We start from the raw sequence: 71874 nt of genomic DNA, 5'->3' as shown, positions 1-71874 counted from the left end.
TTTGCAGGAGGAGCTGAGGACGAAGTAGGTGCAGTTTCTTTAGGCATGACTGATGCAGTCACCCTAGCATTCTCAGCTTCTTCAGGCTCAACAGTTTCTTCAGCTGGCCTTGGTTGTTCTTCGGGCGTAACATTGATGGTTGTCTTGACAGTTTCTTTAGGAGCTGGAATTTCTTCAGCAGCCCTCGTACTTTCTTCAACAGCCTGAATTTCTTCAGCTGCACTTGTAGTTTCTTCAGTAGGCTAAACATAATCTTCAGCCTGAGGAATCTGTTGTTGTGATGGAGCTGCAACATTTACCTTGAGGTTCTTGGATATGTTGAAAAATCTGACCTTGGCTCCGAGCCAATCAGCATGGTATCGGTCAAATTCATCACTGAGGACTTTGATTTCCTTCTGAACTCCGACAAGTTCTTCAGGAGACAATGTGAGAAAATTGTTCCTCAGAAAGCTGAAAGTGCATTATATCGACTAGAGGGGGGTGAATAGGCGATTTTTATGAAATTCTTCGCTGAGGAATTTGTCGGTGAGGAAATTCCATAGCGAAGAACGACTAGTAGCGGAATAAGTACTCAAAAGTAAACATAACAGAATACAAGCATAGTCATCATGATGAAATAAAGACAGGCACAGAGTACAGGAAGCGTAATCACAGGATAACACAGGATGAAGACAAACAGACTAAAGAAGTTGAACTGAGAAAATTGAGAAAGTCTTCAGTCAAAGTCTTCAAACACAGATATGAATAAACACACAACACAGTTATAAGAAAATGAAAGAGTTGAAGGAATAGAACCAGTAAGCTTGGTGAAGACAATGATTTGGTAGACCAGTTCCAACTGTTGTCTCAGTTGTACATATGGTTGGAGCGGCTGAGTATTTAAACTCGAGGACACACAGTCCCGGACACCCAGTCCTCACCGTATTCTCCTTGAACTAAGGTCACACAGACCTCGTCCAATCACTCGTGGTAAGTCTTCAGGCGACTTCCAAACCTTCACAAACTTGGTCACTCGGTGATACACAATTCCTCTTGGATGCTCTAGACCATGACGCCTAACCATCTGGAAGAAGCACAGTCTTCAAAGGTAACAAGCGTCGGATCCACGCAGGATCAATCTCTTCAGTGATGCTCAATCACTTGGGGTTTGTAGGTGTTTGGGTTTTTGGTTTTTCCTCACTTGATGATTTTCGCTCAAAGTCCTCAGAGGATGGGTTGCTCTCAAATGACAAGTGTCAGTTTCTCTCGGAGCAGCCAACCAGCTAGTGGTTGTAGGGGGCGGCTATTTATAGCCTAGGGAGCAGCCCGACATGATAAGACATAAATGCCCTTCAATGATATGACCGTTAGGTGGATAGATATTTTGGGACAGCTGGCGCATAGCACAGCAACGGTCGGAACTTTGAGTAGCAAAATCCTCAGGGCTATCATGTTCCTCACTATGTAGGCAATCCGCACTTGCGAATTCCTAACTCCTCAGCCAGGACAAATTCCTCAGAGACCAGAAGAACTTCGTCTCTGTCACTGAAGAAATTGACTGAACTGTATGAGATTTCCAATGGCTTCACTCGAAGGGATTGGTAGGTGTAGGATTTTGAGTTGAGCATCACATGGAAATTTTTCCTTAGTATTTCCTCGACCCCTTTTAATAGTACGGTGTTTCCTATGACTCAAGAAAGAGAAAAAACAAAACTATGAAAACAAAAGTCTTCAAGCTTCATATTCCTCGCATGAATATCAAGTCTTCATGGACACACCAATTTCTTCACTTTCAAAGTCTTCATGAAAGTCTTCAGAAATATCAAAATCTTCAGTCGAAGATATTTATTTTTAGGGGTCGACTTTTCCTGAAAATATCAAACTCCTCATAGACTTAGAGACCTGTGTACACTCACAAACGCGTTAGTCCCTTAACCTATAAGTCTTCAATACACCAAAATCACTAAGGAACACTAGATGCACTTACAATCTCCCCCTTTTTGGTGATTGATGACAATATAGGTTAAGTTTTCAAGGGGGATAAACATATGAAGTGTAACTACTGATATTGAGGAATTTGATTGCAAGATATAGAAGAACTCCCCCTGAGGATGTGCATAGTGAGGAATTTGCTTTTGAAGCAATGCACACTTGAAGAGTTGAATCATGGAGATCTCCCCCTATATCTTGTAATTCATACACGCATTTAACATATAATATGAAGAATTTGAAATGCATCATGAAATATGGTGCCTGATGAAATTCAGCATGCATGCAATAATATTAACGAGGAATAAGCATGCAGAATAGTGCATCAAAAGTATCAGAGCATAGTGCATCAAAAGTATCAGAGAACAGTGCATCAAAAGTATCAGAGCACCATCGGGTTTAAGATTACAACTCGATCCAATAAAGTTTCGGAAGAATGAGAGTTGTAACTTAGCAAAAAAAACATCCATATAGTAGACCCGCTTGAAGACTAACTCATATTTCTCCCCCTTTGTCATAGAATGACCAAAAGGATCGAAAATGAGGACTAATGCCCCTGAAGATAATCATGTTGATGAAGGAGCGCCAGCGTTGTTGGGGTTGTTTGTTGATGTAGGGCCTGCCGCAGTGTCGTCCAAATCTTCATGTTCATTAGTGTCGCGCGATGAAGAATATGAGCTGGCCACCAGAGAAGGAACCTTGACCTTCTTGAATTTCTTCGGTGGAGGTGCAGACCAGTCAAAATCTTCTTTGAGGCCCATGTTCTTCAGATCTTCTTCACCATACAGATGTGACAGGATTGCCCAGGTGCGACCGAAGACTTGATGGAGGTAGTAGTGGTTTTTCTTCACTGCATTCTATGTGGCAGTCATGTTGTGAAGAAGTGAACCAAACTGACGCTTAACCCATTTGTGATTTCGATCCACCTTCTGGTGAAGACTAAGTAGAAGTTCACGGTCAGTCATCATGCGCGGAGCAGTGGCTTGAGGAGTGGACTTGGGTGCATTGGCAGAGTCATGTGTGGCAGAGTCATCATTGGTGGAATAAGATGCAGCTTTGCGAAACTGACCTCCCAATGGACGAATGCCTTCATCTATTACAGCTGGTGCCTTGCCCTTTCCATCAACTGAGGAATATGTTTCCTTAAGGACTTCAATTGGGGGCAAGTAGCTGAGGTGATTCTAGAAATCAGCTTTGTAGTTGAGTGAAGACCTTGTCCTGAGGAATCTCATAATCCAAGGTGCATAAGGCTTCAGCTCAAACGGAGACAGTGCAACATTGGCCATAGTCCTCATGAAGAAATCGTGATAATTGACAGGAATGCCATGAACGATGTTGAATACCAGATTCTTCATGATGCCAACAATTTCCTCATCAGATGAGTCGTGGCCTTTAATGGGACTGATTGTCCTCGTAAGAATACGATAGACAGTTCTGGGCACGTACAGCAATTCCTTCACAAGGAATTTGGTTCTTGGTGCTTGACCTGGCTTCAAAGGTTTCATCAGCACCTGCATGTAATGATGTGTGAGCTCAGGTTCACTGTAGATGCAGCGAGCTTCTTCAAGGGGAGGACTGAGTGGTAGAGCACGAAGCAATTCAGAGGCTGGTGCAGTGTAGTGAGTGTTTTCAGACATCCAGTCCAGCACCCATGAATTCACATCTTCAGCATCTCCGGTGATGTGCAGCATTGCATAGAATTGAAGAATCAGTTCTTCATTCCAATCGCAGATGTCAGAGCAAAAGTTTAGCAGTCCAGTGTCGTGAAAAACACTGAGGACTGGTGCGAAGCACGACAGAGATTCCATATCCACATGAGGAATATGCTCATGGTAGAAGATCTTCTCCTTGTTGAACAGCACTGAGGAATAGAAATTGGCTTGACTAGCAGTCCAGAAACGCCTCTTCCTAATGCGAGCAGAGTCATATGGGTTGTAATCTTCAAAGAATACGTGCTCACCGAAGAAATCATCAGCCTTGAACTTTTGCTTCCATGAGAATGGATCTTTTGGCTTCGGCAGACGAGTGTTAGTGAGTTGCATCACGACCTCAGGAATCTCAATCGCAGGTTCTTCAGGCTGAGGAATTTCTGGTTCCTCCTTAGTGGCAGTCTGCGTCATTGGTTGTTCAGCAGCAGCAGTTTCTTCAGCGCTAGTGGCTGGAATTTCCTCATGGACAGATGCAGTGGGATGAGTTTCTTCAGAGCCCATGTGAACAGTTTGTGTGGGGGACTGAGGAATTTGCTGTAGAGGGGTGAACATTGGAGAGTTTGGATGCTGACTTTCCCAGAATTCATCACTGATTACGGGTGTGGAGCAGCCAATGTCCACATCTCCATCTTCCATTTCTTCAACGCCAGCCTCTTCAGCTGTGAATTGAGGCATAGGCGAGGAGATGATAGGTGTTGAAGGGATCGCATCCACTTCAATTTCTTCATCCAACGGTTCAGACGAAGCAGCAGAAGGAGTTTCTTCATCAGATCCGCTGGGGATCACATATTCTTCATCAAAAGGAACAAGGTCCTTTGATGGCCTGGTTGAGATGGGAACAACATCAATCGGATTTGCAAATGAACTTGTCATAGGCTTCATTTTCTTCGGAGCTGAAGAATCTGAAGCAACTAATGCTTTCCTTTTCTTCACTGCAGCACGCTCTGCAGCCTTGGTCTTCTTCACATCTGATGCAAATGGAAGGATTGGAGTTGAAGTTGGTGCAGGAGTAGCTAAGGAATCTAGTTGATTTTCTTCAGGCACAACTGATGCGGTTTCCCTGAGTTCTTCAGTTTCTTCAGGCACACCACTAGTGGGTGCCCTGGCAATTTCTTCAGCGGCTAGAATGCAATCATCAGCCCTGGAACTCACATTATCTTCAACAGCCTGATTGTCATCAGCGGTGCTGGCATTTTCTTCAGTAGGCTGAGCAGATGCTTCAGCCTGAGGAATTTCCTGTTGCGTTGGGGCTGCAACATTGGAAGTGAAGTTATCCGCAAGTTTCACAAAACGAACCTTGGCTCCAAGCCAATCAGCGTGAATCAAAGTCATCACTGAGTTTCTTAATCTCAGTCTGAATAGTGACAAGTTCTTCAGTTGTCATAGAGACAACGTTTTTCTTAAGATAGCGCTCTTTCTTGTACTGCGCTTTCTTGATCTGCCTGGCCTTCTCAAATTTCCACTTTTCTTCTTGAATGAAGTGGGTCAGCATGTGACTCTGGCCAGGAGTCAGCTTGAAGTCAGGCAAGGGAGTGTTGGGGTCCTTGTGCCAATCATCAATGTAGTCGAGGATCAGCTTGGGATCCAAAAGCAGTGGCACCTCTGATTCTTTGGCTCTAGCGGCCCTGACTTGCCTGTCTTTGATGATTTCTGCAAGTTCATCATCATCAGCTTCGTCTTCATCAGACGGCACTTGGAAAGCGACTTGCTTCTTTTGAGGACTTGGGCGAGGACCTTGTCCAGCAGTGGCCTTTGTCTTCAGCAATGAGGGTCCAGCTGAGGAACTTGGTGCAGCTGAGGAACTAGCTGAGACACGTGAGGCAATGGAGATGCCGGCAGTCCTTTGGCACGAGGCGAGATGCACAGGTGCTGAGAATTTAGTCGGAACAGCTGAAGGCTTTGGCGGAGGAGCTGAGGACTTTGGAGGAACAGGAGCAGCATGAGGAATTTGCCGTGAGGGCTTTGAGGATTCTGGCCGTGAGGGCATTGCTGAGGAACTTGGCCTTGAGGGCATTGTTGGTGAAGCACTTGGCTTGCGTGCAAGCTTCTTTGACATAGCCTTCTTTGGCTTGACAGCAAAGGCCTCAGCAGAGGCAGCAGCAGCAACAGCGGAGTCTTTATTAAATTTCCTCACTACTTCTCTGGCTTGCTTAGTCAGCTTGGCTTTGCGCTTGGCCCATTCATTAGGATAGTCCTCACCGCGCTTGAGGCTGGTGGGATCAGCGATTTGGCCAGGTGCCAATTGAGCTAGTGGGCATGGAGGATTGAGTGCGAATTTCTTCATATACTTAGGAGTGACATATCTGTACTCCCTCCATTCTCTTGCCCATCTCATCTCTATCTTCTGAATGCGCACTTTGCGCTCATTCTTGGTTTCCTCAGTAGGTGTGCAGTACCCAGCATATATGTCATCAGGGATCTCAAACGCTGTATTTTCCTCAGGCCTCTTTCCTCCCTTCTGTGGCTTCTTACCGTCAGCCATTTTCTTCAATTGAGGAATTTGAACAATTGAATTCTCTGAAGAAGTATGCAAATTTTCTTCGAGGAACGCTGCAAATGAGTTAAGTTGATGAGAACCTAGTGATTCAGCAGCTGACATGTGCACCTGTGAACAAAGTATAGTTGCGAGGAATTTGGAGAGGTCATATGCATTCTCAGAAGGCTTTGAAAAAAGAACAAGTTTGAGGAATTTGACCAGATGAGTCTTGAAGAATTTCACTAAGCGTTCTTTGTCTTAGGTTCCAGAGATGTGTAGATTAAAAATCCACACATTTGAGGAATCTTGAAGAAAAAACATGGCTTAGAGAAACAAGTCAAGAACAGATGACTTGTGAGGTGTTTAGTGTGTGAATCTATGAAGAAAAACACCTTTGAAGATTTTGAAGATAATCATTCGAATCAACGAGGGTAGTAAAAGTAACTTTTAATTACCCTGGACGAAGAACACGATGAACTGGAGTGAGGAGATGTGAAGTTTGTCTATGCAGATCTTCCACGCCCTAACTTGGCGGAGGAAGACATCTACGGCGACGGCGGAGTGAAGATTTCCGCGGTTGGTGCGAGTACGTCGGCAACGAGGTCGAGGCAGTGAAGCTCTTCCTCACCGGCGGCGATGAAGTAGCAGCGGCGCTAGGGTTTGAGAAGCTCGAGCTAGAGACAGAGGTCGAGCGGAGTAAAAGAAGTGAGGAAGGGAAGGAGGGGTATTTATAGCCACGGTGAAAAACTGTTCGCCCGAAGAAATTGGACGAACGTGCCCCTGACCCTTCTCATTCGCATGACATGTGTCACCCACGTAGTGAGAGGTGGAGATCGTGTTAGATCGTGGGTGAGTGGATAAGTGTATCGTGGGAAGCGGAACGGTTTGAGCGGCAAAGCCGAAAATTTCGATAAGATAGGTTTTAAAGTTCCGTTCGCAATTTCTTCAGCTGACAAGGACACAGTGAAGATTTTGAACGAGTTTCAAATAGAACGCACATGAAGAATTTGTGAACAGATTGAGTTGAGTATAGCATAGAGGGGAAGGGTCCGATCACATTCACTTAGCAGAGAACCAACTTGAAGAAATAGCAATAAGTGAATGCTGTAGAGGACATAAACTCATATATATATATATAGCCAATGAAGAATAACGATGGAACCAGTGAAGACTATGCAAAGTTGAAGAATATGAATAATTTGAGGAATTTCAACTTTTGGTGGTGGCGTGACCCACCGTATAAGAATGATGATTTCAGACACCGCGTACAATTATCTTAGGGTTCTGAAAATCAAAATCTTCATTAATTTCTTCACACTAAGAGTGTTATTCTTTATTGATTGAAGAAAAACATTTCTTCATGTGTTGCACATCTAAGTCATCAATTTTGCATAAGTGTTAGGATGAGTGTCCTTTTCAAAGAACATTCGAAGATTCTAGGATATTTAGCTCACACCGCAACTTGCTAAATCTCTTCTCATCCAAGGGCTTTGTGAAGATATCGGCTAGCTGTCTTCAGTCTTCACATGCTCAATAGAAATGCCGCCCTTCAACACATGATCACGAAGAAAATGATGACGAATCTGAATGTGCTTTGTCTTCGAGTGCTGAACTGGGTTGTGAGCAATCTTGATGGCACTCTCATTGTCACAGAAGAGAGGCACATTCTTCATGTTGACGCCGTAGTCCTTGAGAGTTTGCTTCATCCATAGCAATTGGGCACAGCAAGAACCAGCGGCAATGTACTCAGCTTCAGTAGTAGATAGTGATACGCAGTTCTGTTTCTTCGAGGACCAACAGACCAAAGATCGTCCGAGGAAATGACATGTACCAGATGTTGGCTTGCGGTTCACACGATCACCAGCATAGTCAGAGTCAGAATATCCAATGAGATCAAAAGCCGAGTCCTTGGGGTACCATAATCCAAGTGTTGGTGTGTGAGCTAGATATCGAAGAATATGCTTTACAACCTTATGGTGTGATTCCTTCGGTGTAGCTTGAAATCGGGCACACATGCAAACACTAAGCATTATATCTGGCCTAGATGCACATAAGTACAATAAGGAACCTATCATGGAGCGGTATACCTTATGATCAAAGTCAATACCATCTTCATCAGTGCACAGATGAACATTTGTGGGCATAGGAATTTTGACGCCTTTGCAATCTTGTATGCCGAATTTCCTCAGTACATCCTTGAGGTATTTCTCCTGAGATATGAGTATGCCATTGCGTTGTTGACGAATTTGAAGACCATTTTCTTCAGCATTTTCCTCAGGTGCATCAGCTCGACGTTCTTCACGTTCTGGAATGAATTCTTCAGCAGATTCTTCAGTAGAAATTACATCCTCGGTAGCCTTGAACTTGGTAGTTCCTTAGATGTTGGTTCATCTATCATAGTAGGTAGGTGCTCTCTTTGCGAGCCATTAGTTTCATCGAACCGCACATCTACAGTTTCAACAACCTTGTGAAGAACGTTGTTGAAGACTCTGTAGGTGTGCGAGTCCTTTCCGTAACCAAGCATAAAACTTTCATGTGCTTTCGGTGCAAATTTTGAGTTGTGATGAGGATCTCTAATCCAACATTTAGCACCGAAGACTTTGAAACAACTTACATTGGGTTTCTTATCAGTGAGGAGTTCATAGGCAGTCTTCTTGAAGAATTTGTGAAGATATTGTATCAATTTCATCAGACAATAGAACAGATAAAGCAGTATGAGGACGTGAGAAATGAAAATTCATTTCTTCATGAATAGCTTGCGTCCTTTATTCAGGTCTCCAGCAATTTCATCAGACGTTTAAGTTCATCTGGAGACCTGATCCTGCATAAGAGATTAGTTCTTTTTCTTCACCACCCACATCTGAAGGGGTGGCAAAGAGTTCATCATTCTACGAGCTCCATACGAGAAGGATGGCATAGAAGCCAGTCCATTTCGTTTCACATAAGAGGGGTTAGAGTAAGCATAAGAGTAAGCAGAGAAATTCTTCAAGAACTTATGGACATAATGATTTGAAGAATAATGCACATATCCATAATCCTTAGATCTTCCCTGCGAAACAGACGGGTTAGCACGATGATGTTCATATGAGGATTTTGATCCTTTTGAGGAATATGATCCATGTGAGGAGTTTGGTCCATATGAGGACTTGGATCCATATGAAGAATTTGATCTGGGGTTCCTATTCTTCATAGGTGGTGTCATGATGACATTCACCTGAAGATTTTCAAGGCATCTTTTGGGAACCCAGATTTTCTTCATAGGAGGACCGTTCCTGCAGTTAGTGCCAACATATCTAGCAAATACTTCACCATTCTGATTTTTGAACAGTTTATAGTTGGAGTCAAATGACTCGTCATCAGAACAAGGAGATTCACATGCAAATCCAGATAAGTTAGATGGATCAACTGGAGGTCCCTTTGCAGCAACCCATGTAGTTTTGGGGTACTGCTCAGGCTTCCAATATGTACCATCTGCATTGAGTTTCCTCTCAAAGGCAATACCCTCTTTCCTAGGGTTCCTGTTGAGGATCTGCTTTTTAAGCATGTCACAAAGAGCCTGATGGCCTTTGAGGCTTTTGTACATGCCTGTCATATACAATTCCTTCAGCCCTGCATCATCAGTAATACTGGCAATGTCCTCAGATGAGGAATTAGTGATAGCAGAGGCAGTTGAAGAATTTGCAGCAATGGAAGTATTTGAACATTCAGGTGAAGAATTAGCAGTTTCACGTTCAATGCACTTCAAACATGGAGGAACAAATTCTTCCTGAGAAGCGCTGATTTGTTGAGAAAGTAATGAATCGCGCTCCTTCTGAAGATCTTCATAACTCACTCTTAGCTTCTCAACGTCTTGCTTTCTTTGAAGAAATTCATAAGAAAGCTTCTCATGATCGGATAAGAGAGTGTTATGATCATCTTGAAGGGTGTCATACTTAGTATGAAGTCTCTGAAGACTTTCAGCCAAAGCTTTTGACTGATCCATTTCTTCACCCAACATATCATCGCTCTTATTTAGCATGTAGTAAACCTTTTCCAAAGCTCTTTGTTGTTTAGTGGCAAGGGAAGCAAGTTTGACATAGCTGGTCCAAATTCATCACCAGATTCATCATCACTAGACTCGGATAGGTAGCATTCAGTTACCTCGGCATCTTTTGCCATAAGGCATGATGCAGAAGAGGATGATTCTGGTTCGAATGTCATCGCTTTGAGAGATTCCTTGAAGTCCTCAAACCAAGGATCACGACAGGTTCGATGACCTTCATAGACCTCAGAGAGACGGTCCCAGACGAGCTTCGCATGATCGAGATGCATGATATTCCTGAACTGATTTTGTGATAGACTGGAGCAGATGACATCCTTCGCCGTGAAGTTGAGAAGAGTGTACTTGCGAATGTCATCAGCTTCTGCCATCTTGCATAGATCGGTCAGACCAATCTCAGTGATGGTCCACAGCTCGCTGTTCATCGCCATGAGGCGTTTCTTCATCATGGCCTTCCACTTGGGATACTCGTGACCGTCAAAGATGGGGCATGTCACTTTCGTCATACCCGCGGTCGACATAACTAAAACTCCAGGTGGTTAAACCAAAATCACACAGAACAAGGGAGTACCTTGCTCTGATACCAATTGAAAGTGCGTTATATCGACTAGAGGGGGGGTGAATAGGCGATTTTTATGAAATTCTTAGCTGAGGAATTTGTCGGTGAGGAAATTCCATAGCGAAGAACTACTAGCAACGGAATAAGTACTCAAAAGTAAACATAACAGAATACAAGCATAGTCATCATGATGAAATGAAGACAGGCACAGAGTACAGGAAGCGTAATCACAGGATAACACAGGATGAAGACAAATAGACTGAAGAAGTTGAACTAAGAAAATTGAGAAAGTCTTCAGTCAAAGTCTTCAAACACAGATATGAATAAACACACAATACCGTTATGAGGAAATGAAAGAGTTAATGTAATAGAACCAGTAAGCTTGGTGAAGACAATGATTTGGTAGACCAGTTCCAACTGTTGTCTTAGTTGTACGTCTGGTTGGAGCGGCTGAGTATTTAAACTCGAGGACACACAGTCCCGGACACCCAGTCCTGAACACGCAGCTCAGGACACCCAGTCCTCACCGTATTCTCCTAGAACTAAGGTCACAGAGACCTCGTCCAATCACTCGTGGTAAGTCTTCAGGTGACTTCCAAACCTTCACAAACTTGGTCACTCGGCGATCCACAATTCCTCTTGGATGCTCTAGACCATGACGCCTAACCGTCTGGAAGAAGCACAGTCTTCAAAGGTAACAAGCGTCGGATCCACGCAGGATCAATCTCTTCAGTGATGCTCAATCACTTGGGGTTTGTAGGTGTTTGGGTTTGGGGTTTTTGGTTTTTCCTCACTTGATGATTTCGCTCAAAGTCCTCAGAGGATGGGTTGCTCTCAAATGACAAGTGTCAGTTTCTCTCGGAGCAGCCAACCAGCTAGTGGTTGTAGGGGGCGGCTATTTATAGCCTAGGGAGCAGCCCGACATGATAAGACATAAATGCCCTTCAATGATATGACCGTTAGGTGGATAGATATTTTGGGACAGCTGGCGCATAGCACAGCAACGGTTGAAATTTTGAGTAGCAAAATCCTCAGGGCTATCATGTTCCTCACTGTGTAGGCAATCCGCACTGGCGAATTCCTAACTCCTCAGTCAGGACAAATTCCTCAGAGACCAGAAGAACTTCGTCTCTTTCACTGAAGAAATTGATTGAACTGTATGAGATTTCCAATGGCTTCACTCGAAGGGATTGGTAGGTGTAGGATTTTGAGTTGAGCATCACATGGAATTTTTTTTCTTAGTATTTCCTCGACCCCTTTTAACAGTACGGTGTTTCCTATAACTCAAGAAAGAAAAAACACAAAACTATGAAAACGAAAGTCTTCAAGCTTCATATTCCTCGCATGAATATCAAATCTTCACGGACACACCAATTTCTTCACTTTCAAAGTCTTCATGAAAGTCTTAAGAAATATCAAAATCTTTAGTCGAAGATATTTATTTTTAGGGGTCGACTTTTCCTGTAAATATCAAACTCCTCATAGACTTAGAGACCTATGTACACTCACAAACGCATTAGTCCCTTAACCTATAAGTCTTCAATACACCAAAATCACTAAGGGGCACTAGATGCACTTACAAAAGCGTTTTTCTTGTACTGGTCCTTCTTGACTCGCCTGGCCTTCTCAAACTTCCATTTTTCTTCGCCAATGAAGGGTGCATATGACTCTGTCCAGGAGTCAAGTTCAGGTCAGGGAGTGGGGTATTTGGATCCTTATGCCAAATATCAATGAAGTCGAGGATCTTCTTTGGATCCAACATAAGAGGCACAAAGCTTCCTTTGGCTCTTGCAACCCTTTCTTGTCTATCTCTGATGATTTCAGCAAGTTCATCATCATCAGATGGAACCTGGAAAGCCACTTGTTTCTTGTGAGGACTTGGCCTCTTTCCACATCCAGCAGTGGACTTAACCTTCAGCAGAGTTGGACCACTTGAGGATTGTGGTTGAGCTGAGGAAGTTGTAGAAGCTCCTGATGCAATTGAAAAACCAGCAGTCCACTGACATGTTTCAAGATGCATAGGTGTTGAGGACTCTGTGGCAGCAACTGAGGATTTTGCGGCAATAGAAGATGTTCCTGCTGCCTTTGAGGAGGTTGCCCGTGGTATTTGCTGTGAGGCTTTCCTGTTGAGGAACTTGGCCGTGAGGGCATTGAGCTTGAAGACTTTTTCTTCACAGCTGACTTCTTCAGAATGGCCTTCTTTGGCTCAGCTCTACTGGCAGAGGCCTCACTGGCAGCAACTTGAGAATCCTCATTGAATTTCCTCACTACTTCAACTGCAGTTTTCTGAAGCTTTACTTGGGGCTTGGCCCATTCTTTTGGAAATTCCTCACCACGCTTGATACTAGTAGGATCAGCTCGTTGGCCAGCAGCTAGTGGTGGTCTTGAGCATCGAGGGCTTACGGCAATTTCTTTATGTACTTGAGAGTAACATAGCGATATTCCCTCCATTCCTTTGCCCATCTTCTCTCAATTCTCTGAATGTGCACTTTTCGCTAGTTCTTGTTTTCTTTCTCATAACATTCTTCATCTCGTGTGCAATATTCATCATAGATATCCTTAGGGATTTCAAATGTTGTGTTTGTCTCTGGCCTCTTTCCTCCTTTCTGAGGTCTTTTCCCATTTGTCATTTTCCTCACTTGAGGATTTTGAACTTTTGATGATTCTGAGGACCTATGCAATTTTTGTTCAAGGAAAGATGCAAATGAGTTAAGTTGATGAAAACCTAGAGATTCATCAGCAAACATTTTGTACCCGTGAATAGAGTATAGGTGCGAAGAATTTGGAGAGGTCATATGCGTTCTCAGAAATTTTTCAAAAAGATTATCAATTTGAGGAATTTGACCATAGATGTCTTGAGGAATTTCACTAAGTGTTCTTGACTCAAGTTCCAGAGTTGTACAGATTAGAAAATCCACACAATTGAGAAATCTTGAGGAAAATCATAGCTTAGAGAAATAAATCAAGGAAATGAAGCATTATGGTGTTTAAGGAGTGGATTGTTGAAGAATAAACACCTTTTGAGGATCTTGTCAAAATCATAAGAATCAAACTAGGGCACTAAAATCATATTTTAATTACCCTTGATGAAGAACACGATGAACTAGGAGTGGAGATGGAGAAGTTCGTCGGTCTAGATCTCCCACGCCCTAACTCAGCGGCGGGAGACAACTACGGCGGCGGCGGAGTGAAGATTTCCATGGGCGGCATGAGTACGACGGCGACGAGGTTCCTAACGACATGTGTCACCCACATACTGAGAGGTGGAGATCGTGGGGGATCGTGGGTGAGTAAAATAATCCATCGTGGCAAGTGGAACGGTTTGAGCGGCAACTGCCAAAAATTCAGATATGAAAATTTTAATGCTTTGTTCGCAAATTCTTTAGCTGTCAAGGACACAGTGAAGACTTTGAACGGGTTTCAAATAGAACACACATGAAGAATTTGTGAACAGACTGGGTTGAGTTTAGCATAGAGGGGGAAGGGGTCCGATCACATTCACTTAGAGAAAAATCAACTTGAAGAAATAGCAATAAGTGAATGCTATCAAGGACATTGAAAACTCTACGCATTTCTAAACCGTTTATCACACTATTCTGATCATGGGATCAGAATATTATCCTGATCACAACCTGAACTTTCTGAGTTACACAACCTGAACTTCCCTCTGTAGGAACCCGACCTTCCGGCTACCTTTAAAATCGTGTCTCCCCGCGCAAATTTTTCTGGTCAATCATGTTGTATGTGATGTAAGTGTAATATGCAAACGGTTTTTAGCAACTAAATGCCTGTTTTAACTAGGAATCTCGCTCATTAGCGGATTTTCTCTCGGGTCGTGATGAAACATGCCTTTGTTGCAATTTTACTACCCGAGTTGTTCGACCTGAACTTTCCCCAGTGCTAGGTTGAACTTCCGCAAACATTGCCCAAATGGGGCTTGCGATATAACGTCGGAAAGCTATGGACACGAGTATCATGAACCAAGTTAAATATTTGGCAAAATGTAAGCGGTTTAAGAGCAGTTTTCAAAACCATTTTTTCTTCATAAAAAAACATGAATCGTATTTTCGATCGCATTTCTAAACCGTTTATCGGAATGAGGCAAATAATATGGCATTGGAAAGCTGCTACAAAACTGCTCCTTCCACATGTTGAAAGTTTTCTCTAATTCCCTATTTAAAGAGTAATTTAGAAAATCATAAAATTTCACAAACCGAACAGCCGAGTTCGTATTTTTGATGCCACTTGTAAATGGCTAATCCAATTGAGGCAAATGATATGGCGTTGGAAATCTTATGAAAATGCGCTACTTTTCCATGTTGAAAGTTTTTTTCTAATTTTGAATGGTTTAAAAGTAATTTAGAAAACGGTACAAGTCCCACTGAGTTTGTATTTTCTAGCTAATTTTTTAACCGTACGACCGAATGCAGCAAATGATATGGTGTTGGAAAGCTTCAGGGAATGCGGAACTTTGTGGTATATATTGTTTCTCCAATTACTTACGGTTTTAAGTCAATTTTGAAAATGGATAAAAAAGTTTTTTGGCCGCAATTTCTACAAACTTTATCGAAATGGGGCAAATAATATACCGTTGAAAAGCTACGAAAATTGCGAAACTTTTTCATGTATATGGTTTTCTCTGATTCCTAGCTGTTTTCAAGTAATTTTGAAAACATCAAGACCATGCGTTCTGCCTTTATCGCGAAATAGATTCTCCGAAAACTCTCCGCGTGAAGAACTTGAACTTCTCGGCATGTCTACTTGAACTTCACTCTGTTTGTCACGTGCTTTTTTTTGCTCGTAGCTCTCCATCCACTCACCGGAATTGAGCAAGTGATATATTGATGGAAAACTGTTGTAAACACGCAACTTTCGCTTGTTGATCATTCTGTCATACTCACAGCGGTATTTTTCATCTGAAATTCATTCAGTGTAGTAGTTGAACTTCCTGTTGTTTTCACGTTGAACTTCTGTGACGTTTTTTCTTTGTAATTTTCTCATCCATTCGTCAGTGTTACACAAATGATATTCCTCGTTTCCAAGCTCCCTCACAATAGTTTTTTAACTTTCTCCGACTAAAGACTTGAACTTATAACAACAAAATTGGACGTTGCCTTTTAATTCATTTTTCTCATATTAAACACACACCATGTAGTACATGAACTTTTTCCATTTTTATAATTTGAAATTCTTATTTTGTTTTCGAAATCAAATTGCTCCCAAATAATAACTGAACTTCTTTGTGGATTGAGAGAATTACTTTAGAATGCAAAAAACAATTTCTTTTTGTGTTTTTGAACATGGAAATACAAGGTAACCTCTCTCGCAAGAATTTTGAACTCCCCCTGATAGAGCACTTGAACTTATTTCAACAAACCTTTTAAGCTTTTATTTTTCTATACTTTTATTCTCACCTGAAATGCATTCCTTGCAGTACTTGAACTTCTCGTTGTTTTCACATCAAATTACATGCAATTGAAGGTCGGACATCATTTTTTGCCATTTTAAAACATGTAATTGGAGGTGGATGTCCCGCAATATAAATTTGAGCTTCTCCACTTTTTTAGTAAAATGTAGAAACACCATTTTTTATAAACTTTTCGAACTGCAACATTTTTTATTTTTAAACTTCTTGGTTTATTCTATGGTAACGGGGAAATCACAGGTTTGTAATAAAGATTGAACCACCCTATTATTTAAATTTGAACTTCAAGGCATTTTTTTAGAAATGGTTAAACTTACAAAACAAAATTATGTTTTTTTCACTTTCTACGAACTAACTATGTTACATAATTTGAATTTTAGTTTTTTTGTCTTGCGACATTTTTAGGCTTTTTTGCCATTAGTGAAATGGCCTAGGTGGTCCATTTTTGTTCATAGATAAATTTCTTCAGTATGTGGTACATGTGGAGTTCAGAATTTCTGAAACATGAATTTCGCATGCTATTGAAATTCAATTAAATTACACACAACAATACACATACTCTTCGTGTGCTACATGCAGAGCCAATATATCATCAAGTGTAGCACACAAACACATCATCAAGCTTGGTACCAACATACATAAGTACCGTCACACTAACATTATATTGTTTTTGTTCCAATCATTTAGAATGCTGAAGCTTCCAAGAGGATGGAAAATGATATATCTACACGAAGACCATATGTAGTGTATAATATACCGTTGGAAAGCTTATGAATATGATCAGCTTTTTCGTGTAGACGGTTGTGATGAATTCGTTGCCGTTTGAGAGAAATTTTCAAAATGGCGAAAACAATGTCGTTTTTGCCTTTTTTGAACATGTAATTGAACGACAGACATCTTGTACTAGAAATTTTTTATTGTGCGGGAGGAGCACGGGAACTTCTAGGAACAAACCTTTTAGGCTTTTAGTTTTTTATTCGTTTTATTCTCATCTGAAATGCATTTCGTGTAGTAGTTGAACTTCCTATTGTTTTCACTTTGAACTTCTGCCACGTATTTTTCTTCGTAATTTCTCACCCGTTCATCGGAGTTGCGCAAATGATATACCATGCTGATTACCTCTCTCATAAGAAGTTTTGAACTTTCCCGTGGCGAGCACCTGAACTTCTTGCAACTAAAATTTTATACTTTAACTTTTTATTCTTTTTTCTCATTCGAAAACACACACCAGGCAGTAGATGAACTTCTGGCAGTTATTAATTTGAACTTCTCTCTGTTTCGCTTTTAGTAATAAAAAAAACCTGAGTTTTTTATAGACATCGATCTACTCTAACTTTTTTATTTGAACTTCTTTGTGTTTTTTTAGAAATGTGAAAATTGGAGTTTTTTTAGAAACACTGAACTTCTTCGTTATTTAAAATTGAACTTGTTGGTTTTATTCTTTAGTAACTAGAAAAAACTGATTTTACAAATAAATATCAAACTGCTCCACTTTTTTCAATTGAACTTCTTGGTTTTATTCTCTAGTAACGTGAATACTCGGGTTATTTTATATACATTGAACTACTCTTTTTTTTAAATTGAACTTCTTGTATTCCTATGAAAAGAAAAAAATGATTGTTAAGTAAATATCGAACGACTTTTTTTTGAAATTGAATTTCATACTTTTATTTTGCCTAGAAACAAGAAGAATTTGAGTTTTTGTATACATCGAACTACTTCAATTTTTCTTAATTTGCTTGATTATTTTAAATCGAATTGCTTTGTTTTGAAAATTTGAACTTCCTGTTTTTTTAAGAAACTTGATAAATCCATTTTTTTTCTAATGTTCGAACTAATATCGTTTAAAATTTTGAACTTCTTGGCTTTCACTTTTTAGGCATAGGATAATTCTATTTTTTAATATAAACTTTGAATGCTAATTTAATTTGAACTTCTTTGTTTTTGCACTACCAAGCACAAAACAGAAAATAGCGAACACAAATAGCAACATGAAAATAAATGAGAAATATATATATATTTGTAACAAATATTGAACACCTCTGCTATTTTCGTTTCATCATTTTAGTTATCTTTTTCCTATTACAAGAAAATCCTTGTGAGTTTTTTATTTGTAAACCCATTACTTTTTCTTTGAACTCTGAAATTTATTAAATTTGAACTTCGAGAATTAACATTTTTTTTCTAGGTGCCATTTACTTAACATTTATTTACAATTGCTACCACTGTTATACATGCATGTTAAAAAGCCAAGTGAGATAGTACGTAGTACAGTTCAATAGTTCAAGACTGAAATTACGAGTGGACTAAACAATATATAGAACAGAATAAATGCCTCGGGCAACTCTTTTCTACAATGGTAGTGACCTTATAATGCATTAACCATCCATGTAGAACGCATAGATCGATGGAAACTCACTTCAGGTAAAAGAACACAGACGAAGAAACAAAGGATCATTAACTTCTTTAGCCTAGACTCCTTTTTCACTTCTAATATCTCACACTGCTGGCCTGGCGTGAAGTCACACAAACTGGAATTACTAGCTACGTACTAAGTAGATATTCCAGATGCAAGATCCAAGTAGTAATTCATTCGTGAAGTGCTTCTGTGAATGGCAGTTTTCCTTGCTATCATTTCTTCTTTGTAGAAATTTACCACCAGTACTTATCAACTGGACGAAACATAATAATGTATTGTACTACCCACGGGAGAACAGAGCAATGGAAATTTAGATATGTCAGAAGATTTAGTTCAACATCTTTAGTTCAGGAAAAGCATCGTTCTTGGCGCTGTTCTGGGCGTGCAGACCCTGCAGGCTTCAGTCGCTGGGATTGCAAGGAGCACTGACCGCATCGGTGCTATGAGGCCTAAAAAAGCACCAACGGGAAGGTTGCTGACAGAAGCTGATGCGGGGGTTGCAGGGTGGCGACGGTGAGAGACCTCCACGGAGAAGCCCGAGCGGCTGCAGGGAAAGGGAGTCACCGGCGGCTGTGTGGCCGGAGGCCGGAGGCGGTATTGGCTGGCGGCAACGCCGTTGTTGAGGTGCAGGAGAGCACGGCGCCGTGGAGGAGAGGACGGGGCCATGGCACGCCAGGAGGATGCCAACAGGGGCAGGAAGTGGCAGCGGCCGGCGAGTTGGTCTGTGGGTGAGGGGGATTGGGCTGCATCGGGTGGGCAGCGCGGTGACCAGGAGGCACATAATGGGCGGGGCCTGGGAGGCGCGCTCCATCGGCGGTTGAGGCAGCGGGGTGGCTCGGCGGTCCCGGGCAATGGAATCGGGAGGTGGAATACGGGTTGTTGGGCCCGTTCTTGCTTGGGTTTCGGGGAGTTCAGAAGGATCCGGCTTGCCTGCTCCCTTTTGGTGCTCTCATCCGTGCTCCCACCTCATCCAACGATTGTTTTTTTTTCTTTTTTATTTCTAATCTAATTATCTCTTTCCTGATTTTAAGGGGTGGGGCCGGACCTTATTTTGTTCCAATTAAATCAAGCCATGTATGCGGGAGCACGAATGGGCACACGGGAGGGGAGCAGGCAAGTCTCGTCCAGTTCAGAAAGTTCGTGAGGGAGCAGTCTGACCCTTATAGGGTTGGATGTGATCTAAATAGTTATTCTAATACCATGATCATAACAGTGATGTCCTATATATATAATCAATGAAGAACTAGTCGAAAAGTTTGAAAAAATTGCGAACTTGAGGAATTTGAAAATTTTAAGAATTTACAAAATGATGAAAAACTCAAATTTGAAGATTTTTAACTTTGGTTGGTGACGTGACCCACCGTATAAGAATGATGATTTCAGACACCGCATACAATTGTCATAGGGCTCTGAGAATCAAATTCTTCATTAATTTTTTGACATTTAGAGGGTTAGTCTTCATTGATTAAAGAAAAATGTTATTTCATGTGTTGCACATCTAAGCACTGACACAGAGATGTGCTATACAAACGGTTTTTACCCCCTTTCCATGACGGAGTTTTAAACCGTCACCTAGTGAGTGTGTGCAATAGGGGGTCCTTCCCACGCGATCCAGAAACTGTCGGGGATAGGCCCTCTACCCACACCGACGGGGGCAAAATGAGCTCGTGTGCGATTGGGCGAGGCATGGAAGCCCAATAGTTTCCGTTTGTATGTACATCCCACACAGTGAATCCCAAAAAAAACGTTTTCGTTTGTATGTATATCACACATAGTTCTTTGTGTGGAAACATTTGTGCAAGGAGGCCTAACGCAAATAGTTCTCTGTCGGAAGCCATGTCCGATTGTTAGTTGATCCAACACGCATACTTTCTAGAAACCGTGTGGTTTCTTTGACTTCATCGCCCACGGTGTTGTCTAAATAACCTTCTGTAATAGAAAACCCCAATAAGCAGGGTAATTAGCCAATTATTTGAAATCCATCTAGTAATCAAATTGACATTTCTTATAAAACACATCATATATTTCATATCCGTATAACGGCAACCAGGATTTAATCGAGTTACATCAGATAGCTTCAGCACTCAATTACACCAAAGAGGGGGTATAGCTAGCTACGCCATTACACAACAGCATCAAGTTTCACATGCAACATCGAAAACCTTTGAAAAAGTAGCATCATACATGGTAAATAGACAAATGAATCTCATTTGGGAAACTGCAGAAGCGGAAGGTGAATATTGAGCCTTAAGTGATGTTGAATGTCCTTTTACAGAAAATTTTATTAACCAATCCTGAACATGGATTTACCAGAACACCCGTTAATCTGTTTGTGCATGCGATCCAGTAGAAATCTGAAAGAATTTGTCATGGCATGGATAATTTCAGTGGCCTTCCAACGTAAGTGTCATTTAAGACATCACTATACACACAATACAATAGATGAACCAAGAAGAACACAAGTGCTTCCTTAGTAAAAATTTCCAAACAGATTTAACAGTGTACATGAACTGGCGACTAGGAAAGGAGACCACCACCAAGTCAGGCACACGCAGAAGGGATGGAGTCGATGGGCTACGTTGTTGTGACTTTTCATTGCCCTGGATACATATGAGAAGCACGATGAAGGAATGAGGATGAGGGGGCTAGGTAACTTGGCAACAATCCACTGCTTCTAGACAACATGGTGGGTGGCAACCATAAGAACCTGAACGTCGATGTTTGTAGTAAATGCTACTTTAGGCCAACACATCACATGCTCCCCACCTTAGCCAGAGAGCGGGCCATTGTCATCGATTGTGATCTGAGCCTCGACATAGGAGGTTGTTAGGGAAAGGATCTTCGGGAGAGGGCCACTACCACAACTCGAAGCTACCCATATGCCATAGTTTTGCTCTAGGCAGTCTCCTATCGGCCGCCACACACGAGGAATACGAGCCAGGGACGGAGGCAGTGGAGCTCGGGTCATTGTTGTTTCTCCTTTTGTCGGCTTGCACAACAAAGAGGGTTGGGGTGGAGGAGGTGCTCGGCACGAGCACGATGATGGAAGAGGGAAAGGGAATGGACGATCTCTTAGGCTGCACATGAGGGAGGAGGTAGTGCTACCTCGGAGGCACTGAGGAAGTAGTAGATCCTCTTCACGCACCTACCTCCTATGGGAGAGGAAAGAGGCAAGGGCGTCCGGGGGAGGACAAAGGCGACCAGAGATCAAGGAAAGAGGGAGGCAAGGGTGGAGAGGAGAGGATCGCGCATGAGAGGAAGAGGGTGGCAGTGTTGAAAGGATCAAGATGGACCTAGAGGGGTTGCATACGTACAATTACAAATTTTAGTTACTTACTAGCAATTTAGGCAAATGTGGAATATAAATGTGATCCTACAATTGCTAAGGTGAGTCAAGTTTCTAGCAAGGATGATAACAACAATTTGTTGAAACTAAATAACACAATATGATACATCAATTGCAAGAACAATGAAATGAACTAACCACAACTAAGGACTTAGGGTTAGGGATAACTGAAACTCAAGAGACACAGATGTATCATGATGTTCACTTCCTTGGAGGGAAGCTAGTCACTATTGGAGGGATTGGTCTTACCACAAAGGTACACCAACACCACGAAGGCTCACCATATTCTCGTTGAGATATCACAATGAATTTGATTCTCAACCACTAGCGATAGACCTTGAGGCGGCCTACAATCCTTCACTAACTTTTTTGGTGGGTAATCACAACAATTGATTCCTCTTTGAAGAACTCCTACCGCCTAGGAGTCTTCAACCTCCAAGAGTAACAAGATCAAGGGGAAATGCTCAAAACTAGCTCAAATCACGAATTGCTTGGGTTAAAACAGGGAGAAAGAGTGGATCTATCACTTGGAGAAATCTCTCTCAAGAACTCCCACAAATATCTCTGAAATCTTGGATTTGGTGTAGGAGAAAGTGAAAGGGAGCACTTGGGTGTTCTAGGGTTTTTCTTAATGTAGTTGTCAACCCACTACCGGAGTTGTGGAGGGGGTATATATGGCATGCATGGAACTAGAAGTTATTAGGCTAATAACTTATGTTTGGACGGTCTGAGCGAAAAGTGCCCGACAGTCTCGACGAAAAGTGAGCGGACTGTCCGGCCGCTTGAAACTTCAAACCAATAGCTGAGAGAATGAGTGAAGAGTACAAGGGCTAGATAGTCTGACCAGAATTGCCTGTATAGTTCGGCCAGGATTTTGAGCTCTCAGGTGTCACACCCCTCCAGCCTAGACAAATGCCCAGACATTGGTCAGACAGTATGGACACACCCGGACAGTTGCCCCGACAATCTGGCAATTGTCCGGACAATATTTCTGAGCTTTGGTTGCCAAAACCATTCTACCTGGACAGTCTGGGCATAAAGTGCATGAACGACCGCCGCGGGTGCAAAGTGAACCTTTTGGCAGGACAGAAGTTTGGATTTTGAGAGGTTTTTTGGCACTGGATTTTTCTATGGTGGGTTAAGTAAGATCTGACCTCGGCAAGACCTTTTGCACTTCCACGGTGAAACCGTTTTAATATTGCAGGATACCTAAACCTAAAATAGAATAGAAAATACTTCTTTTCTTTAGCTTGGCATATGTCTTGAGTTGTCATTAATTTTAGATGGTCCATGATCCACACAAAAGACATCCATGGGGACAAAACTTGTAGATATTCTTTTTTGCGGGAAACCTGTAGATATTCTTAACAACCATATTAGTCCTCTATAACTATGTTGTCAGCAATATCAAAATATGATTAAGGGCGTGATTGCAATTCCAGGCATGGAATTTTTGACCCAGCTGAAGCAGCATGGGGGAGACGAGGCACGTGATTGGTGATGGTCGAAGGAAGCCAAGGAGAAGAATTTACTCAAAACGGATGGCCAGGAAGCGCCCAATCCGAAGGAGGGTTGTGAGCCTGACTTGACAACCATCTTTAAGGTTAAAATTGGGAAAAGTTGAGACAAGAGCACGATTCACATGTGAGGGACAAAGGCAAATCCAAGATGCCGGTGGAGAATTTGATGACCGAGAATGAGCTCAAGATGCAGAAATCAACGCACATCAGTTCTTAGGGTTAGATCTTGTGTGCCAAATATACTAAAATAGGTTGTAGATAGAAGCAAACTTGTCGATTCTATCGTCGCTATCAAAACGATGATGCCAATGTTCCTGACTGCTAGTCTGCTACCGCTAGAGTTGCATGTTTAGGCTTTCATGTTCTGCTAGCAGCGTTTTTTGAAGATTTTTTTGTTGACGTAGCATTATAAGTGTAAAGGCATGTAAAATATAAGAGTTACTGGTGCTAACCATGGGAGGTTTGAGAGAGATATCAAAGTTATTTGGCATGAATTCTTGGTTGTTTTTACTGTATACTCTTATACGTACTTCACCTTGACAAAGTGAATGGACTATGCTTTTTGGTGATGATATCCAGAAGTTGTAGACTGCAAAAGATTAATAAAGAATACAAAAATCAGTTTGCATGGATAAAAACTGCATGGCATGTCATTCTTTCCATCCGCCATTACCTGCTAAGATTATTAAGAATCAGAACACTGCTTATTGCAAGGTCAATGCTCAAGATACTTCAGAAGATAAACTTACCACCAAGATAAAGAAGCCCAAGGTTGGCCCCAAGTCAAAGGAAGGTGCCAGAAAGACCAAGGAAGGGGCCACTGGTGGGAAGAATGTCAAGTAGCAAGCCCTTTTCTTCTATCTTCTGTTATAGTACCTGATCTTTTGGTCTCATGAGACTACTTGGTTATGTGGTGTATGACTGGGTCCTTTCCCTTATGAATTCTGTGGGAAAAACTTGTTATTCCATATATCAGTGTGTCATTTTCTCTGGGTTGATGTATGTTGTGTTATTCTGCTTGTTCTGGTTGCTCTAATCTATATGTGTTGTAATGGGCTCTCCAAGTACCAGTCTCTCCCCTCCTCCCTCTAGTTTACTGCAATCCTCATGAAGAGAAGCTGGAATATTCTGAACTGGAACATTAGGGGCATCAATGACCCTAAGAAATGGAATGCTCTATCTAATAAAATTGCTGAATCTGCTTACTCCATCATCTGCCTCCAAGAAACTAAGAGAGAGCATTTTGAATCTGCTTATATTAGGAAATTATGTCCTAATAACATCACAAAATTTGAATTTCTTCCATCCAATGGTGCTTCTGGAGGGTTGATGATTGCCTGGAATGAAAAATTGTTCTCTGGGTTGTTGATACACCAAAATGATTTCTCCTTGACCATCAATTTTACTTGTAAACTCTCTGGGACTACTTGGAAGCTCACCAACATCTATGGACCTTGTCAACAAGATGCAAGAATTTTTTTTTCTTGATTGGTTCAAGAATTATCAAGTGGGGGATGATGAAAATTGGCTTGTCCTGGTGACTTTAATTACATAAGATATCCTTACAACAGGAACAGAGATGGTGGTAGTCTAAATGACATGTTCTTGTTTAATGAAGCAATCAATGATCAAGCACTTGTTGAAATTCCTCTGAAAGGCAGAAAGTTCACCTGGAGCAATATGCAAGATGCCCCTCTTCTGGAAAAGTTGGACTGGTGTTTTACTTCTGAAGCTTGGACTCTCATGTTTCCTTCCACTCAAGCCATTCCTCTTACCAAAACCACTTCGGACCACATCCCTATTGTTATCAAAGTGGGCACCTGCATTCCTAGATCCCATATTTTCAGATTTGAAAATTTCTGGCTCAAGCACCCCCAATTCAAGGATGTAGTTAGAAATAACTGGGAGCAAGAAGTACATGAAGCAGATAGTGCTAAATGCATTGCTGCTAAATTCAAGAGGCTTAGGACGGGCTTAAAGATCTGGGCCAAATCTATTTCAAATCTCAAAGATACTATTCAGAACATCAACTTCATGATTCTATTCCATGATGTCATTGAGGAACATAGGGACTTGTCTGTGGAGGAATCTAATGGCAGAAGGATTCTTATTGATCATTTGAGTCTTATTAATGAACAACAGATGATTTATTGGAAACAAAGAGTTACCATCAGAAACATCAAGATAGGGGAAGCAAATACCAAGTACTTTTAGGCCAAAGCCACCATAAAACATAGATTTAACCACATTGCTTGTTGGAAGATGAAGATGATCATGATCATGCTGACCATCATGCTAAAGTTGTTATCCTTTTCAGAGAATTCAAGAAGAGATTGGGAAAAGTTTCCAAAACTGAAAACCCACTTATGCTTCAGTCTCCACTTGTGCAACATGATGATTTGTCTGACCTAGAGCTACCATTTACTAAGCAAGAAATTGATGGGGTTATTAGGAAGATGCCTGCTGATAAAGCACCTGGACCAGATGGATTTAATGCAACATTTCTCAAAACCTATTGGGACATTGTGGCTCCTGAGTTCTACAAACTTATTGAAGATTTTTATTTGGGCATAGTAAATCTGTAGAGTATTAATTATTCTTTCATTACTCTGATCCCCAAGAAATATGATGTTGCACAACCAAATGACTTCAGACCAATCTCCCTACTAAACTGTACTCTGAAGATCTTAACCAAGCTGCTGGCCAATAGATTGCAAAAAAAGGTTCTCAAGCTCACCCCAACCAATATGGATGTTTATCCAACAGATGCATTCAAGGTTGTTTAGCCTGGTCTTATGAATACATTCATCAATGTTACCAGTCAAATCAAGATGTGATTCTCCTGAAATTGGATTTTGAGAAGGCCTTTGATATGCTCAACCATGATACTATTATTGAGATCTTACAAGCCAAAGGTTTTGGATCCAAGTGGATTAATTGGATTAAAATGATTTATGGCACTGGATTTTCTTCCGTGCTGCTCAATGGGGTACCTGGAAAACAGTTCTTATGCAAATGTGGGGTAAGGCAGGGTGACCCTCTATCACCTCTCATCTTTGTGCTTGCAGTAGATCTGCTACAATATATGATGAATGAAGCAATGCATAATTCTCTGATTCAAGCACCATTGGTACATCAATCAAGCCCTGACTTTCCTGTCATCTAATATGCTGATGATACCATCCTCATTGTAAAAGCTAAGGCCTCCCAACTGATGCATATCAAGAACCTACTCCTTCACTTTGCTGCCTTCACTGGTGTGAAAGTTAACTACAGCAAGTCAATCATGATACCCATCAACACTTCTGATGAGCAGATGCAGTATTTGTCTTCAATCTTTGGCTGTCAGATTGGAAAACTACCTCATACTTATTTGGGATTACCTTTCAGCCTGCATAAACCTAGAGCGGAAGACTACTTGCCTCTACTAAAGAGAGTAGAAAATAGATTGCTTGGATGTTCAACTCTGCTTTCCACTGGAGACAAATTAACTCTCATTAAATCAGTGTTCTCCAGCTTGCCAATTTTCTTCATGTGCTCCCTCAAGCTGCCGAAAACAGTGGTCAAACAACTAAACATTTACCTAAAGAATAGTTTTTGGAGGAAATTTGGATCAACTGAGAGAGGTGCAGCACTCATAGCATGGGACACATCATGTCAACCTAAATCCAATGGTGGACTAGGGATATTGGATATTGAGACCCACAACAAGGCTCTTCTTCTGAAATAACTGCATATTATTTAATAAGGTTGATATTCCATGGATCAATATCATTTGGGAATCATACTACTCCAATTCTCTCCCTGGTGAGAGACTGGTGGGATCATTCTGGTGGAAAGCAATACTCAAGTTACTGCCAATCTATAAAAAATTTGCAATCTGCAAGGCACACTCAGGAGACTCTACACATCTGTGGTCTGATAACTAGTGGGATCAACCACTTGAAACCAAATTCCCTGAGCTTCACTCTTTTGCAAGAAATGATATTGAAACCTTGAAGTCTGCTATTCGTGGCCATGACTTACCAGAACTTTTCCACACTCCAACGTCACAACAAGCCTTCCATCAATATAACCAACTTCTTCAGCAGCTGCAACACAAACCAATTTCCAGTAACTCAGATGAATGGTGCATTCTGGGGTCTACTAAAGGCTACTCGTCCATCAAAATGTGTCACCACATGAGAGGACCCAGTCTAGTTCACCCGATCTTCCAACAGATTTGGAAAACATCTTGTAGGTTGAGACATAAGATATTAACTGGTTGCTCCTCCATGACAGGATCAACACAAAAAACCTTCTCAACAGAAAGAGTATGCATCTTGATGATTATAATTGTGCACTCTGCTCAGATAACACTGAGGAAACCCTGTTGTAACGCCCCAAGACCGGAGATTCAGATGCCATCCATGGATTCTGGGTTTCATCATGTGTTTTGTTTTGCTTGTTGCTTTCCCCTTTGCATCATGTGCCTTGCATCATGTCATCATGCAACCCGTTTTAAAACCCACTAAATAATTTGTGTGGATCTTCGATCCATTTAAATCGAGGGAAGAGTGACTTCTCTTTATAACATTATCCTCCTAATATTTATGGAGCTATTATAAATATTCCATTTATTTGGAATTCACCTTAACACACTTGCATATTAAATCCCTTGGCCTTTTTCTTCTTCAAGTGTTGACTCTCTAACCTTGCCTTATATTTCTTTCATCATTTTCCGGAGCTCCACCAAAAATCCGAACATTTTTGGACACCTCTAATTCCTAGTCCTTGTTCAAACCATTTGAATTAAATTCAAATGACTTTGAATTAAATTCTTGCAATCATGCCTCTCCTATTTTTCATGGACCGTGCACATCTATACGAGTCCGTAAAAATTATCCCTCGTGCGTAATTATTTCCCTAACCCCCCTCTTCTTTTCTCTTCTCTCTATGCTTTTTCTGTTAAAGGAAATAGTTTAATAGAGAGAGAGTGAGAGGCAGCCTGCACTAACTGGCCTCTTAGAATCTCCACCAAAAGGCCCAAGGCCCTGGCCTTTTACCTCCCCACTGCGCTGGCCCACCTAGGCCCAGCCACAGCCCACACCCCTCCTAACCCTAGCAAGCCTTTGCTCGATCTCCTTCCTCTCTGCCCGACCCCCATCTCCCTCGAGCGCCGCCACCAGTCTTCCCGAACCCCCCTCGCTCCCTTCCTCCTTTCACCAGCACCTCCTCACCATCTCCTCGATCTCCCCTCGAACCCCTTCTCTCGATCCACCTCCCTCTCCCCTCGTTCATCTCCTTCCTCCTTGCGCCGTCAGGAGGAGAGGCGGCGAGGAGCGTCGCCCCGCGCCCGTTTCTCCTCTATCCCACCGGCGAGCCTCTGCTTTGCCTCGCCTCCCGCTTCCCCCATGTTGCTTCCTCGCTCGCCGTGGCCGCCCCAAGCTCCTCGACTCCAGCCACCCTGCCGGAGACCAGCACCGCCGTGGCCTTCCTTCTCGTCAGCAGCTTCTCTCCACGCGCGCCTGCAGCCCTACATCGCTCCTGGAGGCACGCAGCCGCCCCGAGCTGCCTTGCCTCGTTGTCTGCTCACCATGCCCAACTTTGCCTCGGCCTCAACCGAGAAGAACGAGCAGTGCTGCTGCCTGCCAGATCCGCCCGCACGTACGTCCCTCCGTTGACCGTGACCACCACCATGCTTCGGTCACATACCTCCAAGATCACCACCGCTCGTGCACGCCTCTGGATTCGTCCAAGCCCGACGACACTTTTTCACAACTACGCTACGGCGACCAAGACCGGCAAGTTCACACGGGAGCCCGAACGACTACTTCCACGATGATGGGAGAACAAGTACCCTCGACGTGTTTTTCGCCAAGTACCACGACGACAAGTACCCCTTTGGAATGCCAAGGTGGACCTCTACCGTTGACGATGTTCCGATAAGACCATCGAGTGAACAACTACCTCCATGACAATACGAGAACAACAACCGTTGACATGCGTTTTGCCAAGTACCACTACCCTCGCCCCGAAAACGTTGGATTCGTCAAGTACCTCTCCGGAAACGAACGTGTACCACTACCGTCGCGAGTACCTCTACCGTCGTCATATACGACTACTTCCACTACCGCCGTCGCGAGAACACCTAGTTCCCGCTATGAACTTGATCCGTTCCGAAAAGTCCAGCCTCGAAGGTATAACCCCGAGACGACGCCCGTGAACGAATGAATGCATGTTGGATGAGATGCCCCCTTTGTCTGCACCATGTTCATATTGTCACTCGTTTCCATGCCACTAAACCGTGGGAACCCGGTATCCGGGAGCGCCCCACCATCTTTTGCACGCATCCGCACATTTCCCCTTTGCATCAGTATCTCAATCAAGTACCGGAACCCGAAACGTTGCCGTGGCACCGTTACCGTTATCGTTGCCGTGGCACCCCTTTTCGTTTCCGCCACGATGACAAAATGCTTCATAATGCTCTTTTCAACTTTTAATAAAAATTGCATAAACTTTTTCATGTCATCCACATCATGATAACAACAATTAAAATGTTTAAATTGTTGTTGCAATAAATTACTAATGCATATGGGGATTTACCGGATTCGTTGTTTGTTATATCCGGCCCCATTTAAACTGTTTAAATGATATAGTTTTGTTATGCTTCACCTCTTGCCATGTTAACCAACATTTAATATTGTTGAGTACCTAACCGAGAGTGAACTAAATAAGTCATGTGGTGTTCTGTCAATATGCAACACGTTGCATATTGAGCTCCACTTAATTTGTAGTGTTGTTTGTTGCATATTACCATGTCATGCATATTTAAACCGAACATGCATCATACTTGGTTGTGCATCATGCCATATTTATGTGGTGGTTGTTTACTATGTTGTTTGCTTTCTTTCCGGTGTTGCTTCTTCGGGTTAGTTCCGATAACGTTGCGTTTGTGAGGACCCGTTGGCTACATCCGTTTGTCTTCTTCATGGACTCGTTCTTCTTCCTTGCGGGATCTCAGGCAAGATGACCATACCCTCGAAATCACTTCTATCTTTGCTTGCTAGATGCTCGCTCTTTTGCTATGCCTTTACTGCGATACCTACCACTTGCTTTATCATGCCTCCCATATTGCCATGTCAAACCTCTAACCCACCTTGTCCTAGAAAACCGTTGTTTGGCTATGTTACCGCTTTGCTCAGCCCCTCTTATAGTGTTGTTAGTTGCAGGTGAAGATTGGAGCTTGTTCCATGTTTGGAACATGGATATTTGTCGGGATATCACAATATCTCTTATTTAATTAATGCATCTATATACTTAGTCAAGGGTGGAAGGCTCGGCCTTATGCCTGGTGTTTTGTTCCACTCATGCCGCCCTAGTTTCCGTCATATCGGTGTTATGTTCCCGGATTTTGCGTTCCTTACACGGTTGGGTTATAATGGGAACCCCTTGACAGTTCGCCTTGAATAAAACTCCTCCAGCAATGCCCAACATTGGTTTTACCATTAGCCACCTAGCCTCTTTTTCCTTGGGTTCCACGGACTCAAGAGTCATCTTTATTAAACCCCCCGGGCCAGTGCTCCTCTGAGTGTTGGTCCAAACTAGAGCCCCTTGCAGTGCCACCTTGGGGAAACTCGAGGGCTGGTTTAGTTGTACGGATTGCTTATCCGTTGTGCCCTGAGAACGAGATATGTGCAGCTCCTATCGGGATTTGTCGGCACATTCGGGTGGTGTTGCTGGACTTGTTTTACCATTGTCGAGGATGTCTTGTAACCGGGATTCCGAGTTTGATCGGATTCTCTTGGGAGAAGGAATATCCTTCGTTGACCGTGAGAGCTTGTGATGGGCTAAGTTGGGACACCTCTGCAGGGATTTGAACTTTCGAAAGTCATGCCCGCGGTTATGGGCAGATGGGAATTTGTCAATGTCCGATTGTAGAAAACCTGAAGTTGATCTTAATTAAAATACATCAACCGCGTGTGTTACCGTGATGGTCTCTTTCCGGCGGTGTCCGGAAAGTGAACACGGTGTTGGAGTTATGCTTGACGTAGGTTGTACTAGGATCACTTCTTGATCATAGTTTCTCGACCGTGCTTTGCCTTCTCTTCTCGCTCTCTTTTGCGTATGTTAGCCACCATATATGCTAGTCGCTTGCTGCAGCTCCACCTCATACCTTTTACCCTTCCTATAAGCTTAAATAGTCTTGATCGCGAGGGTGTGAGATTGCTGAGTCCCCATGACTCACGGTTACTTCCAAAACCATTTTGCAGGTGCCGATGATACCGTGCACGTGATGCAACCGAGCTCAAGGAGGAGCTCGATGAAGATCGTGTTCGTTATGTTGTTCCGTTTCCAGTTGATCAGTAGTGGAGCCCAGTTGGGACGATCAGGGATCTGTGTAGCATTTGGGGTAGTCTTCTTTTATTTTGGTTCCGTAGTCGGACCTTGTTTGCATCTGGATGATGTAATGCTTTATTCATGTATTGTGTGAAGTGGCGATTGTAAGCCAACTATGTATCTCTTTCCCTTATGTATTACATGGTTGTGTGAAGATTACCTCACTTGCGACATTGCTTTCAATGCGGTTATGCCTCTAAGTCGTGCTTCGACACGTGGGAGATATAGCCGCATCGAGGGCGTTACAAGTTGGTAATCAGAACCTTCCCCGACCTTAGGAGCCCCCTACTTGATCGAATCGTTGGCGTTGTTGAGTCTAGAAAAAATGTTTTGAGTCATTTAGGAATTATATATATCGGAGAGTAGGACTTCTTTTTACTCCTCAGTCCCTTCATCGCTCTGGTGAGGCATCCTGACGTAGAGTTTTGACTCTTCTCTTCTCAAATTTCACTAAAAAAATTCAGGATCACGCGGGTATCTTGGAATCGTTCCGATGGTTTTGTGACGAGAACATTGTTCTTGGTGCCTCCTGACATTTAGGGGTTGTGGCAGTGTCCCGGGGAGTTGAGCTCCGAGGTGTTGTCATCACAATTTTATCATTGCAGTTCTGGAATACCTGAGTTTCGCTGACATCAAAAATCTCTTTTATGCAGTTGTTGGTGAGATAACCTCGACGCCACCCAGTACTGGGGTGGGAGTTCGGGAGTATTGCCATAACTCGTATAACGGATGCTTTTCGAAGGTTGAGGTAAATGATTTCCGAAGGTTTCTTGGTTATGTGTTGAAGGATGGATACAGCTGGATGTAGGATTTGTTAGTTTTGGGTGAGATATTATGCTTCCCCTGTATCCCCAACACCTGATTGCATAACCGGAAAGTTTCGGGAGTTTATAAGTGGGAATTCAAGTAGCTCTTAGGATATCTTTCCGACAGATGTATGATATGAAATTGGGGTTCGACGTTTAGTGGTCCGCCTATCAACGGTTGGTTTTTACAGTGGTCTCGTTGTGTCTTAAAGAGTCTTTGGCTATGCTGACTCGGGGACGCTTCATATGTCATGTGCACTGCCTTGTACATGATGGTGTCGTACGATCGAGCCCGTGTAGGCCCCACCACGAAAACTTCGGACGAAATCTCTATCATATGTTTGTCCCGGCTTATTCTGCAAGCCAATCCTTTGTTTTGTTTTTGAGTTGTGGTATTCGAGTTGCTTCGAAGTCAAATGTTGATTTCATACCTTGCCTAAGCGATGTTCTCATATTTCTATGTGAATACTAATCCTTCTTGATCATCGAGTTTGTCATTTCAACTTCTTTTCAACCGGTGTGCTTCTCTTCAAGTGGATCCGATCTTTTTCAACAAACGCAAGATCAACTCAAGTCTTCTCAACGTTGTTTGTTTCATCCATCCCAAGTTTTCCTTTATTTTCCCACCCTCCCACCCTTTTTCTTCAAGGACTTAGATTTCTTAATCATGTATCCTTTTATTGATGGGAAGTCTCTCCATTCCTTTCCGTAAATGTTCTTATCTGGTGATTCTCATGAAGATGCTCTACAAGTTCATCATTCTTCGTTCCTTTTCTTCTCCGGTGGATTCAATTCAAGCTTTGTCGATCATATTTTTTCCTCATTTCAATGCTTTTCTTATGCCGGTGCACCTCATAATAATTCACTTCTCGCTATTCATTTGTTCGGGAGTGCTGAAGATATCTCAAAGATTCGTGTTTCCACTCTGCTTTCGTTCAAACTCTTTCGAGGATGTTATCTCATTCAAGCCTTTTAATTCAACCGGTGCAATCTCTCTTTTCAAGCAATCGTTCTATGGTGTATCTTTTGAGTGGGCCCTAACCCACAGGTCTTTTCCCAGGATCTTACCTGACTCTTCTAATTTTCTTCCGGAGTTATTTCTCAAATTCTTTTCCAAGTTTGACGTAAGAATGAGTTATCATCAGTCAAATGTATTTCTCCAAGATCTGTCAAATTCTTTTCATCGTTGGCTCAATCTCTTCGCTTTTGATTCTTCCGGAGCGTCTAAATAATTCATGGTGGTGTTTCTCGTCGTCATTCTCAGATTGGAAGACCGAAGAAGATTTTTCTCTCAATCTTGCTCCATTCTCTTCAAGATTCGTGATTCTAGCTTGTTCCAATCCTCTCATAATTATTTTTGATTGTGGGAATTCTTTTCGCCCATCCGGAGCAATTCAAGAGTCTTCTCAGTTTGTTATCTGGAGTCCATCAATTCAGGTTTATTCATTCTCAGCTGTCAGTTATCATTCTCCAATCTTACCGGTGCATCGTTCAAGTGATCTCTAATCAGTTCGTGATCCCTTTGTTCTCATGTATCTAGATTGTCTCAAGTATCTTCCTTCATTTCACAATTCTTACTGGTGATTCACCCCTTTACTTTGTTCGTTTTCAATTCTTACGGTGTTTTGGCCAACATTTCTCTTCCTTCTTTATCTTATCAATTCATTCGTTGTTTCAATTCTACCGGTGGATTGTTGAAGACCTTCCCAAGTTTGACGCTATATCTATCTTAATCCTTTCTACGAGAATAAGTAATATGCCAAATATGTTGCTTCATCAATTTAAATTGGTGAAGAATAAGCATAATGTAATTCTTATTCGTGTTTCATCGAGTGAACTCAATTCCCTATTCCGGAGGCTCATCAAATTCTTGATTCAATTGTTTCATCTTCTCTTTTTCCCGGAGTTCCAACCTTTTTCAATTATTTCACCATGGAGATTCATTTAAATCGGTACAAGGATTCACCTTGTGTTTTCAACTTCTCTTTCCTTCCGTTTGATCATTCTTTTGTTTAACGGAGTTCTTAATGAAGGTGCTACATGATTGTTCATAAAGGATTTAATTCCTTCTCGAAGTGTTCATCAAGATTCTTTTCTGAGGAGTTCAAGCATTCTTCATCTTGCAATCCGGAGTGCAATTCTTTCTGCCGTATCATTGGAGGTGGTATTATGTCATTCTTGATAATTTGAGTTCATGTTTCATGATTCACATGTTGTTAAGAATGAGGTATTTTAAATCCATCAATCTCTTCGTTGGAGTTATCTTGTGTCATGTTTAACCTAAAGCCTTCCCTAAGGATTTTTGCTAATTATGGTGCTTATAAATGACCCAAGTTCTTCTTTTATCCTCCCGGTGAAATAGTTTCTCGTCTCCTTGTTGATATCAATCCAATCTTGTTTCCATTTATGGCAGGTTTTCACCTCAAGTTCCTGAGATGTTTTTTCCATAAGCCCACAACAAGCTTATCCATTCGTTGTTGGTTTTCCAACAACTCCGTTCGACCCTTCTCCTAAAGATGCCTTGTCAATCTCATTTGAGATAGAAGATGTCGTTTTCCCCTCCGTTCTTTTGATTCCATTCTAACATTCGTTCCGGAGGCATGGTATTGTTGCTATATTCAACCATCATCTCGGTCGGTCAAAGATCATGTTCTTTTCATGCTTATCCATTTAACCGAAGTGTTGTGTCCTCTGCTCAAGTTCTTTTCATCTTATCAAGTTGCTTATCACTTGTAAACCGAAGTGCTGCCCGAATTTGTTCTTCTTTGTTGCTCTTTTCTAACGGAGTGTTTTCAACTTCGTTCATCTCCGTGGTATTCTTTCTTTCAATTTGTTCAACTTTTCAAGGTTCTTTGGTTCCACTCATTTGTCAAAGAAGCAACTTAGTTTTACCTCTCGTCTTCCTCTTCCATTTTCCCTCCAATGCCATCCTAGAGCTCGGGACGAGATCCTCTCGTAGTGGGGGAGTGTTGTAATGCCCCAAGACCGGAGATTCAGATGCCATCCATGGATTTCGGGTTTCGTCATGTGTTTTGTTTTGCTTGTTGCTTTCCCCTTTGCATCATGTGCCTTGCATCATGTCATCACGCAACCCGTTTTAAAACCCACTAAATAATTTGTGTGGATCTTCGATCCATTTAAATCGAGGGAAGAGTGACTTCTCTTTATAACATTATCCTCCTAATATTTATGGAGCTATTATAAATATTCCATTTATTTGGAATTCACCTTAACACACTTGCATATTAAATCCCTTGGCCTTTTTCTTCTTCAAGTGTTGACTCTCTAACCTTGCCTTATATTTCTTTCATCATTTTTTGGAGCTCCACCAAAAATCCGAACATTTTTGGACACCTCTAATTCCTAGTCCTTGTTCAAACCATTTGAATTAAATTCAAATGACTTTGAATTAAATTCTTGCAATCATGCCTCTCCTATTTTTCGTGGACCGTGCACATCTATACGAGTCCGTAAAAATTATCCCTCGTGCGTAATTCTTTCCCTAACCCCCCCTTCTTTTCTCTTCTCTCTATGCTTTTTCTATTAAAGGAAATAGTTTAATAGAGAGAGAGAGTGAGAGGCAGCCTGCACTGACTGGCCTCTTAGAATCTCCACCAAAAGGCCCAAGGCCCTGGCCTTTTACCTCCCCACTGCGCTGGCCCACCTAGGCCCAGCCGCAGCCCACACCCCTCCTAACCCTAGCGAGCCTTTGCTCGATCTCCTCCCTCTCTGCCCGACCCCCATCTCCCTCGAGCACCGCCACCAGTCTTCCCGAACCCCCCTCGCTCCCTTCCTCCTTTCACCAGCGCCTCCTCACCATCTCCTCGATCTCCCCTCGAACCCCTTCTCTCGATCCACCTCCCTCTCCCCTCGTTCGTCTCCTCCCTCCTTGCGCCGTCAGGAGGAGAGGCGGAGAGGAGCGTCGCCCCGCGCCCGTTTCTCCTCTATCCCACCGGCGAGCCTTTACTCTGCCTCGCCTCCTTCTTCCCCCATGTTGCTTCCTCGCTCGCCGTGGCCGCCCCAAGCTCCTCGACTCCAGCCGCCTTGCCGAAGACCAGCACCACCGTGGCATTCCTTCTCGTCCGCAGCTTCTCTTCGCGCGCGCCTGCAGCCCTACATCGCTCCTGGAGGCACGCAGCCGCCCCGAGCTGCCTTGCCTCGCTGTCTGCTCGCCATGCCCTGCTTCGCCTCGGCCTCAACCGAGAAGGACGAGCAGTGCTGCTGCCTGCCAGATCCGACCGCACGTACATCCCTCCGTTGACCGTGTCCACCTCCATGCTTCGGTCACATACTTCCAAGATCACCACCGCTCGTGCACGTCTCTGGATTCGTCCAAGCCCGACGACACTTTTGCACAACTACGCTGCGGAGACCAAGACCGTCAAGTTCACATGGGAGCCCGAACGACTACTTCCACGATGATGCGAGAACAAGTACCCTCGACGTGTTTTTCGCCAAGTACCACGACGACAAGTACCCCTTCGGAATGCCAAGGTGGATCTCTACCATTGACGATGTTCCGATAAGACCATCGAGTGAACGACTACCTCCATGACGATACGAGAACAACAACCGTTGACATGCGTTTTGCCAAGTACCACTACCGTCGCCCCGAAAACGTTGGATTCGTCAAGTACCTCTCCGGAAACGAACGTGTACCACTGCCGTCGCGAGTACCTGTACCGCCGTCATGTATGACTACTTCCACTACCGCCGTCGCGAGAACGCCTACTTCCCGCTATGAACTTGATCCGTTCCGAAAAGTCCAACCTCGAAGGTATAACCCCGAGACGACGCCCGTGAACGAATGAATGCATGTTGGATGAGATGCCCCCTTTGTCTGCACCATGTCCGTATTGTCACTCGTTTCCATGCCACTAACCCGTGGGAACCCGGTATCCGGGAGCGCCCCACCATCTTTTGCACGCATCCGCACATTTCCCCTTTGCATCGGTATCTCAATCAAGTATCGGAACCCAGAACGTTGCCGTGGCACCGTTACCGTTATCGTTGTCGTGGCACGCCTTTTCGTTTCCGCCACGATGACAAAATGCTTCATAATGCTCTTGTCAACTTTTAATAAAAATTGCATAAACTTGTTCATGTCATCCGCATCATGATAACAGCAATTAAAATGTTTAAATTGTTGTTGCAATAAATTACTAATGCATATGGGGATTTACCGGATTCGTTGTTTGTTATATCCGACCCCATTTAAACTGTTTAAATGATATAGTTTTGTTATGATTCACCTCTTGCCATGTTAACCAACAATTAATATTGTTGAGTACCTAACCGAGAGTGAACTAAATAAGTCATGTGGTGTTCCGTCAATATGCAACTCGTTGCATATTGAGCTCCACTTAATTTGTAGTGTTGTTTGTTGCATATTGCCATGTCATGCATATTTAAACCGGACATGCATCATACTTGGTTGTGCATCATGCCATGTTTATGTGGTGGTTGTTTACTATGTTGTTTGCTTTCTTTTCCGATGTTGCTTCTTCGGGTTAGTTCCGATAACGTTGCGTTTGTGAGGACCCGTTGGCTACATCCGTTTGTCTTCTTCATGGACTCGTTCTTCTTCCTTGCGGGATCTCAGGCAAGATGACCATACCCTCGAAATCACTTCTATCTTTGCTTGCTAGATGCTCGCTCTTTTGCTATGCCTTTACTGCGATACCTACCACTTGCTTTATCATGCCTCCCATATTGCCATGTCAAACCTCTAACCCACCTTGTCCTAGCAAACCGTTGTTTGGCTATGTTACCGCTTTGCTCAGCCCCTCTTATAGCGTTGTTAGTTGCAGGTGAAGATTGGAGCTTGTTCCATGTTTGGAACATGGATATTTGTCGGGATATCACAATATCTCTTATTTAATTAATGCATCTATATACTTGGTAAAGGGTGGAAGGCTCGGCCTTATGCCTGGTGTTTTGTTCCATTCTTGCCGCCCTAGTTTCCGTCATATCGGTGTTATGTTCCCGGATTTTGCGTTCCTTACACGGTTGGGTTATAATGGGAACCCCTTAACAGTTCGCCTTGAATAAAACTCCTCCAGCAATGCCCAACATTGGTTTTACCATTCGCCACCTAGCCTCTTTTTCCCTTGGGTTCCGCGGACTTAAGGGTCATCTTTATTAAACCCCCCGGGCCAGTGCTCCTCTGAGTGTTGGTCCAAACTAGAGCCCCTTGCAGTGCCACCTCGGGGAAACTCGAGGGCTGGTTTTAGTTGTACGGATTGCTTATCCGGTGTGCCCTGAGAACGAGATATGTGCAGCTCCTATCGGGATTTGTCGGCACATTCGGGTGGTGTTGCTGGACTTGTTTTACCATTGTCGAGGATGTCTTGTAACCGGGATTCCGAGTCTGATCGGATTGTCTTGGGAGAAGGAATATCCTTCGTTGACCGTGAGAGTTTGTGATGGGCTAAGTTGGGACACCTCTGCAGGGATTTGAACTTTCGAAAGTCGTGCCCGCGGTTATGGGCAGATGGGAATTTGTTAATGTCCGGTTGTAGAAAACCTGAAGTTGATCTTAATTAAAATACATCAACCGCGTGTGTTACCGTGATGGTCTCTTTTCGGCGGTGTCCGGAAAGTGAACACGGTGTTGGAGTTATGCTTGACGTAGGTTGTTCTAGGATCACTTCTTGATCATAGTTTCTCGACCGTGCTTTGCCTTCTCTTCTCGCTCTCTTTTGCGTATGTTAGCCACCATATATGCTAGTCGCTTGCTGCAGCTCCACCTCATACCTTTTACCCTTCCTATAAGCTTAAATAGTCTTGATCGCGAGGGTGTGAGATTGCTGAGTCCCCGTAACTCATAGTTACTTCCAAAACCAGTTTGCAGGTGCCGATGATACCGTGCAGGTGACGCAACCGAGCTCAAGGAGGAGCTCGATGAAGATCGTGTTTGTTATGTTGTTCCGTTTCCAGTTGATCAGTAGTGGAGCCCAGTTGGGACGATCGGGGATCTGTGTAGCATTTGGGGTAGTCTTCTTTTATTTTGGTTCCGTGGTCGGACCTTGTTTGTATCTGGATGATGTAATGCTTTATTCATGTATTGTGTGAAGTGGCGATTGTAAGCCAACTATGTATCTCTTTCCCTTATGTATTACATGGGTTGTGTGAAGATTACCTCACTTGTGACATTGCTTTCAATGCGGTTATACCTCTAAGTCGTGCTTCGACACGTGGGAGATATAGCCGCATCGAGGGCGTTACACCTGCTCCACCTCTTCTGGAATTGCCCTTTTGCACTTCAATGCTGGGAATCCATCATTCCTTCCAAGCTTAGATGCATCGCCATCTTTGATGATTTCCAACTAGCCATGGCACAACTCCCTCCAGATATTGCACTAGATATTGTCACTATGGGCTGTTGGGGTATTTGGTCGATCAGAAACGATAAGATCTTTCGAGCAGCAGCTCCACATATCCAGGGATGGAAGTTTTACCTCCAAGAAGGACTTTGGGCAGCACCGATCAAAGCGAAGATTCAAAAGCGGATAAGATTAGTTCCTGGGTTACACAGAACATTTAATTAGTTTCCATGTTTCATAAAAGTGGTATTGGGTGATCACTTTGTATGGTCGATTGTATGTGCATAATTTATTAATATAAAAAAGATATCCAGAAGTTAAAATATAGAGCACCAGATTTAACTGAAAGAAGCAGAGGAATACGAGAAGAGTTTGTCAGATGCTACTAGGATGACTAGAATAATCATGGACATAGAAAATGCTCATTCCAATCATTGAGTTTTAAATCATCTACCTAGTGTAATGGGTTATACAAAGGAACATCCGAAATCGTTCCAAGTATGTGTGATTCCTGTTTTGATCCAGGAGAAATCTGATGTACATGATTCATTTTTTCGGATGCTGAATTGATGCATGCGACAACTTGAATTGTACCCTCTTTCTTAGTGTATTTAGTTTACAATTTGCTATTACCATGTTGTATTGTTATAAGACATGCATTTCACCATATCTCCTTGATCCTTACTGGTTACCATTATTACTCCCTGTTTTCATTGGCAGATACTCCTTTCGTCTGAAAATACTTGTCATCAAGATGAATAAAAAAGGGATGTATCTAGATGTATTTTAGTTTTAAATATACTTTTTTTATCTATTTTGATGACAAGTATTTCTGGATGGAGGGAGTACATCTCACTGGTCATTATGTTTTCGAGTATGACACGTTCATTGCAGTAACACGCTTACTAGTTACACGATTTATTGATCTCCAATTAGCAACACACAACTAACACCACATTCAAAACCGAGAGTGGCATGAACCACGCCATGCAGCAACCAACAATCAACAAAGTTACGGATCGACACGTACGTAGCTTCTAGTAGCATATCATCAGTCCATGAGGCTGGCGTCGATGTGGAGGGCGGTGCTGAGGTTGAGCGGGCTGACGTAGTCGAGCGAGCCGGTCATGAACTGACTGACGATGATCCGGTTGGCGCGCTCCGTGGGGTGGTACGAGTCCCAGAACACGTACTGGTCCCTGTTCGCGCACAGGTGGGACACCGCCGTGCAGAGGCCGATGCCGTTGTGCGGCCCCTGCCCGCAGCACGCCTCCTTGGCCGTCCGGAAGCCGTACGCCGCCGGGTCGCTGATGAAGTCGAAGTGGACGCGGAAGGAGTTGGCGGCGATGAAGGTCCCGTCGCCGTAGCGCGCGTTGAGCTCCTCCAGGGCCTGGGACAGCTGCGGGTTGAACAGCTCCGCCGCGCGCATCAGGTCCCTGTCGCACTCCCCGTCGCGGCTCCGGAGCGCGAGCTCCGCCGGCGCGCAGCCCAGCGGGCCCGTCCCCGTCACCAGCACGCGCCGCGCGCCCATGTCGTACAGCCTCTGCATGCATGCATCCAACGTACGCGTCAGCCGGTGCTCGTCTCTGCTTACCTGTGGCTAGTGGTGTTGCCGGAAGGTGCAGAGGTGTGTGTTACCATACCGTGAGGATCTTCTTGTACTCGGAGATGAGGTAGCGGACGTAGTCGGGGAGGGAGAACTGGCGGGAGCGGAGGGAGAAGGGGATGAGGTAGTAGTTGTTGACGAAGTCGTTGCCGCCGAGGGTGATGAGCACCAGCGCCTGGTTCACGATCTGCGTCGCCTGGGACGCGCCCACCAGCGCGCGCAGCTTCCCCTGGTACTCGCCGAAGTACTGCAGCTGCCTGCTCACCCTCACGATGTTCACCTGCACCACCCTCCAAATGCATGCATATAGTACCAACTAGTATTATCAACCGAGCTGGGGATGAGTTCGTGCCGCGCGTACGAATTGGATGCCGGTGTCGTTGAGGATGCCGACGCCCGCCGACGCGAAGTTGGCGCCCACGAGCAGCTTCGCGCCGTGGAGCTCCGGGGACAGGTACGGCAGCGTCGGCTCCGCGCCGAGCTGCTCACCTGAGACGCACGCACGCACGTGATCCAACATGCACACACATTGCGCGAGCATGCACTGGCTAACCAAAATCAATGGCAGATTGCTAGGGGTGGTCGCCACGTACTGATGATGTCCGGGATGTTGAGGCCGTTGGAGAAGCGCCCGGTGGCCTGGTGCGTGGGGTAGTCGATCCCGTACGGCGGCGAGTCGGCGCGCGCCGTCGTCATCAGGTAGTTGTTGTTGCCGTTGTCCACCAGGGAGTCGCCGAACACGAAGAAGGCGCGCGCGCACTCCGACGGCGCCGCCAGGAGGACCACGCCCAGCGCCATGATCGCCACGGCCGAAGAACCGCCGGCCATCGTCATCGTGAACTGATCTGTCGAGGCAGTGCACCGGTCGCTTGATCGATCGTCACGTACGCTAGCTAGTGGGCGATGCACGAGACCGGTTTGGATGGACTCGGGCGGAAGAGGCCTATATATAGAGGAAGAAGAGCTAGCGCCCGTCCATGTGCGGCCCGGCAGAATGCTGCATGGAATTTATCAGGCCACCATGTTAGATACGTGCGCCGCGTATGTGTAATGAGATACTGGCACTTCAACTTCCACATCTTCAAAGCTGCCACTTTCTGCCCATATTTCACTGTCACTCTATCAGCGTCCAAGCTACTGTATCTCGGAATTTGGGTGCTCGCACGTTATTAGAGCCATAGTGTGCTGCAAAAGTCTCCATCAGGACGAAGAATTGTTAAACACCAATAGTTTCTGAGTTCTGGCCATTGTTTTACAGACAGCGGGATTTCAAACCTTACTGTCTAAAAATACGGGAATCCATGATACCAAACGGGGTCTGAACAAGATGTAGAAAGAAGCGTTCTCAAAGACTAGACTACACTCCCTAAAGAAAAGACTGGATTCCACTTTGGATTTATCCTTCCTTTTTTTGAAACAAGGCAACGGATTTGCTATTTTTGTTAACTAAGGAGAAGTTTAATTACATGAGACATAAATAAAGCGGTGATATAAAACAACTCCTCTCGGCAATATAATACTCCGCCGCCCGTTAGCTAGCTTCCTCCTTGATCCTATCGACGGTGACCATGGGGCGGCGGTGTTAGTTGTTCTGTTCGGACGATTTATCACTTTATCGGCTACTCGGTGACCCTACGAGTAGGGATTAATCGGATGAATTCTTGAACATAAGCTAGTCATAATATCGCCTAATACGAGCCACGCCTTGACCTCATTCCACACACTAATCATGTACCGACATCGGAAGCGAAGACGTGTCAATGATTCTTGCACTTTGGTACAAAAGGGCAATAAACCCCAATCCAACTCCTACTGTGGAGCCTATCGGCCGTCCAAACCCTATTGTGGATGATCGGCCAACCGAAGAACTTGCACTTCGTGGGGGGCGGGGGGGCGGGGGGGGGGGGGGGGGGGGGACCTTCCAAATGGTCTTGATCAAGGGTGTAGCGGTGAGCCCCTCAAAGTGGGCCTTGTAAGCCGGGAACCTCGAATACGTCCCGTTTTTCATGAACTTCCAAATAATTGCGTTGCCATGCCATGTCGAAGATCATGCCAACAATCATCTCCTACAAGGTGGTGAACTCACAAAAATGCTCCAAGGAGATGCCAATTTGTGTGACCTAGAAATTATCGTGCAAACCATTTTGTATCATGCAACTATATGAAATTTTTTACAAATTTTCGACATCATTTGCTTTGAGTTATTCCTTCATTTTCTTTCTCCTTTAAGGGTATATTAATGCCCTTGATTCATTCTACCATAGAATAAACACATTTATTTATTTATGCTTTTGTTTTATTATGCCTTTGTTCATTGATGCTTCGTCGGTCTTTTTTGGCCAAGTGCTTTTCTCCTATATAAGTGTGTGCGGCAAAGTATTTGATGTTGAAATCGTGTGACACTTCTTATTTTTGTCTTAGAAACTTAAAATGGATTTTTTTAATTGATCTACTTGAATCAATAAAATAAGGTTTTGTCTTTGTTTTATTATATGTTTGCTTATTTATGCTTAGTCGACTATTTTTCCATTGAATTTTCTCCTATATTTGTGCATGTGAGAGTGTATCTGGTGTTGCAATCTTGTGATACTACTTAAATTCGTGTTAGGACCTTAAAATGGAATGAACCTTTTGGTTGATCTACCCGAATCATAATTATTATTAAAATTGCACTAGTTTATACTAGATCTTGCACAACACCAAATAGTGCAAGCTTTTTTGCATAAGGTGTGTGTGTGTGTGTGTGTGTGTGTGCAAGTTTTCAATGTATTTTCATTCCTGTATATAAGAAAGTAGTTTGACAATAAGTCTTATGATTGTTCATGTTAGGCATAGTTATATAATATTAATAGTAAATAGTATCATGTTTAGTTTCTCTTGTTTCTTTTAGGATTAAACCACTTCTGTAATTCATTTTCCAAAGAAAGAAATTTTGATCTTTTTGTTTCTGTTTTTGTTCATTTCTTTTGTTAGGTAACACCGCCATTATTTCTTCCTTAGGAAGATACTTGTTTTTCTCTCTATAAGATTTTGTTCATTTCCTCTTTTTTTTGAGGTACCATCACTTCATAATTCTTTATTTCTTATATTGTTTTTTTTGCTCTTTTATTTATTTTTCCATTTGTTCTTTGGATAATACCACCCCCGTGATTTTAGGATTCTTTCTTCCTTAGAAAGAAACTTGTTCTTCTTTTTTCTGTTGTATTCGTTCCTTATTTGAGGTGACACAACTTTTAGAATTCTTCCCTTTGTAGATTCAATTTTTCTATTCACAATTTTTATGGCAAATCCAGGACGTTGAGGTCAAAAAATGATGGAAGTGGGGAAGGTGATGGGCCCTGATTATATCCTCATTGAGATGTGGAGATGCCTTTTACACACTGAAATAGTATGGCTAACTGAGATTTTCCACTTCATTTTTTGGTCAAACAAGATGCCCGGAGAATGGAGATAGAGTATATTAGGACTAATCTTCAAGAATAATGGCTACATTCAAAGTTCTACTATTGTGGAAATAAGCTGATGAGCCATACAACGAGGTTGTGGAAGACGTTCGTTGAGCTCCGCTTAAGAAGAATGACAAGTGTTATAAAAAATTAGTTTATTTCATGCATAGGAGGTCGATGTGGAAGCCATTTTCTTCATACAACAACTTATTGAGAGATATAGGAAGAAAATGGATCTCTAGATGGTGTTAGTTGACTTGGAGAAGGCCTACAATAATATTATCTAGAATGTCATGTGGTTGACCTTGGATAAACACAAAGTTCCAAAAAGTACACTACCCTCATCAAGGACGTATACGATAATGTTGTAACAAGTATTTAAAAAATGGTAGTGACACTAAGACTTTCCAATTAAAATAGGACTACGCCGATGGGTCAGATTTGCTCTCTTATCTTTTTTCCTTCTTTTATCTTTTTTCCTTCTTTTATCTTTTTTCCTTTGGTGATGGATGAGCTCATAAGGGATATAGGAGATATCACATGATGTATGCTCTTTGCAGATGATCTGGTGATAGTCAATGATAGTCAAACGGGGGTTAATAGAAACTTAGAAAGTTAGACATGTGGAGACAGACGATGTGGCTTCCCCATGATCGGATCGAGAGCCCACTGTCTTCCATCCAGTTGCAGTGCCAACTGTCCATGGAGGTCGGGGGTGGCTGATGCACGATGTTGTTGGCTACCAAGGCAGGATCTAACCTAGGTTCTGGTGGCACGCGGTTGAGTTAGATGTGGAGAAGTTGTGCTACTGCTTCGTCCTCCATGATGAGGCCTCGCCTCAAGTCGGTGGTCGTCCAGGGCCAAATTTTGGTGTTCGGAGGAAGTGATTTTCTGGCTATTGCGGGTTTTTAAGGTTGGATTGAGGTGCATGGGTGTAGGGGGCGTGGATATCGACAGGGACAGTCATGCCGTGTCGTCGCCTGTCCACTAGTGAGCGGGCTTAGTGTGCCGCATACCTGAATGGATGGTTGGGCGTTGTGTTTGATGCCTTAGCCGCAAGCATTTCGCATGTGCCTACCGAAAGCTGCTCAAGTGTTGGTGCTGCTTCAAGGATTTTAATATGGAGAGCCAATCCTCTCGCCAGCCATGGAAACCCTCCTTGCCAACAACTACCGCACATTTGCGGTTTGATGTTGAGATTGACAGTGGCATGCTGGTCGATCACACCCTGAGATTGCAGTCGTATGTTGAGGCTCTCTTGGCGTCGTTCATTGGTGGTCGCTTGGATCGTCCTATGAATCAACACACCCCCACCTCGCACTCTTGTGGAGCAAGATCTTCTCGTTGTGTGGGTCGGTAGACATAAATGTTTCACATCATGAGGATCCTGTGCTTGATGAAGTCTTGTCACCATCTCTATATGTTGCACCTACAGTGATGTGTCTCCCTAGCTGCGCTACCATGTGTGATGATGTGTTGTTGGACTTTGGATTTCCATCAACGAGGAGTTTTTCTACATCATGTGCTTCGAGGCTCTGATCATGTTGTCCGGACCAAGTGGCTACTCCTCGACCACCGATGTGCATTATGCATGTCCGATGCTCAATTGGAAGAGCTACCTGGGTCTGTGAAGCACATGTTGGCGGCCATTGGCAAGCCTGACGCTGAGGTTGAATCCCAGGTCAAGGAGAGGAGTGATGTTGTTTAGGTGACTCGGGTTGTTGCACCACCAATCTTTGTTCAAGATTTTCTCAGTAAGGTTACTTGTGTCGTTACACGTGCTCTTCTTGGGACACCGACACCCTTGCAGTCGGAGAAATATGCTCTCTCTCTCTCTCTATCTATCTATCTATCCCTCTCTCTCTCATCGGGCATCTAGAAAGGAAGAACAATGTGTGCAACATCCCGATGGGCAAGCGTGCAGAGCATAGGTTGTTGGAGGCTTTGATGAGTTTTCAAAAGTGAGCAAAGTAGAGGGTGTTGAGCTCAAGATGAAGGACTACATGGACATTTACAAAAATTCCTCTCATTGCAAGTGATCGAGGCATTAAAAGTTTTGACAGGCATTGGGAAATCAAAGGTGGGCTTCATAGGATATCTTCCACAAGATAATATTAGTTCATGATGCATGAATTCAGAGGTGGTGGCCAGACTCTCTATGGATGAGTCTTGTCGGGAGTATGGTAATCAGTTCGGTTGCTCTTGAGCTTCATTGATTAGTTTTGGGCCTTGACGCTCTTGTGTCCGGCTAAAACAATGTTCCTTGATGCCGTGTGCGTGTATTCTTCTAGTCCCTATCGTCAAACTCTAGTGTCTGTTTGGGGAGGGGGTGTTTAAACAAAGTGTTTGGTTTTTGCTTGGATTCGGTTATTGTGATTTTCAGCCTAGTTTTTCTTATAAACCGGATTACTGGATTTTGCTTTTCTATCTTAATGAAATTGGGAGAGCTCCCATGCACCATCCAAAAATATGTACGTGTGCGTGCGTGTGTGAGTGTGGGGTGTGGGGGGGGGGCGGGGTGTGTGTGTGTGTGTGTGTGTGTGTGCGCGCGCGCGCGCATGGCAAGGCAGCTGACCCTCTGACTGTCATGGGACACAAGCTCAACTGCTCTTTTCCAGATATGATCGGATGCCGCCAGCGCGAGAGGGACCAATCTCCCAGCCCAACCCTGGCGTGCAGATGACCGTGAGGATGGGCGTCGGGATTAAGTCGGCCTCTCACGGCGGGCAACACCAATCCGAGTGTGTCCGCCACCGCTGATGCCGCTAAGGCCACCACGAGGTGGGACTTGCCACCGGATCTGAAGGTTGTTTGGGGAGGGGGGAAGAAACGGGAGAGCGCCCGCCGATGCTGTCCGGCGTTGGACGACCTCCTCCGGGGGTGCCGAGGGTTTTGGCGGTAGTAATCTGCTTTCTTGGTGGCGGCTGGAGGCACCTCTAGAATCGCCCCAGGAGCGACCCGGGAGGCTCGGGGCGAGCAGTTTTTTAGTTCCAGGGCACAAAAATGTAATCTACTGTAATGAGGTATCAATGAAATTCAAGCATAATGAGTATACACCTAGCTTCCATATAACTAAGATACACAAAGCCAACATCAGCGCAGACATACGAAGAATCACACCATATAAAGGGCTAAGTCATACAATATTGAAGCTATGCCTAGGCAGGGGAAATAAAAAGAAAAACCAAAGTGATAGAAACAACAATTGACAAAATGCAGCAATGATCATCTGCATGGAACATATCTTGACCACACAATGATTAAGAGGAAGATTTTTTAAAAGCAATGCCATTAGAAAGGGAATGATACACGCTCACCAACTTCGCTGGATCCAATCACTAACGGCCCTATCTTGGGTTTTCACCCCAAAAATCGATTCCAAACAAACTCTAAGCAAAACCTGAAACAGGATGGCTGCCAGTGCCATGTATGACGAACTAAGATCACACCTAGGGTTTTTACGCAAAACTTGAGTCGGATCCGCAAGAAGCACCACCAGATCAAGGTCGTCTAGTGTTGCCGCATCCACTTTCTACAATCCCGACAGCTGCACACGTATGCGGTCATGACACGAGATTCCACGAAAGTGACCACCATGTCTTGCAATCAAGCCGCGGCTCGAGATGCTAGACACACAACACGTAAGCTCGCGACGTGACGGGACGAAGACATTGTAAGGTCAGGAGCTAAGCTCCATCACTACTGCCATGCGTGCAAGGATATGCACCTGTTTTTACGGCCTCTTTCCCGACTCTTGTAAATGACATGGTGGAACTATAATGTGTTTGGGAGTGATGCTGCACTTAGAAAGGAAAAGTCAGTCCCAAAATTAACCTGCCCGCCAAATGGGCAACTGTGGGTGCGATTGATTTGATTGCGCCTGCGAGGATCCATCTGCCTGCCTAGATCACAGCAGGAAGCAACCCGAAAGCTGTCATCAGCTACCTGAGGAGCTTCACTTAACTGTACCTGACATGTTGGTACCGTCCGGTCGCAAAGTGCAGGCAATCTATCTATACTCATCAACCGTGAATGAGGCAAGGACGGTGCCGGTCAATGGCCTCGAGCTTCCCTTTTTTGCAATACAGGAGTAAATACTGTGGATCCACTCTGCTCTGCTGGTAACCAACGTAAGAGCGTCTCCAATATGATCTATTTAGATCTATTATGTACTCTTACCTTTCATATAAAATGAGAAAATAAGAAGAACCATATTAAAACTGCTTATGTAAAATACAACATCTCAAGATGTAAATATACGTCTTCACCTACAGAAGATGTAACCCGGCCGTTTTTATTTTCCTTTCTTCTGCCGACTGCCGCCCGGGCCATGGTCGACTCCGACGACCCTCTCGCCTTCTCCATCGCAGCCGCCTACCCGTGGGGGCCTTCGCCGGCGCGACCACCAACCCCAATCCCGCCGCCGCCATGCCATCGCCCCTGTTTTGCCTCACCCCGGCCGGTTGCCGTCGCGGCTGCCGTTCCACCGCCCCCACCGCCGCTTCCGTCGCTCCAAATCGCCCAAGTTGGCCGCTTCTCCGCCGCTGTATGATTTGAACTCCCCCAAACGCCCCGCTGTTGCCGGATTCGAGCCGCGCACCTGCCGCTGCCGCTTTTCCGCCACCAGACTCGACCTTCTCGTATCACACAGCCGTCGTCCCGTCGCGACCAATTCGCCGCTCGATTTACAACCACGCCGCCGATCATTCGAGCTCCCGCCTCCGCATTTGACCTACCGGCTCTCGTCGCTCGGCTGTCGGCACACCTCCTGCCGCTGCTCGGTCCGCCGGTGCTCATCCCAGCTCTCGGCGCTCGCCCGCCGGCTCTCATGCCGACTGGTTTTACATCTACATTTCATTATCTATTGGAGTTGCACTTTTACATCATCAATATATATCATCTGTTGAAGTTGCCTCTTTTTTGAAGATGTAAAACGCATTTTTTTAAGATGTAAATTTTTACATTTCATGTTTTTACATCTCCAAAGCATTGTGAGCATAACTTATGCGGCGACTCAAAGCGCCCACTCCTCCTCTCATCCACCCTCCCATCTCATTCTTCACGCCATTCAATGGCAGGCCTGAGGCACACCACACCACACGCAAGCACGCACGCGCCCAGCATCCATCCGGCCGCCTTGTTGCCGTCTGCGCGAACCCGGGACAGCGACGTCTTGCCTAGCTGCCTGCGTCTCTCTCTCTCTCTCTGTATACTTAGTGCAGAGTCAGCAAGGCAGGCAGGCGCGGTACTCCATGGTTATTATTGTACTTGCTAATTCCCGGTGTAATTACACACACCGGTGCGGTGCTGGACCCTCCTTCTCCTCCTCCTCCCGCGCCGCCCTTCATTACGACGCAATTCGCGAGCTAACCAAGGATGCCCTGCCCGGAGTCATCCACGCCCCCGTACCAGAAAAACATCGACCCAGAGGGTATGACTGACAAGTGTAAATTACAGATAGATGCACAATGCAAATAACTCGACTTCTTCTTCTTCTTCTTCTTCTTGTCAACAGCTGAGAATATAACCAATGGGTTATTCTCTCATTCTACAGCTGTATTTGTAAACACATGGCACGCCATGCGGAGTCCTTCATTCTACCTACGTGAACAACTGAACATAATGGGTACTAGTATATGCCTACGCTTCTTCAGCTAGTTCTGGTTCAGATGGTTTCCACAGCGTCCCGGCAGGCTCATCCATCAAGGCGATGCCGCGGGCAGAGAGCTCCGCCCTGATCCGGTCCGACTCCGCAAACTCCTTCCTCTTCCTCGCAGCGCTTCTCTGCTCAATCACCTGCTGCAGCTCCTCTTCACTCATCCCTGCTCGCTTCAGCGCCCTCTCCTTCAGTTGCTTCACCACCTACAAGTTTTGACCATTTTTGTTGATTCTCATAACAAAAATAATTCAACATATATATCTTCGACCCCCCAGAAAAGACTAGTGGCAATAATAAATAAATAATATCAATCAAGACCAATAAATTTACCTCAGCCAAGGGAGATGACGGCATCAAGCCAAGAATAGACAGTTTATTCGTGACTTCGCCGTGCAAGGCAACCAGAGCTTGTACATAATGTTCCTCTTGTTTCTCCTCGGGCTGTTTCTTTTTCTGCTGCTGCTGCTTCTTCTTCTCTGGCTCTTTCTTCTGCTGCTGCTCCAGTTTCTGCTGCAATTTCTGACAACACAAGTACACAACACACTGTCAGATGAGTTTTTTTTTACAGCACTATCAGATGAGTTACTTTCCTTTCATTCCCAGTAGCACAGTTCAATGCTCATCAACTGCAAAACTAAAGATGCAGCGTAAATACCTTCAGATCACTCAAGTTGTTGTTCATTGCTCTCACTGGCTTCATAAGCTCGTCAAGGGCGCCTGTGGTATGAAGATCGTTCGACATGTGTCTCAGGAAACTCTCGTGGTTGTCGTCAACCACCTTGCGATCGCCTGCTGGTACTGGGACGTCCAACTCATCATCATGGTACAAGGATATAACCTCTTGAGAGTCTTGTAGAGTCTGGGTAAATAAATTGTCCAAGGAATTACAACACGACAGTTCAAATCTATATAACTCGGATAAAAATAGGGAGCATCCTGACATTAAGTTTGCAAACATTAAATACCTGATAGATGTAGTACACACGGCCAGATGCAAACTCAAGGCCTACATCAGAGTGGTTAACATCGGACCTGTAGTGTGTTCGCATCAGGAATAGCCTGAGAGCCATTGGATGGTACAGAGCGATAACCTACAGCGACAAGAACAAAATGGTCAGCCTCGGCTACAAACAAATGATATACTCCTCGTCCCAAAATAAGTGTCTTAACCTTAGTACAACTTTGTACTAAAGTTAGTACAAAGTCGAGACACTTATTTTGGGATGGAGGGAGTATATTTTAACTGGAAAGCATACTGCTAACAGAAAAAAAGCCCCTTACATCTCTGATAGTGAAGAAGTTTTTGTCTGCTTTTGCCATCTTCTGGCCATTGTTGTTGACAAAGCCATTATGCATCCAGCATTTGACCTCGCTCTCAGGATTCGCTGCTCTGCTTTGTGCGAGCTCGTTCTCATGATGTGGAAAGATCAAATCTTTTCCTCCGCCATGAATATCAAACGCATGGCCTAAATAATGCCCGCTCATTGCACTGCACTCAATATGCCATCCTGGTCTTCCACGGCCCCAAGGGCTTTCCCAGAATGGCTCACCCTCCTTCGCAAACTGAACAGAAAATGTGAAGGATAATTAAGCACTTGACTAAAGGCAACAATAACAAAAATTAACCACAAAGTAAAAAAAAAGGTAAAATAGTAAGCACCTTCCATAATGCAAAGTCAGCAGGAGTGCGCTTTCTTGTATCGACAGCGACTCGTGAACCCGGAAGATTATGGTCTAAGCTCCTTCCAGACAGACTAAGATATTCAGGGAAATTATCAACTGAGAAGTATACGCCGTCTCCTTCAATAGTATAGGCTTTCCCTTTTTCCTCTAGCTGTCATTTGCATATATAAGTAGAAGATAGTTGTTAATGTCAAGCCAAATGATATGAATTATGGAACCGGTAAAAGTAAACAACTTAGATTTTATGCCCTCTTGCGCAATGGGGAAGTTAAACAAGCAACTACTGAAGGTTTGATTTCATGGAATGGGTGACAAGCACAGATAAGCAAATTGATCAGTTATCCTTCTATATTGGTTTTTATTTTCCCTTATTATAGTTGCACAGTTTTTTCTTTTTGGAGGAAATGTAGTTGAGTACCTTGGTTATCAAATCTATTATCTGCTTAATGTGCTCCGTCACACGTGGCTCGCGAGTAGGAGGCAAGCACTGAAGTTCAACCATGTCACGCAGGAACTCATCGATGAACCAACTACTCAAACTAGTTGCCGTTTCACCAGCTTCATTTGCTCGTCTAATAATCTGCATGCGAAAAACAGCAGTTCAGAATTGACTATCTCGTGCATTGCATGCCCCCAAGATATTGAAAATGACTTTCAGTAGGATGCATTTCAGAACATAGTTCAGACATAGAAAACTATTTTAATGGGAAATTTGCTCCAGAAGTGAGTTTGAAACCCATTAAAACCTAAGTTACCTAAATTTCAAGAAATAATTTGATGGACGATAAACAGAAGATAGAATATGTACTCCATTATAACAAAACAGGGAATTAGGCAAATACAAAGACATCAGTTTCCACTTGAGTGCATAATAGGACAGGTCCTAGAGAACAAGCTAAGTACACTGTATATTATTTTCAGGTATAGCGTACATTCATCCAACATGACCAAAAGTTTCCATTAGACAGTTCTTATTATTTTACTCAACAAATTAAGTCTTTTCTCAAAAATTTATCAATGATTTATTACCTTGTCATCGATATCAGTGAAGTTGCGCACATACTCAACCTCGTACCCCAAGTACTTTAGGTACCTGATTGAAAATAAATTAAGATGATAAGCGCAACGACATAACAAACTCGTATGTACCATTCCCTCAAAGCATAGACCATATGAAGCGTTGTTAAAAGAGCGTATCATTGGAAGTTTAGAGCAAGCATCAAGGTTCAACTATCGAAGATAACACCGCATCTTGTTCAGAAAGAAAGAAAACAGAGCGTAAAAATATAACCCTCAGAAGTCTTGACAATTAACAAAATTAACCAAAACAAAAGGCATGTACGAAAACAAGGACTAATCATATATTGTATAACTAAGTAGTTGATCCCACTGACATATTTATCTCATCATTGCAACTATGCATGGGAAAAGGCCCACCTCAACATGCAACCATGGATGAAAAAAGGCTCAAGTGTTTAATTATATTATGCTACTTGGATTCAACACATGCTTCATAATTATATGTATTTCAGTTTTAGGCTTATGTTATCAATCCAAACATTGAATTTTTTTAGAAAAGGGGGAATACCCCCGGCCTCTGCATCCGGACGATGCATACGGCCAATTTATTAATTATTAACACAAGACCTTACAAAGTCGTACAACAGTAAGACCAAAGCCACCATCTCAGCAACCTCTGTCGATACTCCTATCTAACTGATGAAGGGGTGCTGATGGTCTGGGCCTAATACCAAACAGACCTCGCAGCCAAACCTAACATCTAAGACCTGAGGTCCCAACCAGGACGCCTGCCGGGTATGGGCACCCACCAGTCCGGCGTGCTCCTCAACCAGGACGCCTGCCGGGTATGAGGCCGCCACAGCCACCTGCCACATATCCATCTTCAGAGCTGTACTGTTGCATCGGCCTTGCTTGGTCTCGCTGCCGCCGACGCCACCACGACGCCAGACAGCATCGACCTCCTGCGCGTATCCGTCACCACACATCTGACGCCAAGCCTCCGCTGCTCCATGCCGCCAAGAGTCATCGCCAAGAATATGTAGAAAGAAACACCGTCTACCGAAAGGGAGGCAGCACACCCCCACCCCTCACCTGCAGACCCTCCCATCCGATCCCAATGTCCTTGGCGCCACCTCCAGGAAGGTTATGGTGCACGGGGAGCCGCCGACGCCCGATCCGCATCGGATCTTGGGCTTTCACCCGGACATGGGTCGGAGTGGAGAGATGGTGCCCTCAGCAGCGCCCCCAAGGAGGAAATCGGCGCCAAAAGGAGGCGTCGCCGCTGCCGGCCAGCCAAGGCGGCCAAGGTTTCCTCGGACACCGTCTGCTCCACCAGAACACACCGGAGGTGGATCCGGCAAGATCCAAACCGAATCGGGGACTGAGAAGGGATGCATGGAAGGGAGGGGGGCAATACCTCCAGATCTGGCACGCCTGCGGCTCGCCGTCCTCGCGGCCGAACCCTCAGGCACGCCGCACGCCATGCCAGCAGGGGCCGCCGCCCTGGATCTGATGGTCTCCGCGAAGGAGCGCCGAAGACCCCGCCACCACCTTCCCCGGCGCCCGCGCGGGCTTTCCCGGCGGTCGTCTCCGGTGGCGGCGAGGGGGTGGGGGAGGTGGAGGGAGGCGGCGGGGGAAAACCCTAGACTCCCCCGAGTCGCCCTAGGGGCGACGCGAGGGACGGGACGGGACGAGGGCAAAGTCACGTTTTGCTTGACGTCCGTGTAACTAAATCTCATTGAGATATATCACGAATCTAGTATCAAATAACACGTGATACACTACCTTTGTTATTATTGGGTTAAAAATGCAACAGAGCCTGGTTAGAAGTATGGGAATAAACATTTGATGAATTTGGAATTTGAAAACAGCAAAGAAAAAGGAAAAAAAACTAGACAGAAAACCCGCTTGAAAAACCTGAAGAGAAGAGACGAAACAGAAAAAGAATAATCAACAAATGGAGAGAAAAATACCCGAAAAAAACAAATGGAGAAAAAAAAAGGAAAACGGCCACATGGGCTGGCCCATGTAGTGGTGCCCGCCCTGTGCGACACCTGCCTTCTCAAAAAGAGTTTAGGAAAGCGGGTTTTGACCGTATCCCTTCCGGCGAAATTTCAGCCAATCGATATCGACGGGTCTCCAACCAGCTGTTAACAGATATTCGAAACGCACAGGAGGCGTGGCCGACGTACCTGTAGAGGACGTCAAAGGCGACGTAAGCACGGGCGTGGCCGACGTGGCTGAATTCGTAGGGCGTCACACCGCAGACGTACATGCTCACCTTGCCCTCCACCAGCGGCCGGAACATCTCCGCCTTCGTTGTCCTCGTGTCGAACAGCATCAGCTCCCTCTGCTGCTGCTCCTCCGACCCCGCCATCTCTCAATCTCTCAAGTCGAGGAGCGGAGGGGAGCCAACTATCCCGGGCTTATATCCTCCCACTGTCAAACAATTCCGCACACGGAAACGGAATCTTGGTCGCTACTCAAACCTAAACCGACTCACTCCAACGACCCCGGCCAAAGACTTCATTATTTTACAATGGAACGTGCAGAACAAGGGACGATACTAGTCGTATTATAGACGAGAATAAACAAGTGAAACGCGCAACTCTTCATTAATTGGCCTTTAGCAGGTGTCACTAATCAGTTCCGATAAGTGTTTCAGCTCTCGACGACTACTCTTTATTCGTCCAACACTGGCTCCGTTTGGAACATCGTCCGCACGATCAAAACTGTCAACCCAGCGACAATAAAATTACATCAAAGATGGGACTACACCCAAAAAATCCCCTAATCAATATGTTCCAGTTTGCTTCATATATCGTCCGTGTTCATGGCTTAGTAATCCATTCCACCCATGCCGCCCATGGCAGGAGCCTCTTTCTCCTCTTTAGGAACCTCCACGATGATGGCCTCTGTTGTGGTCATCAGAGATGACACACTGCAAGATAACAAGGCAAAACGTTAGTGCTGGTGCTCATCAAATATTGTTCTTACTAAGATACAATCAACTATCATGAGCATAAGGTTGTAGCCAGTAAGTACCTAGCAGCATCCACCAAGGCAGTTCTGATCACCTTCAGTGGATCAATGATACCGACCTTCACCATGTCCACATATTCACCTAGATGCAGAGATAATTACGGCATCAGTAACAAGACTCGCTTGTTCAAAATAGGACAAGATAAAGCAAATGGTCAAGGACATCATACCTTTAGCTGCGTCATATCCAAGATCAGTGTTCTCTTGCTCCAAAAGCTTGCCAACAACAACTGCCCCTTCTACGCCTGCATTGCAAGCGATGGTGTACACTGGTGTCTGCGAGGTTTTTCAGAAATCAGCACACAGTCAAAAGAAATCAGGACAAAACAGATAATTATTTTCTCCCCAACCTTCAAAGCGTTCTGAATGATCTGCACGCCAATCTTCTGGTCAAAGTTTGCAGTCTGCAATTTATCCAGAGCCTTTGATGCATATAGAAGGGCAACACCACCACCTGCATAACCATTAAATACAAACCATATTCTCAGGACAGTGATGCTTAAGATACAAACTACAGGAGCAATTTACACAAAGAACATCAATTTTTGCTAGTAGTAACAATGAAGACCAAAAACTATTCAAAATAAGCCATATTCAGAATGTGCATGGTGCAGTACCTGGCACGATACCCTCTTCAACAGCAGCTTTAGTGGCATTAAGTGCGTCTGTAACTCTGTCCTTCTTCTCGCTAACTTCAGCTTCACTGGCTCCTCCAATCTGTAGGACAGGTCACAGTACACAGGTCAAAACAATAGAAAAGATATAGTAGCATGAAAGGAATCACCTATTACTACTATATTAACAGTCCATCAGCAATTCAATAGCATCCTCAGGCAGAGCAAGACATAGAATGTACTCCCTCCGTCCCAAAATGAGTGTCGCTGATTTAGTACTAAATTAGTAGTACAAATTTTATACTAAATCAACTGCATTTATTTTGGGACAGGGTACAGATGGAGCAATATCAGTTGCATTTTTATGTCAACTAAGAAACTCTTGCTATAGCCAGTCTCGCTCATTTTCAGTCAATATAGTACTGTGAAATGCTAGTCTGAGATTCTGAGATAAATAGGTAATGCTAACTGATAGGAAATAAAACAAGGAGCTATAGTTCTCTCCAATTTGCACGAGGAGCATGAACCTCACCTTTAGAACCGCAACACCTCCAGAAAGCTTGGCCAACCTCTCTTGCAGCTTTTCCTTGTCATAATCAGAAGTACTTTGCTCAATTGCAGATCTAATCTGTGACACAATATTCATGTAAGTTGCCATGATATATAAATAAGATACAATTCAATTAACAAGTCACGGCACATTAAATTGAAGTTGCATGAACCTGATCTGCTCTCTCCTCAATGTTCTTCTTGTCTCCAGCTCCATCAAGAATAACAGTGTCATCCTTAGAAACAGTCACCTGAAATGGAAGCTCATTAATGAAAAAATAATTTGATGAATATTGTAAGCTTACTATCAGAGGACTAAGGGCCAGTTCTTTTGAGTGGCTTAAAAATTAAGCTGCCTCCTCCCAGATTAAAAAATAAGCCGCACTCTAAGTTTGTTGAGACTTCTAAATTAGTTATCCCATAACTAGTTCAGAAGCCCCAATGATCAAGAGAGGCAGCTTATGGGAAAAGCTGGGGTGGGGGTGGCTCATTTTTTAACCTTGGGGCGAGAATTATTATCTTAAGAGCTTTGCAGCAAAGACAGAACAGAACATTTTGGTTAACAACCTCCAAAGGTATTTAAAAATGCTCATACATTTTGGTTAACAACCTCCAAAGGTATTCAAAAATGCTCATACTTCTAGTGATCATACCTTTTTGCATGTACCTAACATCTCCGGGTCAAAGTTCTCAAGGTTCATCCCAAGCTCTTCAGTTATGACCTGAATAATGAAATGTGCTGATTTCAGAAACATAGATGACTCACAAAAACATGGAGATATTCAATAACTTCCCAACTTACTTCTCCGCCAGTAAGGATAGCAAGGTCCTGTAAATTTGCTTTCCTGTTCTCCCCAAAACCAGGAGCTTTAACAGCACAGACCTGAATTCCACATCGATTAAGGACAACCGGCCATACAGAAGTCAGATGAAAAGGAGATTGAATTTACTGACCTTAATGCCTGCACGGAGCTTGTTGATAATCAGAGTGCCCAATGCCTCACTTTCTAGATCTTCAGCAACAATCAGTAGAGGCTTTTGCTTCTGTTGAGGACAACACATTAGTCACTATAGCAGCGAAGACCACTATGACAACAATATTGGTCAAGGTTTCAAGATTAGAACAAAAAAAGCACCTTCAGAGCCATCTCTAACACTTTAACTACTGCATGCATGTTCGAAACCTTCTTGTCATGGATCAAGATCAAGGGGTCTTCCAATTCCTGTGGAATAAAAACAGGAATAAAAACATTTACAACTGCAACACTACTATGATAAACAACAACCAAATTTCGAGACTAACAAGCAGCTAGCAGCAACGTAAATTAAATAGTACTTACACATTTCTGGGTCTTTTGGTTGGTAATAAAGTAAGGAGAGATGTAACCCCTGTCGAGCTTCATGCCTTCCACAACTTCAAGCTCATTATAAAGGGTGTTACCATCCTGCACATGAACGATTAAGCCAGGATATTACAAGCAAATAAGACTCGGAGCATTGACAGAGAAGCATCCAGAAAGTCCAATGGCCATAGCCCTCATGAACTTTCACTATCCAGAACAGTACAAAATCATGTATTACAAACAGATCTATGCACAACACAGATTGGGACTGAGACTTCCACACAGACAAAATATCCGGTGAATGTGTCACCTTTTCTTCTGATCACCGAGTTAAGATGACACAAACTCAAACTAAAATCACAAAATGCTAGAAAGAAAGTATACTTTAAATTAGCTCCACATTTCCCGCTAAGCACACGCACTGAGGATTGAGGACACATCCACTTTACTGTTTCATTTAGCTGTTTCTTAGTTCTTACAAATACAGGAATTTGTAATAGGCTCAATTTCTAGACTGAAGTTTCTGTTGAGTGCAACTCCTAGAAGTAAAAGACTTATAGATGTAGAGTTATGTCTAACATTATCTTCTGCGCTCAGTGCATTGATTACGAGTCGAGGGACTAGTCGAGACTAGTCGCTAGACTAGTCTATGAGTCGCATTCTGTGTGTCGACTAGAAATCTCGTGTAGACTAGTTCGCCGAGTCGAGGAGTCGAAGGACTAGTTGTAGACTAGTCTAGACTAGTCGTGCACCTTGAGTCGTTCGACTCAATTTTTTTATTTTTTAGGGATTGGGAGGGGATAAGTGAGCCAGCCACCCTGCCCCTTTCCCTCCATTGCTTATGCTCTTCATGGATCTGCACTCCTCTGCTCTGGCCCTTTCCCTCCATTGCTTCTGCTCTCCCTAGATCTGCCCTACGGTCTCCCTCTGCTGCCTTCTGGCTACTGGATCCGCTCGTCCCTCAGGTTGCAGTAAGCAAGCAAGCATACTAGCAAAGTAATTTCTCCCTTCTCTTCTTCCCTTCTTTGATTCGATTTTTACCCCCTGCCCTCTTCTTTATTTCGTTTTGTTTGCTTCAGTTTCAAGATCCTTAGGTCTAAAGTGCAATGCCTATGCCGGAAATATCTCAAGTACTGTATTCAGCAGCTGCAGCTCAGACCAATGAGCAATATGATCCATCGAAGGATCCTGCAAGAAGCCAACTAGGAGCAAGGATCCAACATGGAAATATGCTTACTTGACTAATCTGCAGGACAAATTGACGCTCCAATGCACTTTCTATAGTATATATTACATATTAATACTAGGTTTTAGTAATTGATTACTGCAAGTTGTGAACTACAGTACCATGTCGACTAGTCCAGCAGTAGTCTAGACTAGTCACGATTAGTCTGTGAGTCTCAACCTTCGAACGACTCATCGACTCATCGACTCGTAAACGTTGGCTCAGTGTCAATATAGATCAAGTTGAACTGTATCTATGAACGGTATCCAGTACAGATTTGCACTCAAATAATTATTAGGGGAGGTTGTTTGCACTAGTATGCCATGGACCAAGAAACTGACTAGCTGTTATGCTAATGGATGGAAAAGAAAATGAAAGAAAAATAATAGGCCAGGCTACACATTATTGGTGAACATAGTTCTGGTAATCTGAACTTAGAAAATCTTACCGCAATGGTGATTACACCTTCTTTCCCAACCTTCTCCATAGCCTTAGCAATCAGCTCACCGATTTCCCTTTCGCCATTTGCTGATATTGTACCCACCTTTGTAAGAGAAGAGAAACAAAATCAGTAATAAATTAGAAACTAAGAACTTTGTAGTTAATCAGTTCGGGTGTTACCTGTGCTATTTCCTCTGAAGTGCTGATCATTCTAGCCATGCCCTTTAGGTTTGTCACAACATCATCAACCGCCATTGAGATTCCACGCCTTAGATCCATTGCATTCATTCCAGCGGCTACAGACTTGCAGCCCTCAGTAAATATAGCTTTTGTCAAAACAGTGGCACATGTGGTACCTGAATTTGGAACATAACAAGCACAACATGGTTAGAAACTATGGTTTAACAATTCAAACAGAAGACAAATGATGAAGGCGATAGGAAGAACCTATTAACAGCGCAATTTAACACAATATTTACAATTGTTGAGAATGTGATAGAACAAAAGCACTGACATCAAATTTGTTCAGTGTTAATGATCAAACTGCAACTACACTTAAGAGTAAAGACATTATTAATGCTCCTGAAAAGAAGTGACGGTACAGCAAAAATAAGATGATACTCCCTCCGTCCGAAAAAGCTTGTCCCTCAAATGGATGTATCTAGCATCAAGTTAGTGCTAGATACATCCATTTGAGGCACAAGCTTGGGACAAGTTTTTTTTCAGACGGAGGGAGTATATCCAACAGACAAGCATGGAAGGAATACTTCACAAAACAGATTCAATATTGGTTGCACATAAGAAACCAGCAGGACATAAATATGACATACCATCTCCAGCAGTATCATTTGTTGCATTAGCAACCTGTTTTACAAGGCTTGCACCAACGTTCTTGACTCTATCTTTAAATTCAATGCTCTTGGCAACAGTCACACCATCCTTTGTGACTTTTGGGGCACCAAAGCTCTGCTCAATGATCACAGTGCGCCCCTGTAGAATTCAACAAGTAAAGAATCTGAGCTATGACAGTTTTTATGGGAATATAAAAGAGAGAGAAAAGATGATCCAACAGTTGTTGCCCCTTGAATGTGTAATAGGCTTATTCACCAAAAAAAGGGTATAAGGACATAGTTATACCTTAGGACCCATGGTCACTTTCACCGCATCTGCCAACTCCTCGACACCCCTCAACATGGAGGCACGGGCCTCGACACCAAACCTGATGTCTTTGGCGGCATAGTTCCTGCTCCAGGCAAGCCTGCTTCCAACCTACACAGTATCACATACAACGCATCATGTCAAGAAACGCCCAATTGAGATATCATATACTACTACATCCTGCTGCTAAACAAAACGCCTAGCACTGAATTACGCTTATTGTCAGCATAACTGCGCTTTTGCGCTTTGGTCAGAAAAGCTGAAGGCGGTAGCAAAACGCAGAATTAACACCTAGCGCTTTTTTTTAACTTTGGTCTTGCTATCATGCCACTGTGAACAGACTTAAGTTATCAATTGGAGCAAAATTGTACTGTGAACCAACCCGCATTACACCAACTAGAGGCCTTGCGGCTAAACCGACTACACAGACTAAATCACCAGCCAACCGTGAGCGTGAAAGTCCACAACACCAGGAGGAAGCAATAGATCTTTCACTGCCAAACAACATAATACGGCAGATCATTAATCCATTACTTATTATTGAAACAAATCCGCTGGATCCTAAGCAATTCAAGCTTGCCTAGATTCGACTGAACCCCGCACAGACACCACAGGGTCTCGCTCTCGCACGCGCTACCAAACTGACTAAATAACGCGATCGAATCTCCACTTGAACCCGCGCCGAGCGACGCTACTCGACCTAGAACTACCAGCTAGAATACCAGGCAACCGCAAACAGCAATTCGAGCAGGGCAAATCCTCTCACCTGGCGAGCGCTGCTCCCGGCTTGCCTGCACGAACAACCACGTACACGGGTTAGCAGCCGCACAGCAGAAGATCACAAGAGATTCAGATCGCAGCGCTGGGAGGCGCGGAGGGGAGCACTCACCTAGCCTTGGAGGCGAGGCTGGCGGCGGCGCGGTACATGGCGAATGCAGCGAGATGGCGCCGGAGTCGAGGTGCGTAGAGGCTAGGGGGGCGAGGCGCCGAGGTGAGATGATGTGCGAGCTCCGGTTGTTTCTTGGGGAGGAGGAAAGGGAATGGGGAAGGGAGAGGCGGATTTTAGAGGGAGAAGAAGGGAGAGGAAGAGAGGAGACGAGGAGGATCCAGAACCATCCACTAGGGTTTAGGGTTTTACTGGTGGGCTTGCGCGGAGATCGCGGGACGAAAATGGGCTAGGATTGATCTGCCTCTCGCACACGAGCGCCGCTGCTCTACAGGCCCAGCAAGGTAGCTTGGAACAGGTTTAACCCAAAAACTTATTTTTTTTAAACATCTGTAATTTTTAAGGATGGCAATGGGTATGGTATAGTGCCGACATAATAATTTCATACCCACGTGTCTCATGGGATTAAAATTATATCCATATGCTACCCATCGGATAAATATTTATGCCTATGCTTATACACTGCGGGTGTGTTTGAATGGATGACTCGCACCTGGCTCGCATCTTAGATGCAAAATAGCCCATGTTTGGTTTGTTGCATGGCCCTCTCAGCCTGGCCCAGGCGATGCAAAAGTAGGCCTGGCTGAGAGGGACGCAGAATCCGAGCGTTTCTCTCGTGCAGGCTCGTCTTTGCCTCTTCGCCTCGCTCTCGACCCCATCGTCTCCCATCTTCTTCCCACCGCCGTTCCCGCCTTCGCCATAGGATGTCGCCGTCGGCCCTCCTCCCCGCCCTCGTCGACGCTCCTCCCCGCCCTCGCAGGAGGACGACGTAGCCGGCGCTCCTCCACGCCCTCGCCGGAGGACGACAACGTCAGGGCCCACAATCGCCGAACTCCGCCAACGTCATGTTTCTCCCCCATCTCTGCTCTTGAACCGCGACACCGTCGCCAATACAACTGCTGCAATCGATTCTCTGGCGCCGGAATGTTTTCTGGTTGGTCCATCCCCACCACGACCATCTCCTCCCCATAGACCCATCTACGATCTACCAGAGACGTCTCCCTTGGACACTAACATTGCGTGCACTTCATCCGACAGTTTAGGTTTAGATTTTAGTTTAGATTTGTTTTACTTATTTCTCTGTCCATGGAATGGTCCAGATCCAATTGAAATAATTAAAATTGAAGGAGAAGATTTAACAGAATTAGTCACCAGTGCAACCTATCAAACAAAATATGTCGTATACAACATGTTTCGAGCAGCAATCTCATACAGTCCACCAAACACCAATCTTAGCTCATCCTTGCATCACCTCAACCAGGCCACGATCAGCTAGCATCCCCCATGCGGTGCAGGCTAGAGGCACCCAGCCAACCAAACACACCCTATGGGTATTCATGCCTGATGGGTACCCATTGGGCAGATCAACACAACATCGAAGGTTGGTTTACGTAATTTCTATTATCATGTGTGGTGGAGGTGTGATACGTCCATTTTGCATCATGCTTTTATATCGATATTTATTGCATTATGGACTGTTATTACATATTATGTCACAATACTTATGCCTATTCTCTCTTAGTTTACAAGGTTTACACGAAGAGGGACAATGTCGGCAGCTGGAATTTTGGGCTGGAAAAGGAGCAAATATTAGAGACCTATTCTGCACAACTCCAAAAGTCCTGAAACTCCATGAAAGTCAGTTTTAGAATATATAAAAAATATTGGGCGAAGAAAGCACCAGAGGGGGGCCACCCACCGTCCACAAGGGTGGGGGCGCGCCCCCTGCCTCGTGGCCCCCCTGGCAGGCCTCCGGTGCCCATCTTTGGCTATATGAAGTATTTTGCCCTGGAAAAAATCAGAAGCAAACTCTCGGGACGAAACTCCGCCGCCACGAGGCGGAACCTTGGCGGAACCAATCTAGGGCTCCGGCAGAGCTGTTCTACTGAGGAAACATCCCTCCGAGAGGGAGAAATCATCACCATCGTCATCACCATCGATCCTCTCATCGGGAGGGGGTCAATCTCCATCAACATCTTCACCAGCACCATCTCATCTCAAATCCTAGTTCATCTCTTGTATCCGATCTGTGTCTGTAAGCCTCAGATTGGTACATGTGGGTTGCTAGTAGTGTTGATTACTCCTTGTAGTTGATGCTAGTTGGTTTATTTGGTGGAAGATCATATGTTCAGATCCTTTATGCATATTAATACCCCTCTGATTATGAACATGAATATGATTTGTGAGTAGTTACGTTTGTTCCTGAGGACATGGGAGAAGTCTTGCTATAAGTAGTCATGTGAATTTGGTATTCGTTTGATATTTTGATGAGATGTATGTTGCCTTTCCTCTAGTGGTGTTATGTGAACGTCGACTACATGATACTTCACCATTATTTGGGCCTAGGGGAAGGCATTGGGAAGTAATAAGTAGATGATGGGTTGCTAGAGTGACAGAATCTTAAACCCTAATTTATGCGTTGCTTCGTAAGGGGCTGATTTGGATCCACATGTTTCATGCTATGGTTAGGTTTACCTTAATACTTCTTTTATAGTTGCGGATGCTTGCAATAGGGGTTAATCATAAGTGGGATGCTTGTCCAAGGAAGGACAGTACCCAAGCACCGGTCCACCCACATATCAAATTATCAAAGTAACGAACACGAATCATATGAGCGTGATAAAAATTAGCTTGACGATAATTCCCATGTGTCCTCGGGAGCGTTTTCCTTTATATAAGAGTTTGTCCAGGCTTGTCCTTTGCTACAAAAAAGATTGGGCCACCTTGTTGCACCTTGTTTACTTTTGTTACTTGCTACTCGTTACAAATTACCTTATCACAAAACTATTTATTACCGATAATTTCAGTGCTTGTAGAGAATACCTTGCTGAAAACTGCTTATCATTTCCTTCTGCTCCTCGTTGGCTTCGACACTCTTACTTATCGAAAGGACTATGATAGATCCCCTATACTTGTGGGTCATCAAGACTCTTTTCTGGCGCCGTTGCCGGGGAGTGAAGCGTCTTTGGTAAGTGGAATTTGGTAAGGAAAAATTTATATAGTGTGCTGAAATTTATTGTCACTTGTTACTATGAAAAGTAATCCTTTGAGGGGCTTATTCGGGGTATCTTCACCCCGATCAGTAGAGCAAAGAGTTACTCCTCAACCTACTGAACCTACTAAAAATGTTTACTTTGAAATTCCTTTGAGTATGATAGAGAAACTGCTAGCTAATCCTTTTACAGGAGATGGAACGTTGCATCCCAATTTGCACCTAATCTATGTGGATAAAGTTTGTGGATTATTTAATCTTGCAGGTATGCCCGAGGATGTTATCAAGAAGAAGGTTTTCCCTTTATCCTTGAAGGGAATGGCATTGACATGGTTTAGGCTATGTGATGATATTGGATCATGGAATTACAAATGATTGAAATTGGAATTTCGTCCGAAGTTTTATCCTATGCATCTGGTTCATCGTGATCGTAATTATATATATAATTTTTGGCCTCGCGAAGGAGAAAGCATCGCTCAAGCTTGGGGGAGGCTTAAGTCAATGTTATATTCATGCCCCAATCATGAGCTCTCAAGAGAAATAATTATTCAAAAAAATTATGCTCGGCTTTCTCTCAGTAATCGCTTCATGCTCGATACTTCTTGTACTGGTTCTTTTATGATGAAGACTATTGAATTCAAATGGGATATATTGGAAAGAATTAAATGCAACTCTGAAGATTGGGAACTCGACAAAGTAAGGAGTCAGGTATAACACCTAAGTTTGATTGTGTTAAGTCTTTTATGGATACTGATGCCTTTCGTGAATTTAGCACTAAATATGGACTTGATTCTGAGATGGTAGCTTCTTTCTGTGAATCATTTGCTACTCATGTTGATCTCCCTAAGGAGAAATGTATTAAATATCATCTTTCCATTGAAGTAAAAGTAGTTGAACCTATTAAAGTTGAAGAAAAGACTATCGCTTATAATGTTGATCCTATTGTTCCTACCGCTTATATTGAGAAACCACATTTCCTTGTTAGAATAAAGGGTCATGCTAAAGGTTCAACTGTGGTTCATAAGAGTAATACTAGAACACCTACACCCTCTGAGCAAATTAAAGTTGAACCTAATATTGCTATGGTTAAAGACCTCTTGGGGATAATATTGATGGGCATGTTATTTACTTCTATGATGAAGCTACTAGAATTGCTAGACCCGATACTAAAACTAAACATAGACCTGTTGTAGGCATGTCTGTTGTTTCTGTTAAAATAGGAGATCATTGTTATCATGGCTTATATGATATGGGTGCTAGTGCAAGTGCAATACCTCATTCCTTATACAAAGAAATTATGCATGATATTACACCTGCTGAGATAGAAGAAATTGATGTTACAATTAAGCTTGCCAATAGAGATACTATTTCACCAATTGGGATTGTTAGAAATGTTGAAGTCTTGTGTGGGAAAGTTAAATACCATACTGATTTCCTTGTTCTTGATTCCCCACAAGATGATTTTTGTCCCATTATTTTTGGTAGACCCTTCTTGAATACTGCTAATGCTAAGATAGATTGCAAAAAGGATATTGTTACTATTGGTTTAGGGGATATGTCTCATGAGTTTAATTTTGCTAAATTTCATAGACAACCTCATGATAAAGAATTGCCTAGTAAAGATGAAATTATTGGTCTTACTTCTTGTAACACCCTCGATGCGACTATATCTCCCACGTGTCGAGGCACGACTTAGAGGCATAATCGCATTGAAGGCATATGTCGCAAGTGAGGTAATCTTCACACAACCCATGTAATACAATAAGGGAAAGAGATACATAGTTGGCTTACAATCGCCACTTCACACAATTACATGAATAAAGCATTACATCATCCAAATACACTCAAGGTCCGACTACGGAACCAAAATAAAAGAAGAACCCCAAATGCGACAAAGGTCCCAATCACCCCCAACTGGGCTCCACTACTGACCAACTAGAACGAAACAACACAAAGGACAAGATCTTCATCGAGCTCCTCCTGAGCTTGGTTGCGTCATCTGCACAGACTCATCGGCACCTGCAAGCTGGTTTTGGAAGTATCTGTGAGCCACGGGGACTCAGCAATCTCGCACCCTCGCGATCAAGACTATTTAATCTCATAGGTAAGGCAAGATATGAGGTGGAGCTGCAGCAAGCGACTAGCATATATGGTGGCTAAACATACGCAAATGAGAGCGAGAAGAGAAGGCAAACCACGGTCCATAAAAGTATGATCAAGAAGTGATCCTAGACTACCTACGTCAAGCATAACTCCAACACCGTGTTCACTTCCCGGACTCCGCCGGAAAGAGACCATCACGGTTACACACGCGGTTGATTCATTTTAATTAAGGTCAAGTTCAGGTTTTCTACAACCGGACGTTAACAAATTCCCATCTGCCCATAACCGCGGGCACGGCTTTCGAAAGTTCAAATCCCTGCAGGGTGTCCCAACTTAGCCCATCACAAGCTCTCACGGTCAACGAAGGAATAGACCTCCACCCGAGACATTCCGATCAGACTCGGTATCCCGGTACAACAAGACATTTCGACAAGGTAAAACTAAACCAGCCACACCGCCCGAATGTGCCGACAAATCCCGATAGGAGCTGCACATATCTCTTTCTCAGGGCACACTCAGATGAGCGCTCCGTACAACTAAAACCAAACCTCGAGTTGCCCCGAGGGGGCGCTGCACAGGACTCTAGTTTGGACCAACACTCAGAGGAGCACTGGCCCGGGGGGGGGGGGTAAAATAATGATGACCCTTGGGCGCGCGACCCCCAAGGGAAAAGAAAAGGCTAGGTGGCAAATGGTAAAACCAATGTTGGGCATTGCTGGAAAAGCTTTACTTAAGGCGAACTGTCAAGGGGTTCCCATTATAGCCCAACCGCGTAAGGGACGCAAAATCCGGGAACATAACACCGATATGACGGAAACTAGGGCGGCAAGAGTGGAACAAAACACCAGGCATAAGGCCGAGCCTTCCACCCTTTACCAAGTATATAGATGCATTAATTAAATAAGATATATAGTGATATCCCAACAAGTAAATAAATATTCCAACAAGGAACAGCATATCCATGTTCCAACAAGGAACAAACTTCAATCTTCACCTTCAACTAACAACGCTATAAGAGGGGGCTGAGCAAAGCGGTAACATAGCCAATCAACGGTTTGCTAGGACATGGTGGGTTAGAGGTTTGACATGGCAATTTGGGAGGCTGACAAGCAAATGGTAGGCATCGTAGCATTGGCATAGCAAAAGAGCGAGCAAACTAGCATAGCAAAGATAGTAGTGATTTCAAGGGTATGATCATCTTGCCTGAAATCCCGCAAGGAAGAAGAACGAGTCCATGAAGAAGACAAACGGACGTAGACGAACGGATCCTCACAACCTCGACGTTATCGGAACCAACCCGAAGAAGCAAACACCGGAAAAGAAGCACACAACATAGTAAACAACCACCACAACAACATGGCACGATGCACAATCGAGTATGATGCATGTCCGGTTTAATGAAACATGGCATGGCAAAGTGCAACAAACAACACTACAAATTAAGTGGAGCTCAATACGCAACGAGTTGCATATTGATGAAACACCACGACACGTTATTTAGTTTGATCTCGTTTATGTACTCAACAATATTAAATGTTGGTTAACATGGCAAGAGGGTGAAGCAAAGTAAAACTACCTATCTAGTCAAGTTTAAATGAGGCCGGAAGCAACGAGCAATTCCGGAAACTCCCCATATGCATATTTTAGATTAGGTCCTGTTCTGCCCTAAACACAATTTTAGGGTTGTTAAACATGCAAGGCCACCATGTTAAACTAGGCAAAATTCTACCCCATTTACATATAAAGTTTATTTAAATCGGAGCTACGGTTATTTAGTTATGAATTAAATCATTTTAGCATGGCATAGGAGTAAATTAATGCAAACAACATTTTTAACATTTCAAACATAGATGAAAGTTGGATATTATTAATCTACACAAAATTCTGAGCAAGTTTCATATATAAAACATTCTAATCCGATGCACGGTTAGTGAGTTATTAAATGCATGAACTAGGGGGACTATACTGCCAAACTGCTGCTCCGGATAAATAGGAAAAATCCCAGGCGCTGAAAAACACATCACGGGCCGAATCTGAGGTAGGCCCAACAGTGAGGAGAAAAAAATAGAGGAGGGGGCGCTGGGGTCGGCTCACCCTGGGCCTGGCCCGGTAGCAGAGAGGAGGAGGCAGGCCGGCTTGGGGCTGCGGGGCTGGGCCGGATCTGGCACGGCGGTCCAGCGGAGAGGAGGGGCTGGCGCTGGGCCTCGCGCAGGACGCGGCCCACGGGGACTGACGCGGAGCGACCCGGTCGGATCGAGGTAGGGCGACGGTGGCGCCCATGGCGACGATGGCCGGCGGCGAACTTGGAGAGAAGCGGCGTCAGGCGAGATCCGATCGGCCAGCGCCGGATCCGGGCGGCCGCAGGGCGGAGGACTTCGGCAGGTGGGCGGCGAACTTGAAGTCGAGGGAGGACGCGCGGCAGTGAACTGCGAGGGTCACCGGCGAGGGTTGCCGGTGTCGGGGAGGCGCGGCGGCCGGCGATGGGGATCTGCGGTGGCGCAGCTCTTGAGGCGGTGTGGCACGAGCGGGAGACCGCGGGTAGGCAGCGGCGACGAGATGGGCTCGCGCGGGCCTGATCTGGGTCCCGCGGGCCGGCGGCGAAGTGGGGCGGCGTGGTGCCATGTGGCGCGCGCGGGTTGGACGAGGGCGGTGGCCGGCTGAGGTGTCGGCCTCTGATTGGTCGGGATGACGAGGCAGCGGCGCTGGACACGTCCAACGGCGGGACGGACAAGTCCGGCGGCGCGGGGAGGAGTGGATCTAGGGTTCATCCACGAAATGATCTGAAATTTCGGGGAGGGGCTATTTATAGGCATAAGTGGAGCTAGGAGAGTCCAAATGAGGTGCGGTTTTCGGCCACGCGATCGTGATCGAACGACCGAGATGATGGAGCAGAGTTAGGTGGGTTTTTGGGCCAAAATGGAAGGGTGTTGGGCTGCAACACACACGAGGCCTTCTCGGTCCCTCGGTTAACCGTTGGAGTATCAAACGAAGTCCAAATGATACGAAACTTGACAGGCGGTCTACCGGTAGTAAACCAAGGGCGCTTGACAAGTCTCGGTCCAATCCGAAAATGTTTAATCCCCACACAAGAAAGAAAGGTAGAAATGGTCACCGGAGGAGAACGAAGCGCCGGAATGCAAAACGGACAACGGGGAAAATGCTCGAATGCATGAGACGAACACGTATGCAAATGAAATGCACATGATGACATGATATGCAATGCATGACACGCAAGCAATGACAAGGCAACACCAGCGAATAACTGAACGACACCTGGCACATCGGTCTCGGGGCGTTACAACACTCCACCACTACGAGAGGATCTCGTCCCGAGATCTAGAATGGCACCGGAGGGGCAACGGAAAAGAAAGAGAAGAGGTAAAACTAAGTTGCTTCTTTGACAAACGAGTGAGACCAAAGAACCTGGAAAAGGTTAAGCCATTTCGAGAAAAGAATACAACGGAAATGACGAAGCTGAAAACACTCCGTTAGAAAAGAGGAACAAGGGAAAACAACTTCGGGTAGCACTCCGGTTGAGAAGTTATGCAAGACTTGATACGGTGAAAAGAACTTGAGCAGAGGACACGACACTCCGGTTACACAAGATAGAGAAGGAATAAGACTAATATAATTTGGACAGCACTTCGACTGTAAATGGAAGAAATTGAACATGACCTTGACAAACCGAGATGAGGAGTGAAAAGAGCAACATCACTAGACCCCCGGGAGAAAGAATAGAATAAAGATAATTGAAATAAGAGAATTGAGAAGAAAATGTCAATTTCTGCCACAAAAGAGTTTGAAAAGGCATCTTTAGGAGAAGGGTCGAACGAAGTTGTTGGAAAACCAACAATGAAAATACTAAGCTTGATATGGTCTTATGGAATATATCTCAAATATATGAGGTGACAATCTGCCACTCACGGGAAAGAATTGGATTGGAATGAACAAGGAGACGAGAAAGCTATATCACCGGAAGGATAATGAAGAACTTGGGTCAATTATAAGCACCAAAATTAGCAACATTCCTTAGGGAAGGCTATAGGTGAAATATAACCCAAGATAACTCTAAAGAA

General features: G+C 44.1%; 3 protein-coding genes across 3 annotated transcripts; all 3 read right to left on the bottom strand.

The window, feature by feature from the left end:
- Positions 1 to 40859: 40859 nt before the first annotated feature.
- LOC125532533 (GDSL esterase/lipase LTL1-like) lies at positions 40860 to 42515 on the bottom strand. Its single transcript, XM_048696571.2, has 4 exons — positions 42171 to 42515; positions 41939 to 42066; positions 41615 to 41857; positions 40860 to 41514 (listed from the first exon to the last, which is right to left on the bottom strand). Exons 1-4 carry the CDS (start codon positions 42409 to 42411, stop codon positions 41023 to 41025), a joined length of 1104 nt encoding a protein of 367 aa, XP_048552528.1. The 5' UTR covers positions 42412 to 42515; the 3' UTR covers positions 40860 to 41022.
- A 7776-nt stretch (positions 42516 to 50291) lies between these two features.
- Positions 50292 to 55917, bottom strand: LOC125508414 (cysteine--tRNA ligase CPS1, chloroplastic/mitochondrial). Its single transcript, XM_048673125.2, has 9 exons — positions 55578 to 55917; positions 53395 to 53458; positions 52784 to 52945; positions 52343 to 52516; positions 51964 to 52245; positions 51648 to 51773; positions 51338 to 51541; positions 51013 to 51201; positions 50292 to 50885 (listed from the first exon to the last, which is right to left on the bottom strand). Exons 1-9 carry the CDS (start codon positions 55760 to 55762, stop codon positions 50664 to 50666), a joined length of 1608 nt encoding a protein of 535 aa, XP_048529082.1. The 5' UTR covers positions 55763 to 55917; the 3' UTR covers positions 50292 to 50663.
- A 56-nt stretch (positions 55918 to 55973) lies between these two features.
- Positions 55974 to 62860, bottom strand: LOC125508408 (chaperonin CPN60-1, mitochondrial). The gene is made up of 18 exons (XM_048673112.2): positions 62647 to 62860; positions 62524 to 62548; positions 61737 to 61868; positions 61430 to 61589; positions 60780 to 60955; positions 60607 to 60702; positions 58931 to 59035; positions 58727 to 58813; positions 58545 to 58634; positions 58393 to 58473; positions 58244 to 58312; positions 57764 to 57841; positions 57574 to 57669; positions 57045 to 57144; positions 56778 to 56881; positions 56598 to 56703; positions 56431 to 56509; positions 55974 to 56326 (listed from the first exon to the last, which is right to left on the bottom strand). Exons 1-18 carry the CDS (start codon positions 62682 to 62684, stop codon positions 56224 to 56226), a joined length of 1725 nt encoding a protein of 574 aa, XP_048529069.1. The 5' UTR covers positions 62685 to 62860; the 3' UTR covers positions 55974 to 56223.
- Positions 62861 to 71874: the final 9014 nt, after the last annotated feature.

The sequence above is a fragment of the Triticum urartu genome, chromosome 1A (assembly GCF_056163025.1).
Source record: "Triticum urartu cultivar PI428250 chromosome 1A, HENAU_Tu73, whole genome shotgun sequence".
NCBI classification, from domain to species: domain Eukaryota; kingdom Viridiplantae; phylum Streptophyta; class Magnoliopsida; order Poales; family Poaceae; genus Triticum; species Triticum urartu.
This window is presented reverse-complemented; position numbering and strand designations above follow the sequence as displayed.

Excerpts from the sequence above, each read along its gene's own strand:
- LOC125532533 (XM_048696571.2), bottom strand. The coding sequence starts at position 42,411 with ATGACGATGGCCGGCGGTTCTTCGGCCGTGGCGATCATGGCGCTGGGC. Across the intron at positions 42,067-42,170 it reads CAACATCCCGGACATCATCA|GTGAGCAGCTCGGCGCGGAG; the intron begins GTACGTGGCGAC and ends CGTGCGTCTCAG. Across the intron at positions 41,858-41,938 it reads ACGACACCGGCATCCAATTC|GTGAACATCGTGAGGGTGAG; the intron begins GTACGCGCGGCA and ends AGGGTGGTGCAG.
- LOC125508414 (XM_048673125.2), bottom strand. The coding sequence starts at position 55,762 with ATGGCGGGGTCGGAGGAGCAGCAGCAGAGGGAGCTGATGCTGTTCGAC. Across the intron at positions 52,946-53,394 it reads TCACTGATATCGATGACAAG|ATTATTAGACGAGCAAATGA; the intron begins GTAATAAATCAT and ends TTTCGCATGCAG. Across the intron at positions 51,202-51,337 it reads ACAACTTGAGTGATCTGAAG|AAATTGCAGCAGAAACTGGA; the intron begins GTATTTACGCTG and ends TTGTGTTGTCAG.
- LOC125508408 (XM_048673112.2), bottom strand. The coding sequence starts at position 62,684 with ATGTACCGCGCCGCCGCCAGCCTCGCCTCCAAGGCTAG. Across the intron at positions 58,313-58,392 it reads CTATCCTTACTGGCGGAGAA|GTCATAACTGAAGAGCTTGG; the intron begins GTAAGTTGGGAA and ends TTCATTATTCAG. Across the intron at positions 56,882-57,044 it reads TGAAGAGGGTATCGTGCCAG|GTGGTGGTGTTGCCCTTCTA; the intron begins GTACTGCACCAT and ends ATGGTTATGCAG.